The sequence below is a fragment of the Furipterus horrens genome, unplaced genomic scaffold (assembly GCF_987537825.1).
Source record: "Furipterus horrens unplaced genomic scaffold, mFurHor1.1.pri manual_scaffold_11, whole genome shotgun sequence".
NCBI lineage: Eukaryota > Metazoa > Chordata > Mammalia > Chiroptera > Furipteridae > Furipterus > Furipterus horrens.
This window is the reverse complement of record NW_028327181.1, coordinates 82,384,120-82,455,543: the sequence shown is the minus strand read 5'-3', so window position 1 is coordinate 82,455,543 and position 71,424 is coordinate 82,384,120. Positions and strand designations below refer to the sequence as shown.

Genomic DNA, 71,424 nt, shown 5'->3' with positions numbered 1-71,424 from the left:
CCATAGTTGATATTCTTATATAAAGACAGGCTGCATGTTTTTATGCTCTACTTTCTAAGAAGTAACCAGGAATCTTGATTTTGCCTCAACCTCTTTTAAGAATTTTTTTGCTCTTAATTAAGCCCAAGTAAATGGCTATTATATGCAAGCTACTCTAAATAAAAGTGGATACTGTCTGACAGCATAAGACTGTAGGGGAGTTCAAATGTGTTAGTGAAAGGAGGGAGCTAGAATACATAGGTCCTTCCACTAACTAGGTGTGTGACCATCACACTAACCCTCAAAACACTTCCTTGTCTATATAGTAAGACAGCTGAGTGAGATAATCTGCCAACTTCCTTCTAGGACTAAGATTGGATTCTGTAATTCTGTGAAGAATTAGGAAGAAGTGACATCAGGCTACAGGGATTAGGGAATCTCCACCACACAACTTCCACTTGCCTTTGGAACTATACTATATTTGTCATTTAAACTATATTTAAAAGGTGGTATATCTCAACCAAAATAAACTTTCACTATACTTGAAGTGAACTTAAGGGTTGGGGTGCAGACTCTCTGGGCATTGAGCACATCCAGGTGAGCAAAGCTCCCAAGATGCAGCGCAGAGCTTACGGCGCTCATGGTGGATTAACCCCCACAAGGGCTCTCAGGCCTGCCGCACTGAGATGCTCCTCCCTGAAAAAAAGCAGATTGGTCCTGAACCAGAAGAGGAAGATGCATAGAAAATAAAAGAAAAATAAAAAGTCCCATAAGGAACTGAAGAAAGAAAAACTTGAAAGTAAATTTATCATAAAATAAATGCTTAGAAAAGTTAAAAAAAGAAAAAGAAAAAGAAAAGAAAGAACTAGAGGAGAACTTAGAACTCTACCTCAGTCTCATTTTACAGTGAGGAAACCGCTAAGTTTGGAAAGAACACTTGTTAACCCTGGTGCTTTGCCTGGACTTTGCAAAATGAGCTCCGTAGCCAAAGCTGACAGAGTGTGTGACTGGCACAGATGCATCTGCTGCCACTGGTCCTTTAAGGAAACAGGGAACAAAGGGGGAGGTCTTGGTTACACTTGTTCCTGCTGGTGGTGGAAGCTCTGGGGGAGGGATAGGAAAAGCCACGTGGCCTTAGGGTAAAGGCTCTGGTCTCCTTCAAGGCTGACGAAAGGTAGACTATATGAGTCCTTCCTGTAAGGTGGCAGAAAAATTTCCCTTCCCGTCCTCCTGGTTTTCAGGCCCCTACTCTCTCTATTCCCTTTATCCCAACCTCATAGAGTTTTAAGTGGGCAAGGCCTTACGCAGTAGTTTGTCTTTTTTTAATAATAAGGAAACAGAGAGGAGGAAGGGAAATATCTTGCTCCATGGCCACACTGCTAGTGAGTGTCAGAAAGAAGATGGTGCCTTTCCAGCTGGGGCCTCTCCATTGATCACCCCGTGCTTGGGCTGTGAGCTACACTTTATGTCAGAACTCAGTACGCACGCACCGCACAGACATAAGTCGTTTCTAAAACAGACTCATTATGCACTCTGATTTTTTTCTATTCTGTTTTAGTCAAAAAGAATATTTTGTATTCTAGTGCTGGTTGTGACTTGTAAACTGATTTCACAACTCACTCAGCAATGACAGCCTGCAGTACGAAAGTCAGCAAGCTAGCTAACTTAGCTAACTGCTATTTGGACTCAGGCATTTAGTTGTGTGATTTAACTTATAGGATAAAGCAGCTAGAAAGTTGAAAGCACCTTCTTACCCTCAGCCCCACCCCCAGCAAAGGGTGCATGTGGGACTAAGTCTAAATGGGACGGATGTGAAATGCTTCTGGAGAGAGCAAACTGCTTCTGCCCAGTGTGACTGTGCATCCCCACCCCACCCCCCACCCCAATGTACCTCAGGGCGCTTGACCAAGGGCCAGGACAGTGAGTGGGGCTGAAAATCCCACCTGTACTCCATGCCAGACCACACACAGAGGTCACCCCAGAGACATGGCAGGGACATTTTAAAGAGACACAGAGAACCCCTGGAAGCCCAGTGTGCAAAGAATCATTTCCAAGGTCCCAGGTCTACAGTGATTTTGCCTCTGAGTATGGACCCAGGTACCCATTTAGTCCTAATAAGGCCAGGGACAAATCACTAATTGTTGGTATGCGTTTTCCTCCAAGGGGCTTTTTCTCACGACTCCTGAATAAGGACCGATCGGTGGAAAGCCAGATGGAGGTAAATTTCAGGAAGATCAAGCACTGTGGCGGGACAAAGTGGGGGACCGGCAGGATTCATGTTTCCCTCTCTGTTTTCTAGGAGGGCGGTTTCTGGAGCTGGCTGCGGGGTGCATATGGCCCTTTCAAAAAAGAAGAGGCACAGCATTTGCAAAACATGGGTTCCTCTGATGAGGAGGAGCCTTCCGACATGTAAATAACTGGGAGTTATTTAGAATTCCTGTCTAAAAGGGGGAAATAATGAATAGTTTCATTGTTCCTTTCAAGAGTAAAAGCTTTGACCTTCTTTTTCTCTCCCCAGAACAAAGGAGGGATCCTCCTATGAGGACTTGGACTCAGTAGTAGTAGAAAGTGACACCTGATCCTCCTGCTGAGTGAACCAGGTTACTAATAAATTGTTTTTCTCTACTGAAATGTGTACGTTTGTAACCACCTCTAGCCATGAGGGAAAGAATTAAAATGTAAATAGATAAATACATATACACACAAATAGCACGAGCCATAAGCAAGAAAAGCAAGGCTGAAGCAGGACTCCTGGGGTAGCCAGCACTTCCTCAAGCAGCAGTGTGGTCAAACAAGGGTGAAGAGGGACTCCTCTCCCCCGTGTCCCCCAATATAGTCTGTCCCCGAGAACTGGAAGATACATCATCCTCCAGGGGTGTGGGTTATTAAGTCAAATAACAATTTATCCTGGTGCTCTGGCCCCTGGCTCACCAAGTGCCAGTTATGTACAACATACTTGACCCCTGTTGTGGCCCCCCATCATCAGGTCTTAGGGCTGTCAGAATATTTGGATCCCTGAGCCTGCCTTTACGGCGGGGCCTGTCTTCTCCCCTGAGATCTTAAACTTGCACAAATGTGTGCCCTGTCTTGGTGTAACGGGTTCTCCATCCTTACAAGCTAGTAGAGCACAGTTAAGGGAAGAAAGTCATTTCAGATTAAGACTCTAATTAGATAAAAGTCATTAAGAAAATAAGTAATTTAGTAATGTCAGCTAAATTAATAAAAGCTTTATTCATCTTTCAGTCAAAGGTTGAGTATACAGTAGCAAGCTAACATAAAAAATCGAGGAATCCCTAAGGCTCGGCCCCTTACAATGTAACAGGAGCAACAGCTCTACCTAAGACACAGGCAAACACACACAGGAGACTTCCAGCCAAGATGGAGGCCTAGAGTGACACGCTCCATCTCCCTCCACAACTAAGAAGGACTACAACTACCACAAAACCAGAAATAACTAGAAGTTCCAGAAAATAAATGGAAGTCCAACGTAGGAAGTTATAAAGAAGTGGTGCTCGTCCAGAAGCGTAGGAGGTGTGAAGCTGCGGTGGAGAGGTCAAACTGTGCTGGTGGCGGCAGCAACGGCAATGGTGGTGGGACGGTGGTAAGCATAGACACCCGTATTTAAGGGGAGGCGAGAAGCGCCTGGAGAGCACCCCTGGCTGTAGACCAGACCCGTCAGCTTGCGATTCCAACTCCGGGGAAGGCAGACCCCCATTGCCTTGGACTGTGAGGCCCAGAGTGGGTGGGGACAGAGGAGGAGGCTCCCAGTCTCTCAGCGGAGAGTGAACGGCAGGAATCCATCTTGGACCCCTGCCCCCACAAAAATGCCACAACATGGTGAGAAGGGTCAGCCGGTTGTGATGAGTGCATGGGGCTCCGCCCCCTATAGCATAGGAGGTGTGACAGCCCTGCCCAGAAAGCAAAGGTAAACATAAAACTGCAAGGATGGCACAGATCATGATAGAGATCACTAAGTAGGCAACGAGAGTGGGAAAAGAATGATAGGTATGGAGAACATTATGGGGGGAGGTCAGTGGAGAGGAGGAAGCGGCGAAAGGGAGGGAGATGGTACAGGAATTAAGAAGCATAGTAGGAGGGAGTCGAGTAGACAGGAAGATGTTGAGAAGAACTATATACACAACCAAAGGGCATGGACTAAGTGGGGGTGCACTGGGCAGAGGGGAATAAAGGGAAAACAAATTGGGACAACTGTAACAGCATAATCAATAAAGCACATTTTAAAATTGAGTTAATTATTTAGATAATTTAAGTCTAACATTGCTGGTATTTAGGAAGAGAATATTGTTAATAGGATCATGATTCATGTAAACAAACAATCAACATTGACCAATTAACAACCTCCTCATTTCACTTCAAATATACAGCATTATTTTAAAGATTTTTATGGGAATATGTTACAAGAAATCCTCCATGTTAAATGAAAACCACAAAGGATTTTTTTACTTTATTTTTATTGTCGACACTATTACAGATGCCCCCATTCCCCCCAGAAAAGATTTCACAAATCAAGCAAATAGCTCACCGAATATCTTCTCTTTTTGCCTAATAAAATTAGAAAACAAGTAAACAAACAAAATGTAGGACCCGGCAAGAATTATGTTAAATTCTGAATATCTACCTTTTTCCATACCTTTCTTAAAAATGATTTTTGAGAAAGAGAAAAGAAGAGAGAGAGAGAGAGACACAAACAGAGAGATGTTGGATTTGTTGTTCCACTTACCTGTGCATTCATTGGTTGATTCTTGTATGTGCTCTAACCAGAGATCAAACCCGCAACTTTGGCGTATACTCTGACCAACGGAGTTACCCGGCCAGGGTTTTTAGTTTCTTTTCTAATTCACTTTATTTATTGAGCGTTTACTGTAAAGCAGTCACTTTCTAGGCCCTGGGGATACAGAGACAGACATAAAAGGCAAGATCCCTGCTCTTCAGGTGCTCAAATTCTGCCAACGGCTTTTCTCTCTCTTAGCATTGTATGGGTATAAAGTCTTATTTCCTGTTGGAGCTGGAATTCACATTAGAATCACTCCGGCGACCGGCGAGCTTTGAAGAATTCCCAGTAGCACGACTTCACTCCAAAGTTACAAATTCAGTGGGACTTCGGTGGGGCCTGGGCTCAGGAATTGAAAAACTCCTGGGGTGATGTTCATGCACACAGGTGTGAGAACCACAGTCGGGGTGCCGTTGAAGGCTGTTTTGGGCCAGCCTCGGGGGTTCAGCAGCGATACAAGTAACTCCCTTTCAATTTTTCAAGGCTGGTGGTCGTTTTTGGTCAATCCCACTGGACGGCTAATTAGAATCCAAAAATGTGTCAGCCAGTGTCACTTTTTTAAAAAATGTAATCTTTGTGGTATTTTTTTCCCCATGACCATTTCGTCCCCTTATACTCCCCTCCCCCCAGCAATCCGCACGCTGTCGTCCAGTGTCACTTTAGGAACGCCTTTGTGGAAAGCCTCGCGCAGCTCAGCCCCGGGAGCCCTGGTCAATCCTTTTCACCGCCACACCGCTCCGCCATCGCCCTGACTTCCAGCTCCACACTGCCCTCTGCTGATGAAGCAATGCTGCAGCATGGAGGTCACCACGATTAGCTCCCTGCCTCTGACTGCATCCCAGGTCCGCCTTCACAAAGAACATGATTGTTCATTTTGTTCACAAGCTAGAGTTTTAAAAAGAGGAGTCTGAAAAGGGGGAGGATCAGGCTGCTTATGTACCCCACTATTTTCGTCCTTCCTAGTCTCCCATCTTTCCACTTCTGCTTATACTAATATTAGCTTGGAGAGGAGAATTCTCTCCCAGATCACTGATTCTCAATGAGCTGGATTTGCAGGCAGCGAGCCAAAATGGACTCTTATAAGCAAATGACATTTTTTCCTTCTCTGCTCTCCGAGGAGCCAACTTCAAAGTGAGCTAATCTCTTTCTCAATAGGCTTTACTGATTTATGCAAGAAGTAACCGGACTACAACATCCTGACTTTTTCTTCTTGATGCAACCTTGGTAAGAATCTGAAACAGGTCATGGGGGTAAGCAGCTGCTGTGCTAGGTAGAGGTGTCCTCACTGCCTTCAACTCCTGGCCCAGCCAATCCCAGGTTTCGGGGTCTGCTACTTGCAGCACTGCGGTCTGTATCAGTTAGGGATGGTTTGGGTTCTAGTATCAGAAAAGCTGACTCAATCTGGCTTAACCAATAAAGGGAACTCATTCACTCACATAACTAAAACTTGAAGAAGTAACATTAGCTTCAGGCAAAGCTTGATCCAGTGGGCCTTGAGTGCCACCATAAACTATGCCTTCAGTTTGTCCTTCATTCTAGAACATCCAACTGTAAAGAGAGTCACTTTGCTTGCAGACACTTCCACTATTTACAAGTTGCCTTCCTGAGACCCCTTCCAGAGGAGAAGTGATGACCTCTCCTCCACAAAGGTGGAACCCACTAGGCTGGCCACTCTCTTCTGTTTGTTTGTTTCTGTCTGTCTGTCTTTCTGGCATGAACTTGATTTGCTGCACTCCCATCGCACGAGGTGATTTTCCCATTGGTCAAGTGACCCTGTGGAAGGTAGCTGAGCTTGACCCTTCCTCCCGACGACACTGCACATAGGTTGGAGAATCATATACAACCTCCTTACCTGGGGAAAATCCAGCTTATATCAGTTGTGGCAGCATAATTACTAACAGTATCCCCTTTGCCCCTATTGAGCAAACATTAAAATGCACGTACTACTTGACCTAGGTATCATCGGCCCTGAGTCCATCTCTAGGGATCTATTTTGTAGCAGCACTGCCAAAGGACAGGAATATACAGGGTGGGACGAAAGTAGGTTTACAGTTGTTCATATGGAAAATAATATAGTAATTAATAAATAACAATACAAGAATAAACCATGTTTCATGTGTTCACAACTGTAAACCTACTTTTGCCTCACCCGGTATAGGCACAGGGATATTCTTCTCAGCATGGGTTCTAAACAACAAACAAATGGAAACAACCAAATAAGGATTAAAGCAGTAGAAGACTGAGATGCCCACCAATGGAATATTCTGCAGTCAGTAAAAAGGATAAACACGTCTATATCTATGGAAAGTGTCCACAATATTATGTGCAAAAGTTATCTCTGTTTACACCTAGTATATGCACACATGCTCCACAGGTATGCTATAGACCTGTATGTATTATAAAATGCTATTATTTTTAAAGCTACATATACATATGTGTATTTGCAAAGGCAAATTTTTGGAAAGATACATATCAAATAGCTAACTGGTTTCTTAAAGGAAATGGGATTAATACATATTTCTTTTAGGAATGGCAACTTTTCTTTTTTGTTTTCTGCACTTTTTAAATTTGATTTATTTTTCAGTGAGCATGTATCATTTACCTCTCTGGTTTCATCTTACCCTCCCTTACCCTACCCCTTGATGGATCATACTCTATCCATTGGAACCATTTTCTGGTTGGATTCTGAGTGGACACAGAGAAGACAGAGCTCAGCTTGGCCATTCATAACCATCTGTGTGCCACAATGGCTTTTATATAACGAGGGCAATGCAACGAGCAAGTCCTTTTGCCCGCTTCTCTCTCTCCTTGGCTCCCTGGCTACCTTCCCCTTTCTTCTTCTTCTTCCTTCTTCTTCTTCTTCTTCTTCTTCTTCTTCTTCTTCTTCTTCTTCTTCTTCTTCTTCTTCTTCTCCTTCTTCTTCTTTTCTTCTTCTTCTTCTTTCTTCTTCTCCTCCTCCTCCTCCTCCTTCTTCTTCTTCTCTCTCTCTCTCTCTCTCTCTCTCTCTCTCTCTCTCTCTCTCTCATGCATGCACACGCTTGTCCCAGGCAACATTTACAATTCCCATTTATTATGAGGGCCACATTCCCCTAACACCAGTACCCCCCACACCTGTGATATGTGTGAAGGCACTACCGGAGCTTTTGTCTCCAAAGAAGCAGTGATGATGTCCCCGTTTATTCCCCGTTGGAATCCAGCACTGAGGGACAAACAAAACCTGCTCATTTACACTGAACTATTTCTCAAGGTCCAGCAACCCAAAGCCAAAAGAGAAGCTTAACCAGCTCAACATTCCCTAAATACAAGTGTTGAGAACAAAGTAATAGAACAAAGGCCACTGTGAGGAAAGGGGGAGGATGGGGATCACATTGTTAACCTGTGTACAGGGCCTTTCAGAGTCTGAGATATGACTGACTCTTGGTCAGCCCCCTGGTTGACCTCCCGGGGAATGTTCTCTATGGACGCATGCATGTGCTTGGGAAGAGCCCTTTTTTCTGGGGGCTGCCTACCTCCTGTCCACGTGAGTTAGGAGTCTGGGGTTTGCCTTGGGTGCTGAGCTATCGACAGCCGTTTGAGGCGGTCTTGTGGTTTCTTCGGCAACGTAACACTCTTCTAATAGTAGGTTTCTGAACTCTTTGCTTCTGACCAATGCCATGGGCTAGAGAATCAGAAGCAAAGAGCTTGTCCAGTCTTATGTCTTGCATTTCAACGGGTGCTGGGAATGTGTCCTTCCTAGTGCGGGCCTCAATAGTACAGTCACCTGGACCCCACCTCCTGGCCCTCTGGCGAGAGACCTCTGCCTCCATCTTGGCCCCTGTGGAGATGGGGCAACGTGCAGAAGCGATAAACGTGCACAGAGCCATGTCCTCCCTACACATTCACAGGGAGCTGATTGTCCACTTCAAGCAGGGAAGACAAATATTTCATAGGAGAGGATGGGGAGGGGGAGTTAGGGTCATAGTTAGACCCCAGGTTTTTCTCCTGTTAAGTCTCTCACCTCACCTGCTTCTGCTCACCCTACCTTGAGCTTGGAGTAGAAATGTCTGTATTTACAGCCCTTCTAGACTCCAGATTACTGGTGAGAGTCGACAGGAAAGGCCTTTTTTTAGCAAAGCTGATTCTTTTCCTTTCCTGATTACAGATGAGCCCATTTCCAAGTAGGCTGAACTCTTTCTTAAAGGACCTTACCGATGAATGCAAGAAGTGCCTATTATATGACAATATTCAGAACCTTACTTATCAAATTCTATAATGTTGCAGCCTTAGTATTTGGCACAGGGCCTTAGCACCCACCGACGGTATCATAGACCACGGTTCAACCCACAGCAGTGATACCGTGTAAGAGCGGTTCTCAAACGGGGTGCCCAGAGGACAGCATGAGCAACACCTGGGGGCTCACTAGAATGGCCAGTTCTAAGCACCCCTCCCTCCTTTAGAAGGTGGAACACAGCAATCTGTGTTTTAACAAACCTCCAGGTAATTCTCATGCCCAACAAAGTTTAAAACCCAGTTGCATTTAGCAAGGTACTCTGCAAATCCCCTTCTGCTGTTTCGGTTCAGCTAATTCCACTCTTCAGCTGGGGGCTGTCACTTTTAACAGACCCTGTATCTCCGCATAGATACAAGACTGTATTTCTCAGGATACTGGTAGTTTCAAGGAGGAAAACAAACAAGCAAACAAACCTAACTCTGAGAAGCTTGAATAAATGTCCCTTGTGGCTCCAAGAATGAAGGTCCTGGGGTGGCTCTGGGTCCAGGCCAGGCTGGATGCGGCAGCCCTGTGATATCCCACAGCTGCTATTTTCTTCTCTTTCTGATTGCCTTTCCATGTGAGAGTCCAGGTACCCCCCAGTGTTACATGAATCCTTGTTCATTTTCTTCAGGGAAGAGAGAGGCTATGTCCCCATTGCAAAACATCACTGGGTTCTTTTGGATTTGACTAACGTAGTTCAGAATCCTTATTCCTAACCAATTGCTGTGGCTATGGGAATGTGTTTCACCAATTTGCTTAAGTGAATCAAGGCACACTCCTGGATTGTGAGTTGGGTAAACATCACGTAAAGTTAGAGGATTACGGGGAAAAGTGGCTTCTCAAAGGAACTATGGATTTCTGGCACCAGGAATGATATAAAATAGATGTTGGTCAGGAAAAACATGTTTTTATGATAATAATGTGCTTGTCTTTTTCCTGTGGGTTTTTTCCTTGATATATGAAGGACACTAACACTTTGCATGTGCACATTTCTTCTCCTTTGTGCTCTAAATTTGAAACTTTTAGTCTTCAGCCTTCCTCAAATACTTTATTTTTAAGAAGATGCTGACTTGGACTTCTGGCCAGATGGAGGCCTAGACAGACACGCTGCATCTCTCTCCACAACTAAGAAGGAATACAACTACCTCAAAACTAGAGACAACCAGAAGTTCTTGAAAATAGAGCTGCATGGAAGTCCAACAAACAAAGATAGAAAGAAGAAATACTTATCCAAACAGAAAGGAGGAGCAGAGCCGAGGCAGAGAGGACTGTCGTGTGGTGGCAGCAGCGGCGGCGGCGGCGGCAGTGTCAGGCCGGTAAAAGTGCAGTCACACATTTCAAAAACTAGGGAGGGACACCTGGGGAGCACTCCCAGCACCAGACCAGACCATGCAGCTCATGATTCCAGCGCTGGAGAAAATCAAGCCTCATTGCTTCTGACTGTGCAAACCAGTGGGGGTTGGGGCGGAGGAAGAGTCCAGTCTCTCAGCAGAGTCCGCTTATTTAAAGGGCCCCCACAGTCCTAGAACGTCCACGGACCCACCCACTCTGGGAACGACAGCCAGGGCAAAGCTAGAGAGGCACCAGTCCCATCTGGAAGTGGGAGAAGTGCCTGGAAAAGGGGCGGGTGTGGTATTGTTTCCTCTCAGACCTCTCCCCAACATACAGCACCACAAGTTGGTGAAATTGTTCACCCTGTAATGACAAATACCTAAGGCTCCACCTCTTACAATGTAACAAGTGCAACAGCTCTACCTGGGACACAGAGGCAAACAAACACGGGAGCCTGTCAAGATGAGGAGACAAAGAAGTATGGCCCAAAAGAGGGGACAGATCAAGATTCCAGTGGGAGAACTAAGTGACGAGGAGATAGCCAACCTAACAGATGTAGAGTTGAAAACACTGGTGATAAAGATGCTCACAGGCTTGACACATATGCTTAAGTATGGCAAATGCATAAGGGAAGAAGTGGAGGCTATGCTGAATGAAACAAAGGAAAATCCACACCAAACCAATGGTGAAGGGAAGGAAACCAGGGTTCAAATCAATGATTTGGAGCATAAGGAAGAAAAAAACAGTCAACCAGAGGAAACGAGAATTGAAAGAAACAAGGAGAGGCTTAGGAACCTCTGGAACAACTCTAAACGTGCCAACATTCAGACCATAAGGGAGCCAGAAGAAGGGGACGGGCAAGAAATCGAAAGCTTATGTGAGAAAATAATGAAGGAAAACTCTCGAAATTTGTTGAAGGAAATAGTCATACGAGTCCAGGAAGCACAGAAAGTCCGAAACAAGCTAGACCCAAAAAGGACCAACCAAGACACATCATAATCAAAATGCCAAAGGTGAAAGATAAAGAGAGAATCTGAAAAGCAGCGAGAGAAAAGCAGAGAGTTACCTACAAAGGAGTGCCTATAAGACTATCAACTGATTTCTCAAAAGAAGGTTTGCAGGCAAGAAGGGGCTGGCAAGAAGTATTCAAGGTGATGAAAAGCAAGGACTTACAACCAAGATTACACTATCCAGCAAAGCTATCATTTAGAATGGAAGGGCAGATAAAGTGCTTCCCAGACAAGGTGAAGCTAAAGGAGTTCATCACCACCAAGGCATTATTATGTGAAATGTCAAAGGGACTTACTTAAGAAAAAGAAGGTCAAAACTATGAACATTAACATGACAACAAACTCACAACTATCAACAACTGAATCTAAAAAATAAAAACAAAATCCAACTAAGAAAACAAGAATAGGAACAGAATCATAGGTGTGGGGATCATTTGGATGGGTATCAGCTGGGAGGGGGGGAGGGGGAGAAATGGGGAAATGGTGCAGGGATTAAGAAGCATAATTTTAGGTACAAAATTGACAGGGGGAAATTAAGAATAATATAGGAAAGGGTGAAGCCAAAGAACTTATATGCATGACCCATGGACATGAACTAAGGGGGGTGGGATTGCTGGAGGGTAGGTGGGTACTGGGCAGAGGGGAACAAAGGGGAGAAAATTGGGACTACTGTAACAACATAATCAATAAAATATCCTTTAAAAAAAAAAGAGGATGCTGACTTGTGTACTTCCTTGTTGCCCTATAAAGGACTATTGTCCAAATCTTAAGCTCTTTGTGGTACCAAAGTTACCACCAGAAAATGAAGCTACATGTTGGCTCTGGACATGCAGATTAGGGTGGAACTGGCCCTGCCACAAACACCATCTACTCATCTCATGTAAGCAGAAGCCTGGGGACAGGGACGGGGATGGAGAAAGTGAAAGAACTCTCAGAATAATGAGCCATCATTACTGCAATTGCCCACATTGGGGAAGAGGGGACAGTCCTTTAACATTAGGTGGTCAAGGGGGTCGATGACTGGGGGAACCTTCTGTTTGATACTTCTATTCTCCTTCTTTCCTTGGACCAGCATCCACAAAAAAATATTGTATGGAATCGGCGACATTCCCGGACACTGGGTGGGTCCTGATTAAAATAAGCCAATTTGTATCTTTGTTTTTGTTTTTTAACTTATTATAACATAAGTGTTTCCCACATCATTGCATTGTTTGTAAAAGCTCCCAAATAGACAACCAAATGAAGATGCCATAATTTTCTTCGCCATTTCCATATTGTAGATGCTTTAAATTGGGTCCAGTTTTAAATTGCTATCGATGTGCTGGATGCCATAGATTCTTATGAATAAATCTTTTTTCCATATTTGAAGTTACTTACATAGGAAATAGATTCCTAACCATGGATTACCTTGGCCAAAGGCTAAGATCGCCTAAGGTTCCTTATGCACATTAGCACCACATCTAACACATCTTCATGCCCTTTTCCTTGTGTATATTGGGGCCCTTGATGGATCTCTCTCGAATGAACCGGTGTCTGAGAGGCTGCCTGTGCTCATGACTCCTGAAGCCCAGGCTTTGCTAACACAGCTCTGTCCCTGGATGTGGTTTCGGTTGGGTTGTGCTGCCCAGGGCTCATGGCATCATTGCACTTTGTCACATCTCTGCAGTTAGAACAGCTGTAGAATAACAGAGAAGTTTCTGCTCTGCTAAGGGAAACAATGACAAGAGTTCTAGTGAGAAGAAACAGCTCAGTGTTGCCCCCAGGGTGACATCAACATCTCACCTCCTCTCGCTGTGGAAACCACTTCCCCAGAAACAGCCGCAGTCGAGTGAGTACTTGGAACTATTCTTGCAAATACCCTGAGCCCTGTGGTGACCCAAGACCCCTGTTGCATGTACAAGTCAACAGGCACCACTGTACTTAAAACTTCCTTTCTCACTCAGCTTGGACCCCAGAAGGAGGCTGGCATCGGCGAGTCTTGGTCCCTCACTGTCCTCCTCACCATGGCCCTCTGTCCCCAGGCCTCCTCTGACAAGTGTCCTCCTGCTGCCATTTGCCAATGTTCCCCCTACTCTCTGGCTCCGCTCAGACCATGTACCAAAGTTCTATGGACAGAGGCATCCAAATGAGATCAAGAACTTCTTGAAGGGTTTTCAAAATTCCCTGGGCTATCTGTTTAGGGGGCTTTTCTTTCAAAGGACTTTTAGTTTTCTGTTCTATATAGCTGCCAGGAAGGGTGGGGGCTTGTCTTATTTTGGAAATGGTAAAGTGGAGTCGTTTTCAACAAGAGGTAGAATCCAGCTTCACCTGCTTTCCAGTGATCAGCTGAGTAACAAACTCACCTCAGCGCCACTTTATGGGTGGTTTACAAAGACAGTCTCTTGCTGGAAAAATCTCCCTGGACCAGACTAGGTTTTCCAACTAGAACTGGCACAAGAGGCAGACCGTTCAATTGTATGCCTTCCCTGCAGAGAGAGCTCAAGATCGAAGCTGAGATTAGAGCAAAGATAATACTCAGAGGTGTCCAAGGCTGTGAGCTAAAAAGAGCCTGAATTCCCCGCTTCCGCGGACACACCAGATCGACAGCGGCGTATGAAACAATGTCCTCTGGGGGGAAAATCCTGAAAACTCGCTCAGCTGCTGCTTCACATCTGCAAACGAGAAACAAGCCGCATGGAGGTGGTTAGGAGGGGCTGAGACGCGGCTCCCTAATCCACAATCGCGCGGGGACTCACAGGCCCAGGGCTTCTCCATTGGGACTGACGGGAGGGTGCCCCACATCAGTCACCAACGTTTTTAGATTTGCGCTCGAGAGACAAGCTCCCCAAACGTCTGGCTGTGAAAAGCAACGGGGCTGCATCCGGGAGACCCAAAGGCCCAGCGCAGAAGCAGCCTTCTGAAAAGCGCCCAGATTTTCCACGCGAGAGACTCTCCTGCTGATCTTAGAGCCTTGGCCCGAGGGGCCGGGCCTGCTGGGAAACCCTCCAGGACAGGGGCTGGTGGCGGCCGTTCTCACACTCTGCCCCGCCTTACTACCTTTTTTTTAGCTCTCGGTTTTCTTTTTTCTCATCAGGTGCCGTCTTTCCGCTCCAACAGGCGGGCACCATCATCTCTGCGCTCTCCCTCTGCAGCGCTCCACAGCGCCAGCAACACGCGGGCGGTGCCCTGGTTTTTGCAGCTGCCGCTCAGGGGCTGCCCCTGTACATCTGGCTCTAGTTGGCCGTGGGAGGTGGGGACATGAGCTCCTGGATCCCACAGGACTGTGACAATCAGAGAGACTGTAAGACTGAGCTACCACTCCCGGGGCACTGTACAAACAGCGGCCTGAAATGCACCCAGTCTCTCAGTGAAAGGGGGCTACTTCTCCCTGGTTTTGGAAACAAAAAACAAAAAAACATTCTGTGCAGCTAATAAATAATATAACTAAGATGCAAACGTGTGCCATCATTTCTCAGAGCAGCCCAGAACCCCCTGGGTGGTTGTTTAAAATGCTCACAGTAGAATTTCTTGGGTTTAGATCTGGGAATCTAGATTTTTACTAAACCCCCATGTTATTTCACATGCAGACAGAAGACCAAAAACCACTGAATTAATCAATAAGGATTTACCACTCTTTCCTTAATAAGGTGCATATGGTAATATTTTTTGATAAGCCCCACTTCATTTTCTTTTAACTACATTTTAGTATCAAAAAGTGGAATTTTGGTAGTCAGGACTTTTGAAAGGCAATGACACAGTTTCTAGCAAATTTTAAAGTGAACTTACTCTTCAATCTAGCTATCTTATTTTTAAGAATGTATTCCAAGAAACTTTATATGAGACACAAAGGTATAGGCACACGGATGTTCCTTGTAGCCCTGCTTGTAAAAGTAGCGACAGAGAAACAAATTCATCAGAAGAAGAATAGTTGAAAACATCATAAATATGAAACCACTGAACAGGATGAAGTACCTTTAGATATTAATGTGAAACTATATGTATATAGAATATACATTCCACATGTGTACCAATAATCATACCAATATTTATATGATCACATATTTGCTAACCCGAGCACCTTAAGAAAAGGCACCCTCTTGGAGCACCCGGCCCTGTGCCAGGTGCAGGACTTTACAGGTGAGGGGCAGACTGGACTTCGGCATCTTTTGTCCACATAGCCAGGGACCTCTCTGGACATCAGCCCTGAGACCATCCCACCAGCTAGCTGTTAGGGTCCCTCCAAGCAGGGATCTCCTATTGGTCGGATGAGCCCATTTTGAGAGGCAAAGGGGATACTGTTAGTAATTATGCTGCCACAACTGATATAAGCTGGGTTTTCCCCAGGTAAGGAGGTTGTATATGATTCTTCAACCTATGTGCAGTGTCGTCGGGAGGAAGGGTCAAGCTCAGCTGCCTTCCACAGGGTCACTTGACCAATGGGAAAATCACCTCGTGCGATGGGAGTGCAGCAAATCAAGTTCATGCCAGAAAGACAGACAGACAGAAACAAACAAACAGAAGAGAGTGGCCAGCCTAGTGGGTTCCACCTTTGTGGAGGAGAGGTCATCACTTCTCCTCTGGAAGGGGTCTCAGGAAGGCAACTTGTAAATAGTGGAAGTGTCTGCAAGCAAAGTGACTCTCTTTACAGTTGGATGTTCCAGAATGAAGGACAAACTGAAGGCATAGTTTATGGTGGCACTCAAGGCCCACTGGATCAAGCTTTGCCTGAAGCTAATGTTACTTCTTCAAGTTTTAGTTATGTGAGTGAATGAGTTCCCTTTATTGGTTAAGCCAGATTGAGTCAGCTTTTCTGATACTAGAACCCAAACCATCCCTAACTGATACAGACCGCAGTGCTGCAAGTAGCAGACCCCGAAACCTGGGATTGGCTGGGCCAGGAGTTGAAGGCAGTGAGGACACCTCTACCTAGCACAGTAGCTGCTTATCCCCATGACCTGTTTCAGATTCTTACCAAGGTTGCATCAAGAAGAAAAAGTCAGGATGTTGTAGTCCGGTTACTTCTTGCATAAATCAGTAAAGCCTATTGAGAGAGAGATTAGCTCACTTTGAAGTTGGCTCCTCGGAGAGCAGAGAAGGAAAAAATGTCATTTGCTTATAAGAGTCCATTTTGGCTCGCTGCCTGCAAATCCAGCTCATTGAGAATCAGTGATCTGGGAGAGAATTCTCCTCTCCAAGCTAATATTAGTATAAGCAGAAGTGGAAAGATGGGAGACTAGGAAGGACGAAAATAGTGGGGTACATAAGCAGCCTGATCCTCCCCCTTTTCAGACTCCTCTTTTTAAAACTCTAGCTTGTGAACAAAATGAACAATCATGTTCTTTGTGAAGGCGGACCTGGGATGCAGTCAGAGGCAGGGAGCTAATCGTGGTGACCTCCATGCTGCAGCATTGCTTCATCAGCAGAGTGCAGTGTGGAGCTGGAAGTCAGGGCGATGGCGGAGCGGTGTGGCGGTGAAAAGGATTGACCAGGGCTCCCGGGGCTGAGCTGCGCGAGGCTTTCCACAAAGGCGTTCCTAAAGTGACACTGGACGACAGCGTGCGGATTGCTGGGGGGAGGGGAGTATAAGGGGACGAAATGGTCATGGGGAAAAAAATACCACAAAGATTACATTTTTTAAAAAAGTGACACTGGCTGACACATTTTTGGATTCTAGTTAGCCGTCCAGTGGGATTGACCAAAAACGACCACCAGCCTTGAAAAATTGAAAGGGAGTTACTTGTATCGCTGCTGAACCCCCGAGACTGGCCCAAAACAGCCTTCAACGGCACCCCGACTGTGGTTCTCACACCTGTGTGCATGAACATCACCTCAGGAATTTTTCAATTCCTGAGCCCAGGCCCCACCGAAGTCCCACTGAATTTGTAACTTTGGAGTGAAGTCGTGCTACTGGGAATTCTTCAAAGCTCGCCGGTCGCCGGAGTGATTCTAATGTGAATTCCATCTCCAACAGGAAATAAGACTTTATACCCATACAATGCTAAGAGAGAGAAAAGCTGTGGCAGAATTTGAGCACCTGAAGAGCAGGGATCTTGCCTTTTATGTCTGTCTCTGTATCCCCAGGGCCTAGAAAGTGACTGCTTTACAGTAAACGCTCAATAAATAAAGTGAATTAGAAAAGAAACTAAAAACCCTGGCCGGGTAACTCCGTTGGTCAGAGTATACGCCAAAGTTGCGGGTTTGATCTCTGGTTAGAGCACATACAAGAATCAACCAATGAATGCACAGGTAAGTGGAACAACAAATCCAACATCTCTCTGTTTGTGTCTCTCTCTCTCTCTCTTCTTTTCTCTTTCTCAAAAATCATTTTTAAGAAAGGTATGGAAAAAGGTAGATATTCAGAATTTAACATAATTCTTGCCGGGTCCTACATTTTGTTTGTTTACTTGTTTTCTAATTTTATTAGGCAAAAAGAGAAGATATTCGGTGAGCTATTTGCTTGATTTGTGAAATCTTTTCTGGGGGGAATGGGGACATCTGTAATAGTGTCGACAATAAAAATAAAGTAAAAAAATCCTTTGTGGTTTTCATTTAACATGGAGGATTTCTTGTAACATATTCCCATAAAAATCTTTAAAATAATGCTGTATATTTGAAGTGAAATGAGGAGGTTGTTAATTGGTCAATGTTGATTGTTTGTTTACATGAATCATGATCCTATTAACAATATTCTCTTCCTAAATACCAGCAATGTTAGACTTAAATTATCTAAATAATTAACTCAATTTTTAAAATATGCTTTATTGATTATGCTGTTACAGTTGTCCCAATTTGTTTTCCCTTTATTCCCCTCTGCCCAGTGCACCCCCACTTAGTCCATGCCCTTTGGTTGTGTATATAGTTCTTCTCAACATCTTCCTGTCTACTCGACTCCCTCCTACTATGCTTCTTAATTCCTGTACCATCTCCCTCCCTTTCCCCCCTTCATCCTCCCCACTGACCTCCCCCCATAATGTTCTCCATACCTATCATTCTTTTCCCACTCTCGTTGCCTACTTAGTGATCTCTATCATGATCTGTGCCATCCTTGCAGTTTTATGTTTACCTTTGCTTTCTGGGCAGGGCTGTCACACCTCCTATGCTATAGGGGGCGGAGCCCCATGCACTCATCACAACCGGCTGACCCTTCTCACCATGTTGTGGCATTTTTGTGGGGGCAGGGGTCCAAGATGGATTCCTGCCGTTCACTCTCCGCTGAGAGACTGGGAGCCTCCTCCTCTGTCCCCACCCACTCTGGGCCTCACAGTCCAAGGCAATGGGGGTCTGCCTTCCCCGGAGTTGGAATCGCAAGCTGACGGGTCTGGTCTACAGCCAGGGGTGCTCTCCAGGCGCTTCTCGCCTCCCCTTAAATACGGGTGTCTATGCTTACCACCGTCCCACCACCATTGCCGTTGCTGCCGCCACCAGCACAGTTTGACCTCTCCACCGCAGCTTCACACCTCCTACGCTTCTGGACGAGCACCACTTCTTTATAACTTCCTACGTTGGACTTCCATTTATTTTCTGGAACTTCTAGTTATTTCTGGTTTTGTGGTAGTTGTAGTCCTTCTTAGTTGTGGAGGGAGATGGAGCGTGTCACTCTAGGCCTCCATCTTGGCTGGAAGTCTCCTGTGTGTGTTTGCCTGTGTCTTAGGTAGAGCTGTTGCTCCTGTTACATTGTAAGGGGCCGAGCCTTAGGTATTCCTCGATTTTTTATGTTAGCTTGCTATTGTATACTCAACCTTTGACTGAAAGATGAATAAAGCTTTTATTAATTTAGCTGACATTACTAAATTACTGATTTTCTTAATGACTTTTATCTAATTAGAGTCTTAATCTGAAATGACTTTCTTCCCTTAACTGTGCTCTACTAGCTTGTAAGGATAGAGAACCCGTTACACCAAGACAGGGCACACATTTGTGCAAGTTTAAGATCTCAGGGGAGAAGACAGGCCCCGCCGTAAAGGCAGGCTCAGGGATCCAAATATTCTGACAGCCCTAAGACCTGATGATGGGGGGCCACAACAGGGGTCAAGTATGTTGTACATAACTGGCACTTGGTGAGCCAGGGGCCAGAGCACCAGGATAAATTGTTATTTGACTTAATAACCCACACCCCTGGAGGATGATGTATCTTCCAGTTCTCGGGGACAGACTATATTGGGGGACACGGGGGAGAGGAGTCCCTCTTCACCCTTGTTTGACCACACTGCTGCTTGAGGAAGTGCTGGCTACCCCAGGAGTCCTGCTTCAGCCTTGCTTTTCTTGCTTATGGCTCGTGCTATTTGTGTGTATATGTATTTATCTATTTACATTTTAATTCTTTCCCTCATGGCTAGAGGTGGTTACAAACGTACACATTTCAGTAGAGAAAAACAATTTATTAGTAACCTGGTTCACTCAGCAGGAGGATCAGGTGTCACTTTCTACTACTACTGAGTCCAAGTCCTCATAGGAGGATCCCTCCTTTGTTCTGGGGAGAGAAAAAGAAGGTCAAAGCTTTTACTCTTGAAAGGAACAATGAAACTATTCATTATTTCCCCCTTTTAGACAGGAATTCTAAATAACTCCCAGTTATTTACATGTCGGAAGGCTCCTCCTCATCAGAGGAACCCATGTTTTGCACATGCTGTGCCTCTTCTTTTTTGAAAGGGCCATATGCACCCCGCAGCCAGCTCCAGAAACCGCCCTTCTAGAAAACAGAGAGGGAAACTTGATTCCTGCCTGTCCCCCACTTTGTCCCGCCACAGTGCTTGATCCTCCTGAAATTTACCTCCATCTGGCTTTCCACCGATCGGTCCTTATTCAGGAGTCGTGAGAAAAAGCCCCTTGGAGGAAAACGCATACCAACAATTAGTGATTTGTCCCTGGCCTTATTAGGACTAAATGGGTACCTGGGTCCATACTCAGAGGCAAAATCACTGTAGACCTGGGACCTTGGAAATGATTCTTTGCACACTGGGCTTCCAGGGGTTCTCTGTGTCTCTTTAAAATGTCCCTGCCATGTCTCTGGGGTGACCTCTGTGTGTGGTCTGGCATGGAGTACAGGCGGGATTTTCAGCCCTACTCACTGTCCTGGCCCTTGGTCAAGCGCCCTGAGGTGCATTGGGGTGGGGGGTGGGGTGGGGATGCACAGTCACACTGGGCAGAAGCAGTTTGCTCTCTCCAGAAGCATTTCACATCCGTCCCATTTAGACTTAGTCCCACATGCACCCTTTGCTGGGGGTGGGGCTGAGGGTAAGAAGGTGCTTTCAACTTTCTAGCTGCTTTATCCTATAAGTTAAATCACACAACTAAATGCCTGAGTCCAAATAGCAGTTAGCTAAGTTAGCTAGCGTGCTGACTTTCATACTGCAGGCTGTCACTGCCGAGTGAGTTGTGAAGTCAGTTTACAAGTCACAACCAGCACTAGAATACAAAATATTCTTTTTGACGAAACAGAATAGAAAAAAATCAGAGTGCATAATGAGTCTGTTTTAGAAACGACTTATGTCTGTGCGGTGCGTGCGTACTGAGTTCTGACATAAAGTGTAGCTCACAGCCCAAGCACGGGGTGATCAATGGAGAGGCCCCAGCTGGAAAGGCACCATCTTCTTTCTGACACTCACTAGCAGTGTGGCCATGGAGCAAGATATTTCCCTTCCTCCTCTCTGTTTCCTTATTATTAAAAAAAGACAAACTACTGCGTAAGGTCTTGCCCAGTTAAAACTCTATGAAGTTGGGATAAAGGGAATAGAGAGAGTAGGGGCCTGAAAACCAGGAGGACGGGAAGGGAAATTTTTCTGCCACCTTACAGGAAGGACTCACATAGTCTACCTTTCGTCAGCCTTGAAGGAGACCAGAGCCTTTACCCTAAGGCCACGTGGCTTTTCCTATCCCTCCCCCAGAGCTTCCACCACCGGCAGGAACAAGTATAACCAAGACCTCCCCCTTTGTTCCCTGTTTCCTTAAAGGACCAGTGGCAGCAGATGCATCTGTGCCAGTCACACACTCTGTCAGCTTTGGTTACGGAGCTCATTTTGCAAAGTCCAGGCAAAGCACCAGAGTGAACAAGTGTTGTTTCCAAACTTAGCGGTTTCCTCACTGTAAAATGAGACTGAGGTAGAGTTCTAAGTTCTCCTCTAGTTCTTTCTTTTCTTTTTCTTTTTTTTTTTTAAACTTTTCTAAGCATTTATTTTATGATAAATTTACTTTCAAGTCTTTCTTTCTTCAGTTCCTTATGGGACTTTTTATTTTTCTTTTATTTTCTATGCATCTTCCTCTTCTGGTTCAGGACCAAGCTGCTCTTTTTCAGGGAGGAGCATCTCAGTGCGGCAGGCCTGAGAGCCCTTGTGGGGGTTAATCCACCATGAGCGCCGTAAGCTCTGCGCTGCATCTTGGGAGCTTTGCTCACCTGGATGTGCTCAATGCCCAGAGAGTCTGCACCCCAACCCTTAAGTTCAGCACTGCTCTCTGCAGTTTTAAGCATGTGCAGCAAAAACGCAGCACTCTTTTGGGGGCACCAACCTGCACCCAGCCCCAGTCTTTGGCCTGGGCACTCCTACCAACTCCACCATTGTAAGGACAGAATGGCACATATTGCTTCTGCAAAGTGACATCCTTTAGCTGCTTGGTGGCTTTTCAGATATGCATACCCTTTTGGCCTGGCAGTTTCCCAAGTGTTCTCAAAGTGAACATGAATATTTAAAACTCTTGATTTGCATGATTTTGTGGGGTTTTCTGTGTCAAATGAGTAGCGCACCATTTTCAGAGGTCACCTCAGGCCACCTCCAGGAAGAAGCTCCTCTAGTTGTAAACTCCTACTTTGGAAACTGTCAGACTAATATTTACCTTGGCTTTCCTCCATCATTGTCCGCGGGTGTTCTTTTGGCACAGGACTGTTTTAGGAAGAAAGCGACATCACAATTATTCATCACAATGACCACTCTCTCTAAATCTTTATTTGTTCCCTTCTAAGTAAGGTGATAACTTTCTTGAGGACAGGAATTTGTTGAATATCCTTTGACTCTTCTTCCATAGTCCCTAAGTTAGGATCTTGCAGGGAGCTGGCAATGCGTTTCATTGGCTGCTTTGGATAACATTCAGCAGTTAGTCCCTAATAAAAGCTCTTAGAAGTAGAAAAAGAAACTAAAAGTATCTACCGGAAACAACGCAGCAGCTTTGTTTTAAGTTCAAGAACAAGAGTAGGATGCCTGTTATTACTGTTACTATTCATCATTGTTGAGGAGGTCCTAATCAATTTAATAAGAAAAGTGAAGTATTGGAAAGAGACAAAACGCATGTGCATAGGAGATGATGCCAAACCTAAAAGTGCAAGAGCATCGACTAGAATTTTAATGTCAAGTAAAATGGCAATTCAGTAAGTAAATCCAAAATCAAATGATTAATACGCAAACCTCAAGAGTTTTCCCACGTACCACAAAAGACTAATTAAAAAATGAAAGAAAGATCCCACTTGCAACATCAATAAAAATGCATCAAGTACCTAGAAACAGACTTAACAAAAAATGCGTAAGACCTACGTGATCAAAACATTAAAATTCTTCTGAAGGACATTAGGAAGAATACACGACGTGAAGATACCGTGTTCCTAGTTGTTGTGAAGATGTCAGTTCCCTTCAAATGAACCTACCGATGTAATGCAATCTATTCAAATTCCAAGAGAGTTTTTAAACAAAACCTGGCCAGCTGGTATTTGGCAGAGAAAATATGCAGGAATAGCTACAAAATGTATGAAAAAGAAGATAAAAAAGCAGCAGCTTACCCTACCAGACATCAAAATATGTTATAAAGAAATTGGAATTACATAGTGATACTGTCACTGGTACAAAAAAAGATAACTAGATCAACAGACTAGAGTCCAAAGAGAGCTTTTTAGACCAGGAAAGAAAGAATGAGTCATTCAATAAAAGATTTTAAAACAATTAAATCTTCACGTAGGGGGAAAACAGTCAACCACACTAAAAACAAAACCAATACTAGACAGATTTCTTTTTTAAATTATGAATAAAAGAAATATTATAAAAAGGACTAAAAGACAATATCAGAGACCACTTTCATGCCATGAGGTAACAAAGGCCTCGCTAACAAAACCCATACCCCATAAGCCGTGAGATGATCGGCAGATAGGGTGACAGAAAATCAACACACATCCTGCTCCGCACAGCCCTTGCCCTCTTCTCCCCTTGTTTGTTTGTTTTCTCCCTGTTGATTTATGGAAGTCCTTTGATATTAAATATCTTCATAGTTTCAGTGGTTTTCGTTGAATTTCAAAATTTCAAATATTTCTCAGTGTTGTGGTCTTTAAGGAGACAGAACAGTCAGGCAAACCATCCTCAAAAAGCTTATCATCTAACTGGGGAGAGGAAATAATGAAACCACATAAATAAACACAAATGCGAGATTAAACTCCATAGAAATTAAATGCATTATAGGAGTTTATAGAAAATCCAAAAAAGCAAAGGCCATATGCTCACTAGAGAGGGAGAGGGTATTGTCTGGGCACTGGCCAATGACTTCTTCCCAGAGACCTTGGCAAGCCGCCCCCATGCTAGTCCCCAGCCCCTAGGCTCAGAAGTCAGACTCTTCACCAAGAGAGGGCTCACTTCTTCCGATCGGGGTAGTCTCACCTCGTCAATACTGCAGTGCTAATAAAAAATCAGAAGGCCAAGATTACGGCCTGACAGTGAGAATTACATCTGTTCCACAGACAACACCTGTGTCTACACGATCAGGGAAATACACTCAGAAGCACAGTCAGAAGGCTACTTGGTGAGAACAGAATTAGAACAATAGGAATCAGCTGAATCCCGTGTTTAAAGGAAAAGACTGCATTAGCTGGATCCATGCATCTCCCCAACAGGCACAGCCTGGCTAGTGGGCCGGACTCTCCACGTCTGCTGCCTGAGGTGCCATCTCTACTCTTAGGCACTGCTAGGATGGGCAATGCCCATGTCAGACTCTCCCTCACCTGTTCTGAGCTTTTATTGCTGACCAACCCTCCTGCAAATAGACATGTTTTCTTTAGCAGTTACACATCCAGCCAGGTATTTCTCAAGTCTGGTAGACCAGGAGGCCATTTGGTCCGTACACATCTCTGCTCTGCTCCATGATGTGTTGACCTTGGTATTTCTCTCTTGGGGAGCTGCCTTTTAAAAACTTACTTACCATATTTTTAAGTTCTCATGGCAGGGGAATGCCTCACTACTGCCCACGCCCTGAAAGGGTGATAAATCTCACAGAAGAAGGAGGACTAGCAGGGCTGAAATAGGAATTTGAGCTGGCTTTTGAGAGATTCACAGGACTTGCAGCAGAGGCAGAGCAAAATAAGGGAATTTTAGATGGGCAAAGGCACGAACAAAAGTAGAAATGGGCATGGTGTGGCTAGGTTTTGGTGGGGGGCTGCCATGACCATTGAAAATGTAAACAAGGTATTAGGTTGGATTAGTAGGGTAGTCAAGATTGTCAGCTAATTATATCACTTTTAATATTAGCTCCTACCTGTTGGGAAAACAAGCCATTGTGTAATTGAAGAAAAGGCACACAGGCAAGCTCCAGGAAGAGGTGAGTATAAATACGACATGCTTTAGAGAGGCCTGATACAGGATTTAGTTTGCTATGTTTTAACTGAACCTATTTACACCATGCTTTTTACACACTGGAGAAGAAAACCGCTAAGTAAATCTAATCAATTGACAAGATCACACTTTTATCTTTTAGCCATGTCCTTTTGACCAGGGTGACATAACTTTATGAGGGTGGAGAGTCTAAATCTCTCCTCAGTTCAGCCAACAAGAAATCAATGGTAGAAAGAGAGTAATTGGTAATACATCAAATCAACATCATCCATTCTGAGTTGAAGAAATTTTGCTGTCATGTCTACTCTGGCCTAGTATAAGTTCTCAAAATAGTACAGTGGCTTGTTATCTTGATTTCAGTTCCACACAATCTCTGGGAGTGGGCTTCCTTTAAAAATCTCTGGAATATAATGTGTAATAAAATAATAAAGCATATCTCAGCATTCATGACTAAAGAAAAATATCAAGGAGGAGTAGGTGGGAAAGTGGCTTTGATTTTCAGTTTGTGGGTTCTGACTCTATGCTAAAGACAGAATGTATTCTGGGAAGCTGAACGAACAGTTCGTTGTCTTACCATAATGAGACAGAAGATTGCAGTTAAGCCTGTCGCCACTACGATAACAGGAGAGGCTAATAGGAGTATCTCCTTATAGCCATATCTTGGCACATTTCTGATGACCTTAAAAGAGAAAAACAAGCAATAATTTTAAAAAACAAACCAAAGAGATGGAAAAGATAAAAATTAACTATTCTTAAGCCTGTGCTAAAGAATAGCTAACTATTCTTAACTACTACTCTAAAATCCCACTCTTTCAGGTGAATGGCTTACGAGGAGAGACCCCAAAACCCCCAGAATTTATTTAAAAAATATTGTGTGTTTATCCTTACATGCTTAAACTTCAGTCCCCTTTACAGTACTCTCTATTTGATGCAATACACCTATTGAGACATTTTTTTCCACTGCTCAAAACGGTTTTTGAACTTGTCAATTTTGATGCCATTTAGTGCTTCTGCTGTTTTTTTGTTTCACTGATTCCACATTGGCAAAACAAATCCCCTTGAGGAATTTTTCATCCAGGGAAACACAAAAAGTCACTCAGGGCAAGACTGGGTGAATAGGGAGGGTGGGGTGTGGGGGTCATGCCGTTTGTGTCCAGAACGGCTGAACACTCAGCAAGGTGTGCGCAGGCGCACTTGTAAATCACCCATCAAATATGTTGAAAGAGTCTTCCAAAAAAAATTCACTGATGCCTAACACACCCTCTCACAACAAAACCAGCTGGTACACTCTTACAGATGGGTTCCTAGAATACTCCCCTAGTGGAGGAAACCTGTACTACAAGGGGCCCGCCCTCCAGAAGACAATTCTGGGTTTTGGGGGGTTCCCTCTCATGTAGGTTCTTAAAGAGCATATCGTATCTAATGTGTTATGCAATCATAGTATTAGCATTTTCTTGTGCAATTTATTTATCTTGTGTGTTAGGTCCTCTTGGTGTCTACCCTAGGAACAGTGGCACCACTGTCTAAATGAGCAAAGTAGAAGATCACTGTCATGGGTCTTGGCCAAAGTCACATGGCTAAGACAAGAGACAGTGTGGGTGCCTCTGGTCTTCCTACCTCAGTGCTTTCATGGCACGTCCTCACTAACTCACTGTCCAGGCCTCGTGCCTCAGGAGCTGTCCTTACCTTACGTGGCTCCTCCTCTTCCTCTTCACCCTGGGCTCCTGTCTTTCCATTTGCCCATTTGTTCATGTCCTCTGGCTTGGAGACCTCTTCTTTTTCTGGTTCCCTGAGCAAATCTTTTACTAAATCTGTTCCAAAAAAATAGTTTCCTCCATTTATTTTTGTAACTTGAATTGTAAAATTTAGGTTTAAGAAGGGTCCCTCTGTTGTTTTTCAAATGACTCAAGGGCATACCTCCATCTTGTACATTTGAAAAAGGGAGTTTAATGAATGGTAATAACATTGATTCTATACCTGCTTTTTAATCTCCGAGAAATAAGGCAGTCTGTACTGTAGTGCACTAATGACATCACTGTTATCATTAAAGTCTAGCTGCTTACCCAGAATGGCTAACAATTTCTTTTCCTTTTGGCCCAAGGAGACCTCCTCTGGCTGAATTGTCAGCTCACTGCCCGCATTCTTATTGCCTTGTAACCCTCTCATGAAGGAGCCTTTTGGATTTTTTAAATGTGGTTCATCTGTCAAAAAAGAAGAGACCATTTTTGATCATGAAGGACTCATGGGACAGCTTTTTGTCAGTCCAAAGCCCTACATGCCAGTCAAATAAGTTGGGAATCAGCAAATATCGGAATGTTGTTCAGAGAGGAGAAAAATAAACCCCAACTTAAACCCGATTGGCAACACAACAAAAGGAGAAAAGGTATGTTTTTAAAGGGCGTTCCACAGCATGAAATAGAGTAACCATATTTAGGATGATTCCCTTGATCCCCAAGGGCCAGTTGTCAGGTACTGAAGAAAAACCAAGGCTGGAAGACCCCACTCAGTTACACTCGCTGCAGATCTACCGCGATTCCTCACGTTCATGGTCCCCACCCTGTCCTGCTCAGATGCAGAGGGAGCATGAGGCTTCCCCGCTCCGCCTCTTCGTGTGCTCGTGTTCTTGCCTCCATCACAGGTGAGCGTGATTAAAACCCACGGCTAACAGGTCTTCATCTGGACATGCCCTTCTCCACTTACCCATCAAAGCATTACTTTGGTCATTGCTTCTACACATCCCTGCCCCCAGAACAAAAGGCTCTATACAGAAAAATAACTCTATGTCCACTCCTGCTCTGTGCTTAAATTTAGGCACGCATCTGGAATGTGGGTTAAGAGACTTGGCAGGTTGTGTGCCACTGTGGAATGTTCAATACATCTATGGAATAATACTTTGGGGTCCTAATATACAGAAGGGAAAAGGCAACTGTTGTCAGATGCCTACTTTGCTTTCCTTTCATGTCTTTTCTTACATTTTCAGCTTTACTTGGGGAACCATCCAAAGCTTCTGACTGCATGAAGGTCAAGTGTATCATTGTACAACTGGGTTTCCATTCCAGAAGAATGAAAGTATTGCTGTGGAAGCTGAGGGTCAGAGAAGGAGTTGAGGGTCCCAAAGTGGGGAGCTTGTGGAGCCCCAAAAGGAAAGCCAGAGATCTGAGTACTAGGTGACAGCACTTAACACTCTCTAACCTTGTTTTTACTCTCCTGTTAAAGGAGATTAAAATGCCTGCTCTGCCCACCTTTGGGGTAGAAGAGAGTAATATAATAGGCCAAAAACTTGTTTTTGAAAAATGAGCCACACTCTCTTAATATAAGTAGCACAGTGTTATTATTTATGATGTGCCCCAGATCACTGCCAGAGACCCACATTCACACTATCTGGGCATGAAAGCACATTTTGGAAGTTATCAGATGGTGTGAATAAGCCTAATTTGTAGAAAAATACTTAAAAGCACCCAAGTGTTTGGTGGATAGAAAACCGTGCGCTTCAGAGCAAGTTCAGAGTTGGACAGTCTAAGAATACAAGAGCCCTCCCACCCATTAGAAGGATTTGGTAGTCGCTTCTGATAATAAAACCAGAAATTCAGATCCCAAATAGAATTTTCATAAAATACAATCACTCGTACTCTTTTTATAAAATTGCAAAACAAACAAAATAAAAACATAGCTCTACCCGTCCAACGAGGCAAAGGACAGACGAGGCCTAACGCATCCAGAGCCAGTTTACAGGCTGTGCCACTGACCAACAGGTTCTCATTTGGACGGAAAGCGCCAGCTGAGCACCGCACGCACTGTGTGCTCATTGCTGTTAATCCCCTGCCCCCTTCCTTTCTCTTTTTCCTGCGTCTCACTTTTAGCAAGGAAGCGATTCTCAGAAATATAGGGAGTTAAACTCTGGATGAATGAATAAAAATAACACGGTGACCTTATTTGTTTAAAAACTTACCATCACTGGGACAACTGTAATAGAACAACAATTTTAAAAAAGAAAGAAAAAAACAAAAACAGCAACAACAACGAACCTTCGAAAGGTATTTTCAAAGGAAAACAACTTATCATCATCAATCAAAAATTAAAACAAATAAAATGAAAATGAAAGAATTTACCACTGGGCAATTCAGACTCACCACAAGTTGTGTGTGTCAGACAGTCAGCGGGGCAGTGTAATTTCACTCTCTGGCTGACCCTCTCAATGTTCTCTCTGAATTTGCAGAGGCAGCAGGCCAAATTATGAGGGAGGATCCTATAAAGGGAAAGGCAGAAAATTAAATTATTGGCAGAAAAGCTATTTGAGCAGGTAGAAGAGGTGGGCAGCGGCTACCAGAGGGCTGTGCAAAGAAGCGTTGTGGGGGCTTCCCACCTGAACAGTTTGGGGGGCATCAGCTGGCCATCGGTTATTCTTTTGGTAATCCTCACTGGGGAACGTGCTTATTGATTTTAGAGAGAAGGGAAGGGAGGGAGAGAGAGAGAGAGAGAGAAACATCTATGTGAGAGAGAAACTAACCGGGACCCTCAGCGAAACCCTAGGCTGGCTGGAAATGGAACCCGCGACCCTTTGGTTTACAGGAAGACTCTCCAACTCACTGAGCCACACCAGCCAGGGCAGCCATTTGCTCTCTTGAATATTGTCAATAAATAGAGGGGAGGACAGAAGAGTAAGAATGGCAGCGGGTATGGTATGCCTAGACTAAAGGTGATAGGCACTAGAATCGGTGACACTGATCTGTAGTTATAATTCAGATGTATCTCCTTCTCCCAGCCCAGAAGTCTCACTTTGGGTGGAGAGTACACTAGGAGGGGGAAATCTTCTAAGAAGGCTCTGGATAAGTCCCTAACTTATAAATCCCTAATTGTGAGTGGTAAATGTATTAGAAGTTACTCTGGGCATAAAGAAAAACATTACGTGGTTAAATAGTAGCAGATTGCATTGGGCAAATCTAGGCAATATGAACATTCAAAAGAATAATGATAATAAGGTATAACATAATTAATTTAAAGAAGAGCCCATGAGTTCACAATAATACTCAAAAAGAAAATAGGTAAACTATTATTTATAGAATAATTCCAGCTAATAAATGTAGTAGGAATAATAAAATTAGAAAAATAGTGTCACTTTGTAACCACCAATGTAGTAATCGATCAGACACAAATTATTACTGAGGCACAATTGGGTAAAAAGTTGAGAGGAGAATGTTCGCTGATCTTAAAGCAACATTCAACAGATTATTTATTAATTACCAAGGAAAAAATAACTTTACAATGGAGGGATCTGGAAAATACCATGTTCACCAAAAGATCAAATTTAGCATTATAAGCCACTTAAAATGATGAGGTAGAAAGGATATATCACTTATGTAGTATTCCTTCCAAAATATTTTACTTTGAATCTAATCATGAGCAAACAGACAAATCCAGACTATGGGACAATTCATTCATAAGACAACAATCTTAGACACATCCAAAATGCCAGTGTCATAAGAGACAGAAAATAAAAAGGGTAGATAAATATTTTAGATTAAAGGAAACGAAGACAAGACATGCGATGCCTGATCTTTGATTAGATTCTGGATCAAAACAAAACAGACTTAAAAAATATTATTGAGGCAGGGGGGAGAATATAACTGGCTTTAGACCAAGATGGGATCAATTTGACCTCCTGCCTAAAACAATTTAAAAACCAGACAAAATATATGTAACAACAGTTCTCAAGAAATTGAAATTCAGGTAATGAAGGACAGTGACTCCCAAGAGATAGGAAACAAATTAAGTAAGCCCTCTGATGCATTGTTCTAGCTTACTGCTCTGAGCTTCCAGGTCATGATGTAAGGAAGAAAAAAACCCACAGAGACTAGTTAACTCCCTAAGGAATGGATATGAGAGTTGGGGAAACCAAGGTGACTGGAATGCACAAAGCAGAATACTAGGAAAGAAAAGAAGTACACAGACAAGCACTCTGGGGATATGCAGAGAGATCTCTTGAGTATTCAACAAGGTACTGGATGGTGCCTGTGTGTGAAGAGTTGCTTGAGCCCAGGAAAAGAACCACATGAAAGGATCAGAGAGAAGAATAACTGGATATCACCCACTGTTAGGAATAGTGCCTGCTCCAAGAAGCTGGAGATTAAAAACTACAGTGTCTAAATGAAAAAGACACTGGAGGGGGGATAAATGGTAATGGGGGAAAGATGCAATAAATGCCTACATAAATATAAAACCCGAAAAGAACAAGAAAAAGACACTGGGTAGGGTTACTGGCGTATTAGACACTGCAGAGGAAGAAAAGACCGGTGACTTTACAATGTAGCAATACAAACTATACAAAATGAAACGCCAAGAGAAACAACCAACAACAAAGATGAACAGAGCCACAGGGAGCTGGGCAACAACTTCAGGTGGCCTAATGTATGTGTGCTTAGAGTCCATGAAAGGGGGGAGACATAAAAGTCTGCATAAATAGCCCCAAATCGTTCCCATTGGTGAACACCGAACACTCACATGTCCAAGAAGGCCAGTGAACTCCATGCACAAGAATTATGCCCAAAACTATACTGAAGCACATCATAATCAAATTGCTCAAAACCAGCAATAAAGAGAAAATATTAAAATCAATCCAAGGGGGAAAATAAAACCACTATATAAGAGGAACAAAGATAAAAATTACAGTAGATTTTTTTTGTTGGCAATAATGTAAGCCAAAACTCCCAGTGCCAAAAAATATATATATATATTTGAGGTAGTGAAGTGGGGAAGGGGACCCAACAACTATCAAGCTAGACATGTCTACCCATGACCTTTCAAAAACAAAAGCAAGATACTCTCAGACATCCAAAAGCTGAAAGAATTCTCCACTAGTAGATCTGCACTGTAAGAAATGTTAAAGGAGGTCGTTTTCAGCAAAAGAAAACTGTTACCAGATGGAAATACAGATTATTACGAATTCTGAAGGACACTTGAATTGGTAATGACTTAGGTTAATATGTAAGATTTTTCTTATTATTTAAGTATCTTTACAGATAATTGATTATTTAAACACAAAATATAATGTGGTGTTTATAATGTAAGTAAAAGTAAAGTGTATTGAAAGCAACAGCACAGAGGCCAGGAGGGACAAATGGAAGTACACTATTGCAAGGTTCTTATACCATTGATGAAACCATAAAATATCATTGGAAGAGAGATTGTGAGAAGGTAAAGATGCATACTATAAACCATAAAGCAATCACTGAAATAACAAAATCTGAGCTATAGCTTTTTAGCCCACAAAGAAAACAAAATACTCAAATGTATTCAATCCAAAAGCACAAATGAAAAGAAAACAACAACAGGCAAACAGATGGGACAAATAAAAAACAAATAGCAAGACAGTAGATTTCAATGTAATTGCATCAATCATTACATTAATTGGAAATGGTCTAACACAGTTATCACACTAGATAAAAAAAGGAAAAGCCATCTTTATGTGTCTACAAGAACCAACTTCAATAGAAAGATACACATAGGTTAAAAGGATAGAAAATATACTATGCTAACACTAACCAAAAGAAAGCTGGAGTGGAGATATTTCCATAAGACAAAGTCAATGTCAAAGCATATTACCAGGGATGAAGGAGACTATATTTCATCAAAATAAATATGTCAAATAATGAAGACATTACCTAGAAACTTATACACCTGATAACAGAGCTTAAACATAGATGAAGGAAAGTGAGAATGACCAGGAGAAACGAACAAATCCACACTTATAATTGGATACTTTAACATTTTTCTTTCAGTGATTGATAGAGCAAGTAGATAGAAAATCAACAAGGATATAGAAGACTAGAAGAACACTATCCACCTACATGATGTGTGTAAGACGCTCCTCCCCAAATCAGCAGGATGTACACTTTTTTCAAGTGGATGCATAAGATTTGCCAAAATAGACCATATTCTGGCCTATTACCAGAATTTACTGGCTATAAAGTCAGTTTCAATAATTTAAAAAGGATTTTAGTTATTCAATATATGTTCTCTAACAACAGTGAAAGTAAATCAGAAATTAACAGATCTATAAAAAAAAAGTCCACAGTTTTGACAACTAAAAAACATGCTTCTGAATAACCCTATGGGTCAAAGAAAAAATTCATAAGGGAGATTAGAAACTATTTTGAACTGACTGAAACAGAAAACATGAGATGTCAACACGTGGGATGTTGCTAAAGCAATACTCAGCTTCTGCGGCTTCCATCTTAAGAAACCAGAGAAAGGACTTCAGTCAAGTTGCAGGTATAGGCAGACATGCTTCAGCAGCCCCTTGCACGAGCATAAGAAATATCACAACTATCCTCAAAACAAAAAACACCCAGAACGGTCAGAAAATCGAACTGCATGGAAGTCCGACAACCAATGATTTAAAGGAGCCATATTCGTCCAGACGGGTATGAGGGATGGAGCCGGGGCGGAAAGGACACTGTGTGGTGCTGGTGAGGAGGCACCAATGGCTGGCAGAACAGGCAGTCCTACATTCATGTGTGGTGCATAAAGATCGAGTGATCCCAATCCAAGGCCAGACCACACAGCCCAGGGCGCCAACACCAGAAAAATAAAGCATAATACCTTCTGGCTATAAAAACCAGTGTGGGTTGGGGTGGCGGAAGAAACCACTTGTCACTCAAGCGAGTCTGCTTAGAGGGCCCCCACAGTTCTAGAATGCACTCAAACCCACCCACTCTGGGAACCACCACCAGTGTAACAGCTAGAGGGGTGCCAGTGGGTGAAGTGACTGGAAGCAGGGTGAGTGCCGAGCAAGCCTCCAGAAGCCAGGCAGTGGCATTGTCCTCTCTCTGACCCCTCCTCCACAAACAGAGCCACAGAGTGGTGAAACGGGTTGCCCCGCCCTGGCAAATACCCAAAGCTCCACCCCATACAACTTAACAGATGTGCTAAGACAGGGAGTCAAAGCAGCTCTACCTCGTACACAGAAACAAACACAGGGAGGCTGCCTGGTTGAGGAAACAAAGGAATATGGCGCAAATGAAAGAACAGAACAAAACTCCAGGAAAAGAACTAAACAAAATGGAGATAGCCAACCTATCTGATGCAGATTTCAAAAACACTGCTGATAAGGATGCTCAGAGAACTCACTGAGTACTGCAAAAGCATAAGGGAAGAAAGGAAGGCTACACTAAGTGGAATAAAGAAAAATCCACAGGGAATCAACAGTGAAGGGAAGGAAGCCAGGGTGCAAATCAATGATTTGGAACATAAGGAAGAAATCAACAGTCATCCAGAAGAGAATGAAGAAATATGGAAGTTAAAAAAATGAGGAGAGAATAAGAAAACTCTGGGACACCTCCAAAAGTACCAACATCCGAATCATAGGGATGCCAGAAGCAGAAGAGGAAGAGCAAGGAAGTCTATTTGAAAAAATAATGAAAGTAAACTTCCCTAATCTGGCAAAGGAAATAGACATACAAGTCCGGGAAGCACAGAGAGTCCCAAATAAGTCGGACCCAAAGAGGACCACACCAAGATACGCCATCATTAAAATGCTAAATGGTAAAGGTAGAGAGAGAATCTTAAAAGCTGCAAGAAAAAAGCAGAGAGTTACCTACAGAGGAGTTCCTTTAAGCCTATCAGCTGATTTCTCAGAAGATACTTTGCAGGCAAGAAGGGACTGGCAAGAAGTATTCAAAGTGATGAGAAACAAGGACCGAAACCAAGATTACTCTATCCAGCAAAGCTATCATTTAGAACGGAAGGGCCAAAAAAAAGTAGAAACAACGCAAACATCCATTAACTGATGACCGCTTAAACAGACTGGTATCTTCACACAACTGGAAAATTACACGGCAATAAAAAGCAATGAACTACTCATAGATGCAATAACATGAATGAATTCCAAAAGGATTATGCTAACTGAAAGAAGCCAACCCAAAAGGCTACACTTTACATGATTTCATTTATAAGAGACTCTGGAAAAGGCAAGACTATCGTGACAAAAATCAAATTGGTACTTGCCAGGGACTAATGGTGGGAGGAGGAACTGAGTGCAAAAAATCATGAGGAGCCTTTTAGGTATGATGAAAGTATTCTGTATCTCAAATATCATGGTGGCACATAAATACACATTTCTCAAAACTCACTGAACTGTATACTTTAAAATAGTGAATTTTATTAAATAAGAATCTGACTTAAGAAAATAATAAGGCAAACCTCCTAAAAGAACAACTAAGTGAAAATAAATATAAGAAAAATCAACTTACAGTTTTTCCAAATTAGTGTTTAGCGCGAGGATGCGCTCAACTGTTGTGAGTGACACATCTGTTTTCCCCAGGTCCCTGAAGGAGAAAGTCCAAACATGCATCAAATGAACCCAAAGACAAAGTTCTGTACTTGAAAGGGCACTTAATATCTGCTTACTTCAGTTTTGGCTTCTCTGTCAAGCCAGCTCGAAAGTTTACTTGCTGTGGATAATAATTTCAGAGAGCTCTTCTTGAAGAAATTTAAATTTATTTGCATCATCAAATTAATGATGTCGGTGAACAGTACAAGCTACTTTTTTTTAGCCATTATTCTACTTCTAATTCTCAGTAGCATCCACCACTTCATTACTCTTTAAAAAATACATAATGTACAAGTTATTCCTTTTTCCTTTCTGAGATCAATGGTATTTCTACATGCTTCTCAAGTTACATATCAGTGTGTGTTCTTTAACAGCGCTCCCTTTCTCTGCTGGCTGCCTTGTCCACCTGCTTTCTCTCTTAATCATTTTTCTGCGCCAATAACTTTGTTTTTTTCAATAGGGAAAGATATTTTATTTATTTTTTATTTTTAAAAATATTTTTAAATTTATTTTTAGAGAGAGGGGAAGAAAGGGAGAGAAACATCAATGTGTGGCTGCCTCTCATGCTTCCCCAACAGGGGACCTGGCCCTCAACCCAGGCACGTGCCCTGACTGGGAATAGAGCTGGCTGCACTTTGGTTCGCAGGCCAGCGCTCAATCCACTGAGCCACACCAGCCAGGGCTACTGTGCAAATAACTTTTATGCAATAAACCAGTTATAATTTAAATTATGACTTTTTAGTCAAAATGCAAAATGCTAACTCTTTGACGAAAGTAGAAAGGAGCAGAAATCATCTCACGAACCAAGAGATTGTCGCAATACTTACAGATATTTTAATGCTGGCAAATTAAAAAGATAGGGATCATCAAGACTTCTCAAAGGGTTATGGCTGAGGATTCTGAAAAAAATGCAATAGAATAAAAATTATCTGCATTTTCAATAATTGCCCCGAAAGTTTATATTCATTTTTTTCATACAAAACTAGAAGGTTAAAAAAATATTATTTTCTGTCTTTACTAATACATCACCCAGAGAATCTGTAAGACATTCTTTGTTGGGGAGCTACCCAGGTCTCTAAATGATAAAGTGGGGAAGAAAAAGTGGAAGAAGAAGAAGAAGAAGAAGAAGGAGAAGGAGAAGGAGAAGGAGAAGGAGAAGGAGAAGGAGAAGGAGGAGAAGAAGGAGAAGGAGAAGGAGAAGGAGAAGAAGAAGAAGAAGAAGAAGAAGAAGAAGAAGAAGAAGAAGAAGAAGAAGAAGAAATAAGCGGATAGCAAAGAAAAAAGTATGCCAAAGAACTTTCAGATGGAAAACCCTAGAGGTGACTATGCTGACAGGAAACTGTTGCTCTACAGAAAATACTTATTGTGGCATCCTCCATAATTCAAGTTGCTTTTCTTCATCTACAGAAAGTTTTTTAAATTCCAGTTTAAACCACCCAGTTAAAAATAAAAATAGGACCAACTCCTTGGTTTTAGAGCCAAAGAAGGGATAAATCTTAAGAGGAACTGGTGAAAACCACACTCTCATCACATACTCCCATGTGTATTCTTATATCACAAGCTTCCTTACATTTCATGTAATCACCTGTTTACTTGTCAATTTCTTGGACTGTTAGTGCCTAAAATTTTCTAGGTATTTAATAAATGCTTGTTTAATAAATAAATAACATTTTAACTACATCTCAATAAAATGAACAAATGTGTTTTTTGACAAAATTTTGTATTTCAAATGCTGAAATAAATTTTATTCTTGACTCTTTAAAACAAGCAAAACAGACAAAAATAAGAAAGAAAAGAAAGTCTGTTTTTAAGTTAACTCTTCTCAAGAATCGTTAGTGTAACCCTCACAATAATCTTACTGATAAATATTATTATTACCCCATTTTACAAATGAGAAAACTGAGGCACAGAGAGGTTGTATTGCTTGTCCTAGGTCATCAAGCTAGTAAGAAGCAGAGGTGGCATTGAACCCAGTTCTGACTCCAAAGCCTGTTTAACTTCTATGAAGAAAAGGGGTTTAAAATAACTTGTAATTTAACCTTACTTGTGAGACCACTAAATAAAGAAATAGATTTTCAAATTTCATGTACCCATCTGGGAGACCCTCAATGATAAATTACATTTTCTGTTTTTATTTCTGTTTCCTAATCATCCCCCACGATTAAATATTTAACTAACATATAGTCAAGTTTAAAACCATGTTGTAGGCAAATTAGTAAAAATTATGAAGTAAGAACACCTGAAAATTCATTTCTACAAAAGCAACAAAAAATACAACTGGAAAAAAAAAGACTCAATTGTTTTTAAACTGAAAATTTAACCAGCACACTTGCAGGAATCCAGGGAACACTTATTCAAGAAAAGTGATTGGTTTCTGTAAGATCAATGATCTGTGTTGTTTTAATTCTTCTTAGAGCTTTGCTCTCCATCCCATGGGTAACATTGAAAAACAGCCCACATGCCCAGTACCACAGGGAACAGAATGGAATACAATCTCATTCCCAAAGAACTGTCTGGTAGTTCCCTGAAGACTCACTTAAAAGGTTTGTCTTTGACCTGACTGAGAGCTGGGTAGCACCAAAAGCCTCTCTCCTCAGGGGCAATTTTGTGAAAACAATTGCAGGTAAATGTTTTAAGAGGGCAGCCGCTGAGGCAACAGATAACAGTTGGTGCAAATTTAAAAAAAAAAAAAAAAGAGAGAGAGCCTAACAAAAAAGCTTAAAAATCAAAGCTGAGAAATGAGATATCCATAAAAACTCTGAAGGGCTTCAAAATATGCTCAGGAAATTGGAAGACCATGGGACACATTCCTGAGAATCTAGGAAAGAACTATTAGAGCTAATAAATGAATTCAACAAGGTTGCAGGATACAAGACCAATATGCAAAAATTAGCTGTATTTCTATAAACTAGGAATGAATAATCCAGAAATGAAATAAAGAAAAAAACTCCAGCTATAACAGCATCAAAAAGAATGAAATACCCAAAGAAGTGTATGACTCACATACTAAAAACTACAAAACATTGTGTAGAGAAACTTTTAAAAGATGTAAACAAATGGAAAGACATGATGTGTTTGGCATTGGAAGATGATACTGTTAAAATGACCCTCCTCCCCAAATCAATTTATGGTTTCAATGCAATCTCTATTAAAATTTCAACTGACTTCTTTCCAGAAATTGACAAGCGATTTTTAAAATCATATGACAACTCAAGGGACCAAGAATAGCTAAAACGATCTTGATAAAGAGGAACAATGTGGAAGGACACACACAGCCTGGTTTCAAAACCTAATTCAGAGCCACAGCAATCACAGTGTGGGACTGGCATAAGGCTAGACATAGCAATCAATGGAACAGGATTGACAGTCCGGAAATGAACCCTCACATGTGTTGTCTATTGAGTTCCCACAAGGGTGCCAAAGCTATTCAATGTGGAAAGAACCGTCTTTTCAAATGGTGCTGGGACAACTGTGTATCCCCATGCAAAATAATGAAGTTGAAATCTGCCTACACTTCACACCATATGTACAAATTAACTCAAAATAAATCAAATACCTTAATGTAAGAGCTAAAGTTGTAACATCCTTAGGAGAAAACAAGGGATAAATGTCTATGACCTTGATTAGACCAACAGTTTCTTAGATATGATACTAAAAGCACAACCAAAGGAAAAATAGATAAATTAGACTTTATAAAAATGAAAAAAATTTTGTGCCTCAAAGGACACTATCAAGAAAATGAAAACACAGACTTCCCGCCAAGATGGAGGCCTAGACTGATATGCTCCGTCTCCCTCCACAACTAAGAAGGACTATAACTACCACAAAACCAGAAATAACCAGAAGTTCCAGAAAATAAAGCTACATGGAAGTCCAAGGTATAAAGTTATAAACAAATGGTGCTCGACTGAAGAGGTAGGAGAGGCGAAGCCTGGGCGGAGAGGTCAAGCCGTGCTGGTGGCAGCAGCTACAGCGATGGGCGGAGGGACTGCAGTAAGCACAGACACCCGTATTTAAGGGGAGGCAAGAAGCACCTGGGAGCACCCCTGGCTGCAGACCAAACCCGTCAGCTCATGATTCCAACGCCAGGGAAGGCAGACCCCATTGCCTCGGACTGTGAGGCCCAGAGGGCGTGGGGACGGAGGAGAAGGCACCCGGTCTCTCAGTGGAGAGAGAACGGCAGGAATCCATCTTGCACCCCTGCCCCCATGCAAAGCACCACAGTGTGGTGAGAAAGGTTGCCTGGTAGTGACAAATGCACGGGGCTCCACCCCCTATAGCATAGAAGGTGTGACAGCCCCGCCCAGGGAGCAAAAACCTGCCAAGATGGCAGGGTTAATGATAGAGATCTCAATCATGCAGCTGACTAGAAAGCAAATACATGAATTAACGGACGAACTGATAGATAACATTTCTGAGGCTCAGTTCAGAGCTATAGTTATAAGACAGCTTACAGAAATAACAGCGGGACTTAATCAAGATGGGGAAGGAATGAAGGCTAGTCCTGCTGAAATGAATGAAGACACACATGAAACAAGTGGCGAGGGAAGGAAAACCAGGGATCAAATCAACAAATCAGAACAAACAGTCAACAAATGCAGAAAGAGGAAACAAAAAGTGAGGAAAATGAGGAGGAGCTCAGAAACCTCTGGGACAGCTATAAGAGAGCAAACATCTGAATTATAGGATTGCCAGAAGGTGAAGAAGAACTAGAAATTGAAAAATTATGTGAAAAAATAATGAAGCAGAACTTCCCTAACTTGGGGAAGGAAACAGACTTACAGGTCCAGGAAGCACAGAGAGTTCCAAAAAAACTGGACTCTGGAAGAACCACACCAAGACACATTATAATCAAAATGTCAAAAATTAAAGATAAAGAGAGAGTCTTAAAAGCCGCAAGAGAGAAGAAGAGAATTACGTACAAAGAGGTCCCAATTAGACTATCAGCTGATTTCTCAAAAGGAACTCTGAGGGCGAGAAGAGACTGGCAAGAAATATTCAAAGAAATGAAAAGCAAAATCCTACAACCAAGATTACTCTATCCAGTGAAGCTCTCATTCAGAATGAAAGGGCAGAGAAAGTGCTTCCAGGACAAAGTAAAACTGAAGGAGTTCATGAGATCCAAACCACTGTTATATGAGATGCTAAAGGGACTTGTTTAGGAGAAGGAGGATCAAAACTATGAACATTAAAACGAAAACTATATCACAACAACCAACAACAGAAGCTAGGGAATCAAAACAAAGGCAAACTAAGTAGGCAATGAGAGCGGGAAAAGAATGATAGGTATGGGGAACATTATGGGGGGAGGTCAGCGGAAAGGGGGAAGGGGGGAAGGGGGAAAGGGAGGGAGATGATGCAGGAATTAAGACGCATAGTAGGAGGGAGTGGAGTAGACAGGAAGATGTTGAGAAGAACTATATTCCCAACTAATGGGCATGGACTAAGTGGGGGGTACAACTGGAGGGAGGGGGGTCACAGGGTGGAGGGAAGCAGAGGAAAAGTAATTGGGACAACTGTAACAGTAAAATCAATAAAACATATTAAAAAAACTGAAAACACCACTCAAAGAATGGGAGAAAATATTTGCAACTCGTATCTTTGATAAAGGCTCATATTTAGAATATCCAGAATATGTAAAGATCTCTTACAACTCATTAAAAAGGTAATAACCAAATTTTAAGATGGACAAAAGATTTAAAGAGACATTTCTCCAAAAACGATATACAAATGGCCAATAAGCACATGAAAAGATGCTTAATGTCTGAAGTCAGCAGGCGAATACAAATCAAAAATACCATGAGATACTACCTTACATTCACTCAGATGGCTATAACCAGACAGACAGACAGTAACAAACGCTGGCAAGGATGTGGAGAAGTTGAAATCCTCACACACTGTTGGTGGGAATACAAAATGGTGAAGACACTGTGTACAACAGTTTGGCACTTCCTCAAAAAAGGTAAACGTATAATTGCTATATGACTCAGCAATTCACTCCCAGGTATGCACCCAAGAGAATTAAAAACATGTCCACAGAAACACATTCCTAGGTATGGGACTGTCATAGTAGCATTATTCATAATGGCCAAAAGGAATAGCAAATTCCTTGCAAAGCTCATAAGTGGCTCTACCACTTATTAACAGTGTAAGCCTAGGTAAGTTGTTTAACATCTCTGAGTTCCAATGGGAATAATGATACCTGCATCACAAGAGTTGTTGGGAAAATGAGATACAGCCTGAGGTAACACGTGATGAGCATTTACTGTGTGGAAAGCACCATTCTAAGAACTTTAGTCACGATATCTTACTTGTATCATAATTAAAAGTACCAAGTATACTGCCTGAAACATAATAAGCACCTAATAAATGTAAGTGTTAAAGAAACATGGGGCAGAGGATGAATTACTATGCTTTTGAGAGAAAGAAAATATCTTCTTATAAATGAGAAGACTAAGATGCAGTTGGAAAAAGAGAAGTATCATCGTAAGCTGCTGGGTTTGACAATCTCAAAACCTTTGTACTATTACAAATAAAACGACCCCCCCTGGATGATCCTAAAGGACAGATTCCTCACTGCTATTTTTAGTGTCTTGTTTATGCCTTTCAGAACCCAAGAATAAGCTGCCAAGATTCCAGTCCATACCAAAAAGGGCATCCTTTAGTTGCCCACAGCTATCTAAAGGAACCCAATCAAGGTTAGTAGAGAAGGGGAGCATTAGGGTGTCTCTGTGATCAATGCTCAATTTGCCTTCAGCGTGTGGCCTGACTTACCTCACTGATATTCTCAAGAGTGGGGTCAATAATTCAACAGGGATAAGGCTTGGATTTTCCTCTCAGATCCTCTCAGTGCCTATGATCTTGGCACAATATGGATGTACCACGGACAAGCCAGAATGTGAATGCGCTCTACCTGGATGAGGTACAGCCTTTCTGCATTGTAGAGTCCTTTGTTTCCTAAAATCATGGAGCTTGTATCGTTAGAATCACTGAAGTGAGATAAAAGCATTTTTAAAAGTATTTTATTTTACTTTTAAAGAGAGGGGAAGGGAGGGAGAATGAGGGGGAGAGAAACATCACTGTGTGGTTGCCTCTTGTGTGCCCCTTACTGGGGACTTGGCCTGCAACCCAAGTTTGTGCCCTGACAGGGATTCGAACCGGCAACACTTTGGTTCACAAGCCGGCGCTCAGTGCACTGAGCCACACCAGCCAGGGCTAAAAGAATTTTTTAAAACAAGCCATCAGCCATGGCTGGTGTGGCTCAGTGCATTGAGTGTTTAACAGTAATATTATGACTTCATTCAACGACTTCCGGCCAAGATGGAGTCCTAGACAGACACCCTGCATCTCTCTCCACAACTAAGAAGGACGACAACTACCTCAAAACTAGAGACAACCAGAAGTTGCAGAAAATCAAGCTGCATGGAAGTCCAACAAACAAAGATATAAAGAAGAAATACTCATCCAGACAGGTAGGAGGGGTGGAGCTGGGGCGGAGAGGACGCAGTGTGGTGGTGGCAGCAGCAGCAGCAACAGCAGTGGCAGCAGCAGGCCGGCAGAAAGCGCAGTCACACATTTCAAAAAGCAGGGAGGGACACCTGGGGAGCGCTCCCGGCCAGACTGCACAGCTCAGGGTCCCGGCACCAGGGAAAATCAAGCCTCATTGCTTCTGACTGTGCAAACCGGTGGGGGTTGGAGTGGAGGAAGAAACTGCTGGTCTCTCAGCAGAGCCTGCTTGTTTAAAGGGCCCCCACTGTCCTAGAACGACTGCAGACCCACTCACTGAGGGCACAATGGGCAGGGCAACAGCTAGAGAGGCGCCAGTCCCATACAGAAGTGGGAGAAGTGCCTGGAAAAGGGGCAGGTGCTGAGCAAGCGGCATTGTTCCCTCTCTGTCCCCTCCCCCACATACAGCATCACAACGTGGTGAAACGGGTCTCCCTGTACTGATGAATACCTCAGGCTCCACCCCTTGCAACAAACAGGAGCAACAGCTCTATCTAAGACACAGAGGCAAACAAACACAGGAGCCTGTCAAGATGAGGAGACAGAGAAGTATGGCTCAAAAGGGGGAACGGATCAAGGCTCCAGTGGAAGAAATAAGCGATGAGGAGATAGCCAGCCTAAGAGATGAGGAGATAGCCAACCTAGCAGATGCAGAGTTCAAAACGCTGGTGATAAAGATGCTCACAGGCTTGACAGACATTCTTGTGTACGGCAAACGCATAAGGGAAGAAGTGAAGGCTATGCTAAGTGAAATGAAGGAAAATCCACACAAAACCAATGCTGAAGGGAAGGAAATCAGGGTTCAAATCAATGATTTGGAACACAGGGAAGAAACATCAGTCAACCAGTACAGAATGAGGAAACAAGAATTGAAAAAAATGAGGAGAGGCTGAGGAACCTCTGGGACAACTTTAAACGTGCCAACATCTGAACCATAGGGGTGCCAGGAGAGCAAGAGCAAGAAATTGAAAGCTTATGTGAAAATATAATGAAGGAAAACTTCCCAAGTTTGGCAAAGGAAATAGACATACAAGTCCAGGAAGCACAAACAGTCCCAAACAAGCTAGACCCAAAGAGAACCACACCGAGACACATCATAATCAAAATGCCAAAGGTGAAAGATAAAGAGAGAAACTAAAGAGCAGCAAGAGAAAAGTAGTTATCTACAAAGGGGTGCCTATAAGACTATCTGTTGATTTCTCAAAAGAAACTTGGCAGGCAGGAAGGGACTGGCAAGAAGTATTCAATGTGATGAAAGGCAAGGACCTACAACCTAGATTCCTCTACCCAGCGAAGCTATCACTTAGAATGGAAGGGCAGATAAAGTGCTCCCCAGAAAAGATAAAGCTAAAGGAGTTCATCATCACCAAGCCATTATGATATGAAATGTTAAAGGGACTTATTTAAGAAAAAGAAGATCAAAACTATGAACATTAAAATGACAACAAACTCACAACTATCAACAACTGAATCTAAACAATAAAAACAAAATTCAACTAAGCAAACCAGAATAGGAACAGAATCATAGGTACGGGGATAATTTGGAGGGTTATCAGCTGGGATGGGGAAGAAGTAGAAATGGGGAAATGGTGCAGGGATTAAGAAGTATAATTGGTTGGTACAAAATAGACAGGGCGAAGTTTAGAATAATATAGGAAATGGTGAAACCAAAGATCTTATATGCAAGATCCATGGACATGAACTAAGGGGGTGGGATTACTGGGGCAAGCGAGGTACCGGGCAGAGGGGAGCAAAAGGGAAAAAAATTGGGACTACGGTAACAACATAATCAATAAAATATACTTAAAAATAAAAAAGACTTCATTCAAGAAACTTACTGAATTATAATTACCTGAACCCCAGGGGTGAATCAAGATTTTGTGGAGCTTGAGCATCATTTGTTCTGGGAAATCCAAATACAAACATGCCAAACTAGAAATATGAAAATTGTTAGTGCGCCTCCTAAAACTTTGAAAGGCACCCATGCAAGTGAAGAGCTCTGAAGCTTAAGTTTCATTCAGTTCATAAGTCTACCTCAAACTTGTCACAAACTTGTTTAATGCAGAGAAAAGTATCGTTTCAACGTATAAAAACACCAGTAATACATTGTATAGACGATCAAATGACTCAACTTGAGGGGTGGCATCTTCCCTGGGCAAGTTGCCTTTGGAAAAAGATGCAATTTAGTTTACACCTTATTGTGGCAGATGTTTCCTGAAGCAAATTAGCCTTGTCCCTAACAGAGATTTGGCCCCAAACAAAGGAGCCCAGCCTCCAGAACACACTAATGGCATTGCGACAAGCTTTTGAAAATAACTGTGAATTAGTTCTAGCAGTACAGCTCTATGCAAATCACAGGAGTATTTTTATTTCTAACACCTTTTCTTGTCGTTTAAGATGAACCCAGAAACTGAAGAACTGCAGGCTGGTGCCTCCTGGATGACGAATCTCTTCTAACCCACCCCCCACTTCCCACTTAGTCTCCCTCCTCTCCCGTTACCCTGCTGCAGAGATGCTGGCGTGGGTCTCCTATGTTCTTCCCAACAACATCCGTCTTCCTCCTTCCAGTATCAAAGTTTCTTGGGGATAAAGTCCCTGCCCAATTCTTCCTTGTACCCCCAGCACTTAGGACAGTGCTGATACACAGTGGGCATGGCGCCCAGGAAACCTTTTTTCTTCCTGTGCTGCCTTCCTAACTATAGTGAAACTCAGGTTCTTATAAGAAACTCTCCGTGTTACACAATGCTTGGCAAAGCTGGTGACTTTATGACATTGTACTCATACTACCGAGACCTCTGGGTGGGAGGACCCCAGAAGCCTGCTGCTCTGATGCGCGCGCCAAAGGAAAACTGACCCTCAGTCTTCTTTCCCCAAGTTAGGGATCAGCAAACTAAACAGGGAAAAGGAAGGCTGCTACAGATGGGACACCTGCAGGAACTGTCAGTCCAGCGCCAGACACACCCTGAACACCTGCATCTAACCCGAAACGGTGGGAAATTGGATTTCTGAACCATAAGACGGTAAGACAGTCTTTTCAAAGGCAGGTGGAGGGGACAATCTTCACCATAAGTTCAAAATCCTGTTCAGGCCCCTGAACATATGCATTCTGCTTTGCTCATATCACTGAGAAATCACAGAATTTTTGAGCTGCGAGGGGATAAAACCCACACTTCCCACTGACGAGTGGTCAGGAAAGAAATTGGAATGAGGCTACAGCGATGTATTTTCTTTATGACTATTTTTTCACAGCACACCTTAACATAAATAGCATATTTTCCCATACCTCAAAGGTTCCCATTGCCACAGACAATTCGCTTCAGAGTTACATACTTTCTCAAAAAGATAACATTCTGGGTTATTGAGGAGAGATGTGCCCTGTGGCAGGTTTTTAGGAAGACTTCCTGCTTTATCGTTTAAGAGACCCATGGTTGAGGAGAACTCTGAGCTAAGCTGAAACTCTTTCAGTCCTATGTTCCATACATTTACGCAGTCAGAAACTTTGCACATGAGCAGGAATCTAAGTTCAATTCAGAAGTGGAATTTCAAGGACCATTCACAAGTCAGAGCAGCAGCACCGCTGGGATAGCCAGGACGATGCTACTTTGAATGATACTTGCTTGCTGCCTTTTATCGCCCCCGCCGAAGGTCAGTGCTGGGGAAAGCAGAGCCTGCGTATGAGTCCGACAAGTCCTTGGCCTCTTTGTACCTTAGTTTCCTCATTTGAGAAGAATGAATGGCTCTTAAGCCATACTTCCCAGAGTTCAAACTGGGCTTACACCCAGCTCACCAATCACTGGATCATGTGTTTACCCATAGCTTTTTACATGTATTTATCTTCTATTTCACTTACAAGGTGTGTAAAAACCTCATTCCATGCCAGGTTTGAAATGTCCCGGGGCTCAGTTCTCTGATTGAATTGCCACCAAGATTTCTTCAAAAGAAGACACAAGCAAAAAACAAAAAAATAAAAAAAATTCAGATCTTTTGGCAGTGATTCTAATTTATATATGATAAAACAACCTCAATACTCCCTCTATGCATTAAATAAATCTCACTGTGGGAGATATCTCATATGAGCTAGGCTTTCATGCGTACACATGCAGTGCATTAGATACAAAACAGTAAGTACTTGAAAAAAACTTGCATTAAGTGGTCTTTATTTCTCTAGCACAGGGTTACATAACTTAACATTTTGGGCTAGATAATTCTTTGTTACAGGGGCTGTCCTGTGCGCTGTAGGATGTTGAACAACTCCGGCCTCTGCCCACTACATGCCAGTAGCATATCTACAATCGTGGCAACTAAGAATGTCTTTGGATATTGCCAAGTGTCACCTGGGTGCAAAACCACCTTGGCTGAGAATCACTGCTGTAGAATGCGTCATTCCGATCTGTGAGATAATTCTCACACTAGTCTGGGCTAGAGACAAAAACGACTTGCTACATAACTTTAGTAGCTTTCTACTAATACAATTTTAATCTTACTTCAAAAGAAATAACAAAGAGATTTACAATTAAGTTTTATAAAAATTCTAGACATAATGAAGTTATAGTTATAACTTACAGAGTTTCCAGGAAAGGCATGTCTTGAAAAGATTTCTTACCAATAGATTTTATATTATTGCCAGATAAATCTCTAGAAAAAAGGAAAGGAGAAATATTCCCTGAATTAGCTATTAGATACCTAAATAGTAGAAATAATTGGTAGAGGTTGGAATGATAATATTGAATACGTAGCTTTAGTCTAAACTCTAAACCTTAGGAATTGGGATTTGAACCTTCCAGAGCTCGTAAACCTGCCCTCACCTCCCTGAACAATCTCACCCTCATGATCTTTATAAAGAAAATATACAACTATAGATCTTGATAAATTTTGAAGATAATCTTTTCTGAGAGAAGAATTGATTAGATGACATTTCGTGGCCTCATCAAATTTAAATTATGAGCTGAAAGCTTTTATCTTTATATTTAATTACAAATTTCTAGTATGAAAAAGAAATAGCCTCACACTTACACACCTTCCTGGCTTAGTTCTGTTTTTCTCGGCCAATTCAATACCAGAAGAAATAAAAGATCTCTTTTCACATAACTGAAAAGAAAGTTGCTACTTTTTAAAATTCAGAACTTTGAACTAATTCAGAACGATACTTCCTATTGTTTTAGCAGAAATTCATTTTTTATTTTACGTTGCTTTAATAACCCATGAATTTAATTGCTTCAGTTGTACGGTGGTGGGAAAACAAAAAACCAAAATGGTACTGGATTTTTATTTGAAAACACCCATTCTTGTCTATAGTTACTCTTATTTCCATTGATTCCAGCTTAGTCCCTCAGTGTTCACCTAGATGAGTATAACTGTCTTCTCACTGGTGTTTCCATTTCTAGTCTCTCCCTTTCTAATCCATCCTGCACACAGTCACCAGATTAACACTCTGGAAGTGGTTCTCCAGTACCGGCCAGCATCACTTGGGAACTTATTGAAGATGCAAAATCCAAGCCCTACTCTGAACCGACTGAATCAGTAACTGTGGGGGTGGAGCTTGAGCTTTAACGGGCTCTTCAAGTGATTCTGTTGCAGGCGAAAGTTTGCCCTACAGCACAGGTGTGATAACATGGTAGCCTGGCATGTTATCCTTGGCTTGGCCTTCAAAGCCCTAGAAGATCTGGCTCTAATATTCTGTTCTTCCTAGCTGTACTCCACAGGCACTCAAGGTATTTTTACTTGTACTCTACAGGTACTCAAGGTATTTTTCCTGTATTTTGCCTTTCCCCATGCTCCTTTTGCAAGATTATTCCATCCGAGATGTCTGTGTGATGATCCCTAAGGGCCCTTCAAGGTCGTCTTCAAACAGCATTGCTCTAGTAACATCTTTGCTGATCCAACTTGAAGTGTCTTTTCCCTCTGCTGTGTTCCAAAACCAATTCATATTTCTCATTGCCCATCACCATTTCTTCTTTTTGATACAGTTATTTTTGCATCCTATTTCCTCTGAGCATAAACTCCTTGAAAGGATGGATGAGGTCTTGCTCACCTGCACTGTCTACCATGTTTAAAAGTGGCACATGAACATATGTAAACTCAAATATTTATAAAATAAACAAATAGCTGGGGAGTAGAGGGAGAAAAATAAGTGTTGTAAAGGAAATGTGGTTTTATTATTTTATGGCTCCCTCTATGCGCCTCTGCAGCACTGTCTTCTGTTTAGTACTAGTGCATTGTGGTAGGAGCTTGCACGTTCATTTTCCCTGTGAGATCATGAGTTACCAGAGGGCAGAAGCCATGTCTTACCCATATTTGCGCCTACAATACTAGCGACAGTGCTTGGCATGCTCTTTCTTAGCTTGTTTGTTGGTTGGCCTTTTTTAATGAATGGGAATACTTAGGCCGGCATGGAATAATTAGCTTACAAAGTATTTCACAGCAGAGGGGATGAATGACCTAATCTATTGAGCGGTTAGTTACCTCATTTGTCTTCCTCCTGTTTGTAAGGTTTGGAACCCAGATGGCGAGATACCCCAGAAGACCAATTCAAAAGTGCTTATGCCCTGAGGCTTGAAAAGTTTCATAATTCAAAGGACTGTTTTTAGTGCCTCATGAGGCTCTTTCTACCCACTTCCCTTAAGCCTTCTATATTTGCAAAAGTCATCTATTTGCTAAAAAGCATCATTAATTACCTTCAAAAAATTAATGACATACACATCTCTGAATGCCATGGACAAAAAATAAGAATTGAGTTCTTATAGCAAAGGACATCTCCTTATCTCTAAGTAAACGGAATCACTAGGCAAGCGTTTCTCCCTTGGCAAGGAGGCTGGAGAGATCTTTATTTTAATGAAGTTAGGGGCATTTCTGATATGCTTATTTGGTGTAGACATTTCTAAGTATACCACTTAACCATCATTTTAAACATTGAAATCCTGAACACCAAATCTGCTCTCCTGGTAACTTAACATGTTCATAACAATACTGTTTACATAGTTCATCTACTTAGTTAAACATTTGATATGTAAATGTTAATCTAATTTAGATTAAATTATTGAAAATTTCTGGGTTAATAGCATTCAAATTAATGTAAGTGTTCTATATTTTCTTGTCCTTTAGGAGACAATTTGACGTTAACCTGAATGCTTCTCATTTTACTAAATTAACATTTTAAAACCTTTTCTGTAAAGGCAGACAGTAAATATTTTAGGCCTTGCAGGCCACAGACAGTCTGTCTCGCATATTCTTCTTCGCTTCTTTCTTTTCTTTCCTTTTTTTTTGTTTTTTTGTTTACAGCCCTTTAAAAGTGTAAAAAGTATTCTTAACTTATGGGCTGTATGGAAACATACCTTAGGCTCTATTTGATCCATGGGCCCTAAATTAAATGTAAATACAGGCAGATGATATATGAACACTTATATAACAAGGTTCATATGGGTATGTATAAGTACTAAGACATTATTACCACTTTTCCTCTATAGCTGGAGACAATTCCCTACCTATATCTTGTCTATATGATTAAAAAATTGAAAATGCATTGAAGATAATAAATGCTCAAGATAGGCTGGGAGCCCTATCCACACTTACAGAATTGTAGCATTTTATTGCTGGAAGAAATTGTAAAGATTATCTAATTTGAACCCCTATGTATCTTATAGATAATATAACTAAAAAATTATAAATAAAAACAATTAACTTACAAAGACTTGAGGAATAAAAGACGTCGAAATGAGTCCTTATCAATTTCTTTTAAGTTGTTGTTACTCAGGATTCTGAAAAATAAAAAGGTTATTTCTGGATCAAAAGGCAAAATAACTACAATTATTTACTATACAGAAATATATATGGAGAAACCTGGACGGAAAACGAAAACAAACATAAGAGTTTACAGCCAATGAAACGGAGTTAACGGAGGAAGCACAAGAGGATTTCAGGATAGCACAATTAATATCCTCAGAGAGCTGTAAGCAGCCAGCACATCCACTGAAAAGAATGAACTCAGCCTTATACAAATGGAGTGTTGTCATTCATAAAAACAATGCTCAGTATATGCGCAGCAGAAATGACAGTTGAATAAATTAGAAAACTGAGCGATCTGGCCAGAATTCTCCATAATGAAAGAGGAAGGGAACGGGAACGATCCACAGACAAGCCTGACACCTGGTCTGCCCAAGGAATGTGAAGGCCTTTGCTTTATCTAGTCTCTCAGTAACGACGAGGGACATGCTTGGGGTTAGGGGTGGGAGTGAGGGGAGTTTCACTCATTTCCTACATGTGAGGAGCAGAAAGGCACAGGGCCAGTGCCTCCAAGAACGGAGCGAGGGAGTGGTAGAGAGCCAGTTCGGAAGCAGCTCTGCCGAACGTCAACGTGGGTGTCTCTTGCAGGAGACTCCGCGCTCCTTGCACATGACATTAGGTGGTGCCCTCTTCAGGAGCCTTGGAGACTGGAGAACATGCTGTGTCGCCTTGTGAAGCTATTTCCATCAAGTTCAGCATTTGAAACATTCTGCTTTCCCTCAGTGTCTGTTGGCTACATATTTTTATAACCGCATCTTGTAGCATCATTCTACCCCAAAGCTTAATTCTTTACTCATAGCATATGGCAAAATATTATGGCCCAGAAACTGAACAACTAAGATCAGGGACTGTTCTCAGTTATAAGGTAGTTCAGATGACACAGATATAGTTACATTTTTAAAAAAAACATGAAAATAAAAACACAAAGACTTTAATTCCAACAAACAAGTCTTGGAGTCCTAAAAAGGCATCAAAGACCTTGGCCTCAACTTGAGATTCACCACATTATAAGGAACAGCAGTGATGGTCAGAATGTGTATGCAGGGGGAATGGTCAGGGGTGATGCTCTGATTCACTGTTTTCTCACCTCCCTTAGGTAACGCTTTCATATTTCCATAGAAATGGTCCAAAAAGAAAAAGCAAAAAAGCTGCCATGTCCAACAATGTTTATAGTAAACCTTTTCATAAATATAAAACATTGGAAAAAATGGTACCTCCCTAAATCACTTAAAACTGTATGCGTATTTTCAAATCACACATTTGTTGCAGATGTCATTCACATCACTACTTAGAAACTATAACCAGTTATTAGATCTACCACTATAGCTCGTTTCTTAGTATGTTAAGAGAAGCAGATCTATGACTATATCGATAGCTTTAAAAAATATTTGAAAACTTTTTTCAGTAATAGTTTTCCTTTATTTTCTTATATATTTTTTAAATTTATTTTTTATTGTTTTTCTATTTCATTTAAAAACATAGAGACTAAAGTAAAAAAGAAGAAGGCGAAGAAATCCTGCTCTGGGGGGGTCTATTGACCCTAAGTTAGAGACCTCTCCCTCATAAGGTAGAGATCTCAAGCTGACTTAGAAATCTTCAACACTTCCCAGATTCATGCTATTGTCTATCAGATCCCAAACACATGTTATTTAAAAAAACGAATGTTTAATTTTTAACTTAAAAAATGTGCAATGTATATTTCTCATGGCTCAAAATTCCATAGGTATATAGTTACACAATCCAAAGTTTTTTCTCCTACACCATCTTTCAGACTACTCCGTTCTCTCTACTCCTTAAAGAAAACTAATCTTATTTATTTCTTGTGCTAAATGACTTTCATTTTTCTTACAAGTTTGGGAAATAAAATTTCCAATTCAGACTCTATCATGGAAAATATAAACTATATATAATTTCAAAGAAATTCATAAGTTAAAAAAAAGAAAAACACCTGCTTGGTTCTAGCATTTTTCGTTACCAATAAGATATCTTAGAGGGTGATCGTAAACCCTGTTTTTAGATTACTATGGCTATTTGGTCTCTTATTATTAACTCAGAGGTTGTTTATGACATCTGTTCGAGTTGACCTAATAATATGACACACAAACTTGTCATAAAAAATGCCAGTTAATTACTTTGAATGTAAATATTTTTTCCCAAACTACCTGTGTACCCAAACTGACTTTTCTACAAATTGATTTAAAAAAGATAAAAGAGAAATAGGCAAAAAAGGACAGGGCAAAGTCAGAGAAGAAATATAAATGTTCAATATTTAAAGATTTCTTAAAATTGTTGTTCTCTTACAATTGTCCCCATTTTTCCCCTCATTGCTCTCCCCTGCCCTGCCCACCCCCAGCCCTCTCCCACAGCCAACCCCCTCCCTGTTGTCCATGTCCATGGGTCATTTACACTAGTTTCGTCACTAGACCCTTCCCCTTCTTTCCCCCCTTTTCCCCTCTCCCCTCTCCTCTGGTCACTGTCAGCCTGTTCCTTGTTTCCATGTCTCTGGTTCTACTTTGCTCATTGGTTTGTTTTCTCATTAGATTCCTGTATGAAGTGAGATAATATGGTATTCTTCTTTCACCACCTGGTTTATTTCACAAAGCATGATACTCTCCAGTTAAATTTACAAGTAACCAGAAAAATTCAAATTCAGATGGGACCCCTTTTATTCACTCATTACATCAGCCAAAAAATGGAGACTATCAGTGCTGGAGATGAATGTTGTCGTGGCCTACTACTGCCTGGAGCATAAGTTGGCACAACTTCTTTGAGGGCAGTCAAAATGTTATATCAGTATACTCTTCGCCCCAACAACTCCATTCCTAAATGTCTATTCTGCAGAAAGCCTGTCCATGTTCACAAAGATGCATGTACAAGAATGTTCGTTGCAGCAATACATGCAACAGGAAAACTAGACATAATCTAAACATCCACCAATAGGGGGATTTTTAACTGTAACACACCCATCCTGTAGAATATTATGCAGGAGTTTAAATGAATTGGTTAACCAGGAAGGAAACAAATCTAAGACATAGCAAGAGGTGGAAGGACCGAGTTGTTACCATTTATGTAAAAAAAAAAAAAGAAAGAAAGAAAATCACACAACATGCCTATTGTGCTATCAGTATGTAGGCAAAGGCCCGGGGAAAGGTCTGCAAGGGCACACAGTAAACAGCTCAGAACAGCCTCACCTTAAGGGTGGGGGACGAGGGCAGAAGCGAAGGTTTCACTATGCCTGTATTTCATTTTTATATACTGAGAATATAAACATGTATTACTTGTTACAGTGAAGAATAAGGTTAAATTGACTCATTTTAAAGAGAGCCTGCCAATTTAATTTTTTAAATAAACACAGACTTGGAATCAATAGAGGTTGATTTATGATATGGAGGTGAATACCTTTTCTCAGAGCTAATGACCTCAAAATTGGGGACCAAGAAGGACCTTACAATGCAGTCAGGTTTGCTTGTTTGTTTGTTTGTTTGTATACATTTTTGGAGAGAATATACTCACAGTTTCTCAGTTACATGGAAGAACCTCCATGAGTCCTTATCAAGGTGAGAAATAGAGTTGCCTTTTAAATCGCTGCAAAGAAACACAGTTAGTATCTTTAAATAGGCAGGAAAAGAACAAACAGAGTAATTAAAACAGTCATGGCAACCTTGTGGGGATTAATCAAATGAAGAAAATACCAGCTTTCTAATTTCCACAGCTATCAGCTTTCCCAGTCTGCACAAATTAATAAAGACATAATGTGGGGCCCCTGGCACAAACCATGAGGCATCTCCTCAGAACCTCAATTTCTTATTTGGCTAGGTGTTGCCAGTTGATTACTTTGAATGCATTTTCTCCAAAACCACCTGTGTCTAAAATGACTCCTTGTACAAACGAATACAAAAATAATAATTCCACAGAAAAATACCAAAAATGTATCATTATCAGCAAATTAACACAAAGAAACCTTGCGTCAGCCAGGCCACAGCAAAACTTTGGGTCAGTGCCCTCTGTGGGAATCTTTCCAGGTGTTAGAAAGATAAGGGCAATTAGAAATGAGAAGGACTGATATGGAAAGATCTGACAGACATATGTGACAAGGGAAAGCACAAATCACTGAGCAAGGAGTAAAGTATTACCTCTTTAGGGGGGAAACTGCAAAAGAAAAGGAAAAGAAGAAAAAGAGAGAGAGATTGCAAGAACAGACACATGCCAAAGTGGTAACAGGAGTGGCGGGAAGTGCTGTGTGGGATTTTCACATTTATCCTGTGTGTTTCTGTGACTTTAACACCAACACCAACAACACAGGGAGGCTGTACCCATGAATTACAAGCGTTTAAAAGAATCTGTGAAATTCCCGAGGTTCAGTCTCAATCACTAACTCCGTGGGTAACTTTGAATCTTCACCTTTAGCTTTGTCCTCGTCCCTCAGCGACAACTTACCTGTCCAGTTTATATGCGCGTTTCCCAGGAAGGTGAGAAAAGTCAAACAGGTCCCTGTCTGTCCCTCTGCACAGTGGACACTTCCACCCAACCAGAAACCTTTGGTTGCTTTCGGCTCCCCAATAAAAGCTGCCCAGTCTGAACTCATCGCCTTCAATCTGGCTCTCCTCTCCAAATGCTCTTTGTCCACCTCGTACACCACTGTGGTTCTCCTCATCACCCAGGACAGAAACTTTACAGGGTCGTATTTGATTTTTATCTTTCCTGTACACCCCATTCCCCAACTCCAGCCAGTTACTACAGCCTGTCAGTTTTTCTTTACACTGTTCCCAGGATGTTCTTTCTCCTCCTATCACAACCACTCTTCTTGCTTTACTGCTAGATTTTGCTCAAGTATTCTACCGGTCTCCCTGAATCAAGCTTTCCTCTTGAGATCACTCTACATATGGAATTTAAAATAACCCTCTTATTTTAATCACCTGTCTCTCTCACTTGAAAACATTCAGGGGCTCTCCCAGTCTCAGTGCAACTTCCAAACTCCTAGAGCCAAAGTTTTTCATAATCATATTTTTCACCGCTTCCTAAACCAATTCTTGACAGCAAGACTAGCCTAATAAGTCCTGGTCGTTCCTGCAGCCATGCTGTTGCCAAGACTGTACGCATTATTTTTCCTCTATGTAACAAACCACAGGCACCTTTTAGTCCCAGTTAAAGTTATAGCTTAACCATGCAGTCTTCCGACTTCCATAGGCCAGTGACTACCGATTCTGCTGAATTATACCACCTCTGGTCTGTATCTTTTTTAGTACTTAACTATATATCATCTCCCTTTTTAGTCATATTCCCTTTCTTCCCACCTGTCATTGTCATGTTTCATAGACAATGTCATACTTCTGTGGCTCCCATAGTACTTAGCCCTGGCTGGACACAGAATGGGTGATATATTTAGAAAGCCAGGTGGCAAATGTGAGTTCTGGGTATAACTGGATATATGATAGGCACTGACATAGGTGAACTCATCTAAATCTCACAACAATCCTAAGAGATGGTAACTATCATAATCTTGACTTTACAGATGATGAAATTGAACCCAAACACTAATATATGGCATAACTACATTCAAACTCGGGCACTCTGGCTCTAGAGTCTCTTCTCTTAACCAATTTGTTGTATCACCACCAATGAGATTCGGAGAGGGCCACGAAGCTGTAAAGAGGATGGCATAGAAGTGGGAGGAGAGTAGAGGGTTAAGGAATGAAGCGATGGGGCTAAAGAAAAACCAGTAAGGACACATGCAGAGGAGGAAACAATGGTGAGAAGGGGAATGAAGATAAGGAACAGATGACAAACAAAATATAAAAGCAGGAAGTAGTCAGTGTGGGTTTGAGAAGCTGAGGAAGGCCCAGGGAGACCAGGAGGAGAAGGCTGGCAGGTCAGGCAGGTTGCGGAGAACAAAGGAAGAAAGGCAGTTCTTACAAGGTGGTGAAGATGTTCTTGTACGTGTCGGAGTCTGGCACAGGCACTCTGTGGAGCGCCTGCGTTGGGCCGAGACCAGAACAAGACAGCGTCTCATTTCGGCAGGAACAGATCTCACATATATGGATGACGGCCTTCTGTTCAGGCATTGGAGGACCGACCTCAGATGACACTGCTTGATGGGCCCTGAGAAACTGCTCAGACCAGGGTGGCTGCTGGGGCTGAACAGTCTCTGGACCTGGAAGCAACGCCTCAGGGTGTTTCGGAGGAGCGGTGGCCTGCTGCAGCGGTGTCGGACGGTCAGCCTCCACAGTAGCCTCTAGGTGAAGAGTTAGCTCCAGGTCCAAAGGCCGACCTGTCACTCTAAAATATCTATTTGGCTTGGGAGGGTGACCTGGAGACTTCTGCAGGCCTGTGGAAGGTTCTGCATTGTCTCCTGGATAAAGAGGCCATTGGAGCAGAGCTGAGCTCTCTTGCTCCACCTCAGGAGGGTCTCTCGTCTCAGGGGCTTCTGGCTCCTGAGCTCGGATCTCCGTTGGCGATGGTTCGGCCAGCAGCCACAATAGCTGCCAAAAAATCAATGGGGCCCAGAGGTGCAGCCCGGACATGCTAACAGAGGTCCGGGAGACACAATGAGCAACCCAGGAAAGCTGGGGCACAAGGAGTGACCCGGAGGGGCTGGGGCACAGTGAGTGACCTGGGGACCCAGGGCACAGTGAGCGATCTGGAGTGGGGGTCAGGGGGTCTGGGGCAGCGCAATGAGACCCAGACAAATGAGGTGCAGGCACAGGCACTGAGCAGGAGCCTACAATTTGCAGCCGTGTCACAATTGGCAGCGGTGTCACAGTTGGCAGCTGTGTCACAGTTGGCAGCCATATCATGCACGTGCCCCTTAGCACAAAGCACCCCTCCCCCACCTCAGGTTCCAACCTTTACTTAGGCAGTTATATTAGTCTGGGGTGAGAGTACTACAGGAGAGCGAGCCTTTTTCTCCAGAATCAGGGTCCTTTTCCCTGCAGAGGGGACAGCTCCCTCCTGACGGGCCTCCCCTTGCCCCTCACAGTGAGGCGGGATTGGGCTGCACACCTGGTGGCCACGGACGCCAGCAGCCAGGGGTGGTGGGACGCGGGCGGTAAAGAGGGTGGGAAGTTGCGGGGCAGGCGTGCGTGCTGCATGCAGAGCTTCCCAAGGAAGCCACAGGGCCTGGCACCCCAGGAAATGCCCAGGTGCTGGTCAGGCTCCTGCAACCTGAACTCCCCCTTAAAGCTGAAATCTGAGTGACATTCGTCCTCCCTTTGGCTACACTGCTCTCAGAAAAGTAGCTGGCCTACAGAATAAACACCAGTGTGGGTGGCTGGGAAGGGGACACACTTTATAGCTCTAAAATGTTGTCACTTCCTGGAAATTCTCAGAATCCACGTCTGGTTCTTCACTTGCCACTCTGTTAGGTGGGGGCTACCACTGAGTCAGGGACGACTCCAAAATTTCTGCAGATGGGGTTTGACAGTGAACAATGCACTCTGGGAAACAGGGTCTGAAACCCAGTAAACAATGCTTTACAATGGTTGGGGAAAGGTGCCCCTCCCACTTGGCTCAACACAGCCATTGATCTAGCAAAGTAAGGACGGCCCTTTCAGAGGTCTGCCCTGTGCGCACACGTGGAGAAGACACTCCGGTGTGAAAGCCGGCACATTAAGTCATTTTCTTCAGACACTGTAACTAGCACCCAGTTTGCTTCCCTCACAGCCCTTTCATATTCTATTTTACTTCACTCCTTGTTTACTGCCTGGCACAACCTCTGGCACATAAATCCGAGAGAGAAGGAGCAGCATCTTATTCCCAGTGTCTAGCACATAGTACTGGTTTCAAAGTGGAACTGATTCCAGGATTGCCCTCATATAGCAATGGCTCTCATGCTAGAATCAGGTTTCTGAAAATTTAGCATCAGTATGGAATCCCTTCCTCACATAATTCAAAGGAAGACAGGCTTCTTCAAGCCCAGGACAACACCAGAGCTTTTGTTTCTGTAGCCATCAGAGGTTCCAAATTCAAAATTCCACATAAGTATTCCCATCAGGCTCACACAAGGTAAATGCAAGAACTATTCTATTTCAACTACAAGTTAATTTTTCTTTAATTAGCAAATGCTTGATTTCACGGTGCTGACAGTACTTTACTAAATACCTATTCTAAATAGGATTTCTAGACCAGCCTTCTCAAGATACTGGCAAAGTATATCATAAAACCTATAGGCTGAAATAACTTTGAATTTTAACAAGAAAAATAAATAAAAGCCTTATTCAGCCAAGTACCTCTAGCTTAAGCAAGGCTAGATGATTTTGATTTTGTATTAACAAGTTGGCAGCCCTGCAAAATCAGTGAACTTTTGTGCAGTCATTTTAATACTAAAGATAGAAAATACACAACATTTTGAGCACATATGCTTTATTACTGCAAAATAGGTAAAAAAATGCAACTGAAATATTTTTTAAATTGTGTAGTGTGTGGAGAAGGGGCTGTGACTGATCGAACATGTCAAAAGTGGTTTGCAAAGTTTCTTGGTACTGTTGACATTTGAGCCAAAGAATTCTTGGCTGTGGGGTTATCTTATGCATTGAAAGAAGTTTAGCAGCACCCCTGGCCTCTACCCTATAGAAGTCAATAGCAGGAGGTAGTTCACATACTCAAATATCCAAGTCAACAAAATTACTGGTGAAAGTTAAAAATGTGTCTTTTATTTTATGGAAAAATCTAAACAGACTTTTTGACCAACCCAATAGTACAATGACATCGTTGAATCTTAAAAAATAAATGTTGATTGAAAGAAGACAGAAGAATATATAATGTATGGTTTTATTAATGTAGAGTTCAGAAGCAAACAAAACAAACCATAGCATTTAGGGATGCATTCTTAGAGGGCAAAAGCAAGAACTATGTATTGTAACAAGTATATCAATAATTAGTTTAGAGGAAAGGTTATAATAGGGGAGGGAGACAGGGCTTCTAAAGACATTTATAATGCCTCTTTCTTGATGGTTAAATGGGTGTTTGCTTTATGCTTCATTAATTTATATATTTGTATTATATACCTTTCTGGATGTGCTATAGTTCTAGTGAAAACATTAAAAAAGAAAAAAAATCAAAGGTTTTTTACTATTGCTCTTTATCTAAAAACATAACCAGATACACCTTGGTAGTTTATGTTCTCTGGTTGTCATTTAGTCTCAGGATAAACAATGGGAGCATATGATCAGCAACAGTTTAATGAAGCCATAGCATTTACAGGATTCTCAAATAGGTACAATATAAAATATGTCATAAAAATTATTAAGTGATCCAAGGTAGAATACATTTTAATACTGGCACAATGGCAATAGCAGCTTTACAAATATTTATCTACAGTATTTCTATAACATTTTTAATGAACCTTTATTCCACAAGAATGATCAAATCATTTAAATTAAATTGATATAATACACAGTGGTTTACTAACATTAGAAACACTATGAATGCCTCATAAAATAGTTTGTACAAATATTCAACTGCTTTATTCTCGGTAATCATTCTTTTTACTCACATGTAATATAAATGCAGCTAGCAGGTTTTAAAAAACTTACTGGAAGCACGTGTTTCTTAACTTTATTATCTGTTGAATTTTTATCTATAAGTGTGTTGTAGACATAAATGTGGGTGTCATAAAAACAAAAGTGTCCCCAGGTCTGCTTCCCAGTCTGGTAACTTTTATAACACTATTTGGCACCTCAAAGCAACATTCATCTGGGAAATTGCTAAAATAACTTTTTAGCCTCAGCTAACCAGAGATATTTCATGGATATCATGTATGTAGCTGCTTCCTCGCAGGCTAAAAAGTGCAGTGAATATGTGAAATCCCTTGGTGACTATCCATGAAAAACTGTTGGCCTTATTCCCGGAACTGCAGTGGGGGTTACAGCATTAAAGCTGGTCCGGCCCATCCAGGCACATTCACGCTAACGAGCGCTCCCCTCCCTCCAAGGCACTGAGAGCATCGGTGCTGGGCCCGGTTGAAGCTACAATGACGCCCACTGCTAAGCAGGTGAGTCTGACACGCTGAGGGCTCCCAGAAATACTTGGCAACTTTGCAGGGGACTGACCGACAGGGTCGCCAAATAAAATGTAGAATTTCCAGTCAAATTTGAATTTCAGGAAACAATACATTTTGTTACATGTCCCATGTAATATTTGGGACACAATTATACAAAAAAAAAAACGGTTTGTTCATTGTTTAATGGAACATATTATATTCAAAATTCATTGTTATTTATCTAAATTTCAAATTTGATTGGGTGTTACATTTTTGTGTTTACTAAATCTGGCAACCCTGGACTGGCAGGAAAGAAAACAAATACAGTTAGGTATGCATTACTACTGTTATTGAAACAACAGGGTATTGAGGACAGGGTATCAGGCCTTACAGTGAACCTTCTATAGGACTTGAAGAATCCTTCACGGGGTACTGTGGAAAATACAAGGTTCGTGTTGAGTCTTCATGAAATTTATATTTAGCTGTATGAATGTGGACAGCAGACATCAAAATAACAAATATCTCAGAATTCAGTGAGTCAGATATCACTACCTATCTAATATACTAAAAGTTACACATTCTAATTTTTAAGGTCACATTAGATCTTTTGCTTCCAAATCTCCTGGAAAATAGTTGGGTTTCGATGGAGGATGGTCTCACCTCTTAACTGTTTATAATGAACAGAAATCAAATCCAGCAGGTCTTTTTAATTGATCAAGTTCATAGTACTTAATGAATGCATGAGCTTTACAGGCTTTACAGGGTAAAAATACCCAAGATGAATGAGAACTAGCTTATTATCTGAAGGTTATAACTGCACCTACAGAATACAAATTAGAATTATAGTTAAATTTGAACAACCTCTCTATCCTCAATTGAGTAGTTCCAGGATAAACACTGCTTTGGAGATTGTATTTTCCATTCTGTTCTCTTCCTGATCATGCAAACTAGAAAATATCCAAACACCCACTTTATACCACAGTATACATGGGCTCCATACATACTGTAATTCTTTAAATGGAATTATATATTAGAATAATTACACGTACTACATTTCTTAAAAAGGAGTGAGGTGATTTTTATCAGCATATTTTACGGATGATCACAGGGAGTCGGACAGCGTTGGCATCAGTTTTGTTCATCAAAGCTGCTTGTAGAAAGGGGCAGAATTTGAGTTGGGCTTCTAGGGTGAGCCAGCTATGAACAAAAAAGAGGGGTCTCAGTTATAATGTGGACTATGTTCCTGTAGCCTGCACAGCTCTCCTTCTTCCTCACTAACAGAACCCAGGCTTTGTGCGAGGAGCGATGCATCCAGATTCCAAAAACCAATTTTCCCAGTTTCCCTCACAGCCTTTTTATATTTTATTTTATAAATTACTGTCTGGCACAACGTCTGGCCCATAAACTCCAAGAGAGAAGAGCTGCATCTTATTCCCAGTGTCTAGCACATAGTACTGGTTTCTAAAGGAAACTGATTCCAGGATTGGCCTCATGCAGCGATGACTCTCTTGCTAGAATTAGGTTTCTGAAAATTTAGCATCAGTATGGAATCCCTTCCTCACATAATTCAAAGGAAGACAGGCTTCTTCAAGCCCAGGACAGGACGACAACAGAGCTTTTGTTTCTGTAGCCATCAGAGGTTCCAAATTCAAAAGTCCACATAAGTATTCTCAGCAGGCTCACACAAGTGAAATGCAAGAACTATTCTATTTCAACTATGAGTTAATTTTTCTTTAATTAGCAAATGCTTGATTTCAGACTAAATAGCTATTCTAAATAGGTTTTCTAGACCAGCCTTCTCAAGGTACTGGAAAAATAGGTCATAAAACCTATAGGCTGAAATAACTTTGAATTTTAACAAGAAAAATAAATAAAAGCCTTATTCAGTCAAGTACCTCTAGCTTATGCAAAGCAAGATGACTCTGATTTTGTATTAACAAGGTGGCAGCCACACAGTAATGTCATCGGAGTACTTTACATACCCATTTAAAGTTTTCTCCAAAAAAGGAAAACACTTAATCTCCAGTGAATAAGCCTTTTTAAATATATAATTTTAGAAAATTAAGCTAGTGACATCAGCCAATGTCTTTGCACCATCAACAGCTATATTAGCTACAAAGTACTCAATAGATGACTAGAGGAATGAGTTATTTCTTATACTAGGAATTTAGTATGTTAGTACTTAAACCATCATTCTAGTCTATAGAATGAATATAAAGTACCAATAAAGGATATTAGTCTTTTAGCCTTGACACCATAGCAGGATTCCAATCCACCAACCACATTTGTTTATTTGCTTTTGGAGTATCTTAAACCAGCCCTAGAATGTTTTTACTTACAAAGCATACACACATATGCACATTTGCCTGACAGCCTTCTTCCCAGCCTTTATTGTCTGGAAATACACGTCACAAAAAAACAAAAACAAAAAACTAATGAAACTGCTGTTTAGCCTAGACAACTCACTGTCATGCACTGTTACTCAATTTGGCAAGTGGACATATTCTAAAAGTTGAGAACACGAAGTGTATTATCCCTTTATTTTAATCTTGAGGAATACTATGTCTCACAAAGGTAGACATCCAACAAGTTAACACCACATCCAATGAACAAAAATGCCTGGCAAGCAACATGAAATAGCAACTCAAAGTATATTAAGTCTGCTACTCAAAACATTCACTGGTCGAATTGCCTATAAAATCTAATTAGATAAAGTTTTAGTTTCCCAAATCCAAAATATTTAGAATTATGGCACTCACAGAAGAATGATCAAAACTTCATCTATTACAAGTTATCACCTACTAACAATCATTTATCCAACCAGTCTTTGATGAGCACCTGCTACTGCTACATGCAAAACATTTTGCTAAAAATGTAGGGGACATAAATTAACATAAGGATGTAGAACCCTTAATTTCATGTAAAGATAGGACAAGGTATATACAAGGTAGACTGAATGTCGTTAAGAAAAATAAAATGTCATGTGTGCTTTTTAAAGTAAACCCAACCACAAATTGTAATCTCAGTATATGCACAGCTAACAGTCCTAAATATTATTTGCTAGACCTTCAAAGGGAAGTAAATGTTAGCTTCACACTCATGATCTCGTCTAACCCTAATTACTTGCCAAAAGAAATAATACTATTGCATTGGGTGGTCAGGTTTCAACATATGAATTTGAGGGAGAGGGACACAAACACTGGACTGCAACATTTCAATTTTGGACTTCTATACGCCAAAACTGTGAGAGGATAAATTTCTGTTGTTTAAGCCAAGTTTATGGTACTTTGTTACAGCAGTTTGAGGAAATTAATAGACTCCAACTACCCCTCAGGAATGGTTTTGAACTCCAGTGATGAGTGCACATGAGAAATCTTCTCTCATCTCTCGATTGATAAAAAGTTAGCTCACATGTCTGGCCAAAATGGAGGCATAGGTAGACACGCTTCACCTCCTTGCACAACCATAAGAAGGATCACAACTAACCTCAAAACAAAGAACAACCAGAACTGCCAGAAAATCAGACTGTATGGAAGTCTAACAACTAAGAATTTAAAGAGTAAATATTCATCCAGCTCGGTAGGAGCGGCAGAAATGGGAAGGTGGGGTGAAGAGGACACGGTGTGGCAGTGGCAAGGGAGCAGCAAGGCAGTGGTGGCGGCTGGTGGAACGGGTGGTCCCACACTCACACGTGGTGGATAGAAGCTAGGAGGGACACCTGGGGAGTGATCCCAGCCCCAGGCCAGACCCTGAAGTGCAGGTTCCCAGTGCTGGGAAAATAAAGCCTCATAGCTTCTGGCTGTGGAAACCAGTGAGTTTGGGGGTGTGAGGGAGAAGAAATCACCCATGTCTGTCTGTTCAGAGGGCCACCACAGTCCTAGAAAGCACTCAAACCCACCTGCTCAGGGAACCATCAATAGGGCAACAGCTAGAGGGGCACCAGTCATATATGGAAAGTGAGTGAAGTGACTGGAAACAGGGCGAGTGCTGAGCAAGTAGCATTGTTCCATCTCAGACCCCTGCCCAACATACAACGCCACAAAGCAGTGGAACAGGTTGCCCCGCCCTGGTCAATACCTAACACTCTGCCCCTTACAATGTAACAGGTGCTCCAAGACAGGGAATTAAAGCAGCTCTACCTAATACACAGAAAAAAACACAGGGAGGCTGCCAAGTTGAGTAAACAAAGAAATATGGCCCAAATGAAAAAACAGAACAAAACTCCACGAAAAGAACAAAGTGAAACAAAGATAGCCAACCTATCAGATGCAGAATTCAAAACACTGGTGATAAGGATGCTCAGAGAATTCATTGAGCATGGCAAATAAATAAGGAAATAAATGAAGGCTACACTAAGTGAAATAAAGAAAAACCTACAGGGGACCAACAGTGAAGGGAAGGAAGCCAGGGTTCAAATCAATGATTTGGAACATAAGGAAGAAATAAACAGCCAATAGAGTCCCAAACAAGTTGGACCCAGAGAGGACAACACCAAGACACATCATAATTAAAATGCCAAAGGTGAAAGATAAAGAATCTTAAAAGCAGCAAAAGAGAAGATGAGAGTTCCCTACAAAGTAGTTCCCATAAGACTATCAGCTGCCCTCTCAAAAGAAACTTTGCAGGCAAGAAGAGACTGGTAAGAAGTATTCAAAGTGATGAAAAGCAAGGGCCTACAACCAAGATTCCTCTATCCAGCAAAGCTATCATTTAGAATGGAAAGGCAGATGAAGTGCTCCCCAGAGAAGGTAAAGTCAAAGGAGTTCATCATCACCAAGCCCTTATTATATAAAATGTTAAAGGGACTTATTTAAGAAAAAGATCAAAACTATGAACAGTAAAATGACAACAAACTCACAACTATCAACAACTGAATCTAAAAAGAGAAAAACAAAAACAAACTAAGCAAGCAACTAGAACATGAATAGAATCATAGATATGTGGTTCATATGGAGGGTTATCAGCAGGGAAGGGGAAGAGGGAGAATGGGGGAAAAGGCGCAGGGATTAAGAAGCATAATTGGTAGATACAAAATAGACAGTGGGATGTTAAGAATATTAAAGAAATGGAGAGGCTGAAGAACATAAGTGCATGACCTATGGACATGCACTAAGCGGGGTGATTGCTTGAGGGAAGGGGTGTACCAGGTGGAGGGGGGCAAAGGGAAAAAATTGGGACAACTCTAATAGCATAATTAAAATTGCTTTGAAATAATAATAAACGACTGAGCAACTTAAAAGAAAGTTAACTGAAAATGGTATATACTTTGGAACTTTTCTTAATCTTTAGCAGATGAAAGGATTACTTACTACCTTTACAAATAAAAATTTCTCAGCCAGAGCCCACAATTAACTCACAGTTTGGAGCTGGCAGAACAGAATCTGCATATTTTGAACCATGCCCCCAGGGAGTTGTGCTATCGGTAGATGATCCACAAACCACCAGAGAGGAGGAATTTGAAGAGCCCCGGATGAGGTCAGTTAATTTTAAAACATAAATAAAATTTATTACATATCATATACCACAAATGCAAAAATGATGCAATTAATCAAATCAATTATTTTCTAGGGATCTGTTTGGCAGGATAGCCAATCAAGGCAGGGAGTGGGAGGGAGACATGTCTCACCCATTAACTCAGCAGTTCTGAGTCTGGTGCAGTAAGACTGCCAGGTGTTCCAGAAATCACAAGGAAAAAAACATGAGAGCGCAGGAGGGGAGCCCTTGAAATTCTTTCTGTATCATTTCCACTATCTGGAAAAGGCTTTTAAACTGTATATTAATCCCAAGGTCTGAAGATGGGAGGAGGGGAAACCTAGAAACTGGCTACGAGCAGAAAACCCCTAAAACCCCAATAGGCAGTACACTCAGACTAGCTGGGTGCCCACTTGCAGCTTTGTGCTCAAGTGTATTTCATAAATAAACTTGCTATTTCCACTACACACGTTGTCTCTCGCCTGAATTCTTGAGAGTGAGACAAGAACAGAGGAGGGGGACCCCCCAAAAAAACTATATTCCCTATACTGTACTTTATAACATCATGACTATTTTTATAACTGCCAATTTGCACTTTTTAAACGATTATTTATTTATTAATTGATTGATTGATTTTTAGGGAGAGAGGAAGAGAGGAAGAAAGAGAGAGAAACATCAAAGTGTGGTTGCCTCTCGTACACCCACAACTGTGCACCTGGCCTGCAACCCAGGCATATGCCCTGACTGCAAATCGAACTGACAACCCTTTGGTTCACAGGCTGGCACTCAATCCACTGAGCCACACCAGCCAGGGCTAATTTGCACTTATTAATCAAAACTTACATAACTGCCTTAAACTATTAGTAAGACATTATGCGAATGTTATATTTCATATATTTTAAGACTAAAATCTCTAATTTTATTTGCCCAGCATTTCAGAATCAATGTGTTTAGGAAAATATAAACAATTACACTAAAACTTTGGTATGTTAACTCATTTTGCACATTTATCTAACTGGTGATATACCAGTGTTACCAGGTTGATGCTCGTGAGTCATCATAGATTAATAAGATCTGTATCACTTAAAAATTGTTTCACGGTATTGAAATTTTTAAAGAATAAAGTGTGTAATATTTTGGATTGAAAAGATTTAACTCAGATAGCACTCATTTAAAATAAGGTATTTCAGCAGTCCAAGAATAAAATGGTAAAAAGAATAAAGAATCTAACTCAGGTAACAAAATTGTAAACCAAACAACAGGGCTTGTTTCAAGATAATTTCAACATCAGCAAGATGAAAAGGAAACCAACCATATGGGAAAACATATTTGCCAATGACATCACAGACAGGGGACTGATTTCCAAAATATATAAAGAGCTGATACGACTCAACATCAAGAAAACAAACAACCCAATTAAAAAATGGGCAAGGGACCTGAACAAACACTTCTCCGAAGAGGACATACAGAAGGTCCATAGACACATGAAAAAATGCTCAACATCATTAGCCATCAGGGAGATGCAAATAAAAACCACAATGAGATACCATTTTACACCAGTCAGAATGGCCATCGTCAACAAATCAACAAGCAACAAGTGCTGGCGAGGATGTGGAGAAACGGGAACCCTACTGCACTGTTGGTGGGAATGCAGACTGGTGCAGCCACTATGGAGAACAGTATGAAATTACCTCAAAAGGTTAAAAATGGAACTGCCTTTTGAACCAGCGACTCCACTGCTAGGATTATACCCGAAGAATCTTGAAACACCAATTCAAAAGAACTTATGCACTCCTATGTTCATTGCAGCACTGTTTACAATAGCTAAGTGCTGGAAACAACCTAAGTGCCCATCTGTAGATGAGTGGATCAAAAAACTGTGGTACATTTACACAATGGAGTCCTATGCAGCAGAAAGAAAGAAGGAACTCCTGCCATTTGCAACAACATGGATGGAACTAGAGAGAATTATGCTTAGTGAAATAAGCCAGGCAAAGAAAGAAAAATACCATATGATATCACCTAATACAGGAAACTGAAGAACAACACAAACAAAGGAACTAAATAGAACAAAGAGCAGAATAGCAGTCAATAGGGGGGAGGGGAGAGGGAGAGAAGGGGAAGAAGTAAGGGAAGGGATTAGTCAAAGAACCCGTATAAAAGACTCATGGACATGGACAACGGGGAGGGATATGTTTGCGGGAGAGGGGGTGGGTTGGGTGGGGGAGAGAAATTAGGGGGAAAGGGGACAACTGTAATTGAAAAACCAAAATAAAAAATAAATAAATAAATAAATAAAAAAGATAATTTCAGGAACAGCATCTTAAGGAAAATCCCAGATAAAACATAATTTTAGCAGTAACAAAGTTTTGGCTCAACATGATTATGCAACATTTAGTTTTGATAGAAACATGTTTTATTATGGACAGTGGCACAGACACAAGAGAAAACAGAGGTATCAACCATATATTTTAAGTCCTTTTCTAGAATGACCGATGTTTATTAGAGAGTTGTAGCCCCACTGACAATAAATATCAATGTTATCACGGAACAGTAGAACAATTATTGTCCGAATACTGAGCTTCTGTAAACAAAACCCGCTGTGGGTTCAAGAAAACACTGTATACACATACCAAATCAATAACTCCGTATACACCAGAAACAAAAACCAGCTCAAGTCTAGAAATGAACTGGCTGGAACGCACTTACTGTGTTACTGCTTTAAGAATCCCACGGAGCACCTTGTAACTCATTAACTGCACGCTTTCCTTCGGGGGCAAACATGGCTCTCTCTCTGTCACATATGTTTAAGGAAATCTCAAAACCCAGAGGCCATCTGGTGGGAAAGTGATTTCTTGTTTTCCTGGGTAGAATACTGGACATGGTGGTGGGCCTGGTTATACCCGAAAAACAGATAATAGAATTATTTTTTTCATTTTTCAATAAGAAACACCTGAAAGGTAAACGCCTAAACAAACAATAGATTTGTAGGTAATGGGTACACTCCTAATTTTAATCATATCTAATACGTCATTATTTAGGCTCAAATATTACCCTGCTTTTCTACAAATTTTAACTTCAAGTTCTGCCTCAGCCAATTGATGTGAATTGATGGCATGAACTGATTAACACATAATTTATTTTTCAAGAAAAAGAATATTAGGTATAAAAAGTATTTAAAATTAAGGCCTGCTCAATTAAATAATTACTTTGCCATTATCCTGTACTTTTTAAAAACAATCAAAACAAGCATCAGGCCCTGGCCAGGTGGCTCAGTTAGTGTTGTCCCAATACGCCAAGGTTGCAGGTTTGATCTCCGGTCAGGACACACAAGAGGCAAATAATCAATTAATACACAAATAAGTGGAACAACAAATCAACATTCCTCCTCCTCTAAAATCAATAAATAAAATTAAGGAAAAAAAGTAACCCAAACACTGGCAACAGCATTTTTGTTTCTGAATACGGAAAGGGCCAATTTCTCACCTGAGGCATTAGTAATATCTGCAAAGGAGCATCAGGAACCACAACAAAAAGCCCCGTAAGTTGAGCATAATGTGGTTTTAGCCCTCCGCCCTGAGACAATGACAGCATATATAAGGGCATATCACTATTCAGGGCTTTTACAGCTGATTCCTTTGGTCCACTTCCTAGTACTTTCACTACTTTGTCAGGCCCTGAGCACATAAACCTCTGACCTCAAGAGTCTTCATATTCAAAGCCAACAGATGCTTGAGCTGTGTCATCTCCCCGTCCTCCTCTTCCCATTATAACTGCACTTCTCTTTCCAGGAATAGCTTTATTTGGTGCATAAGGCAGAGTTGCCTCCAACGCCCTAGGCTTGGATGGAAACTATTCTGTCCAGCAGAGGTCTCACAACCACGGCGGAACAAATCTATCCAGGACACTGTATTTTGTCTGGGGGATAAGGGAGGCGGCTGTTCCCTCTGGTGGAGGATAGCACAAGACCTCTGTCCTTCATGTTTTTCATTGAGAAGGGTATGCATGGGAGATACAAGGTCAAAATTTATGAATCATCAATAGCTTTTAGGCACTCGGATTACAGTTGACAATAACAGATTACAAGTACCAGTACACAGGGCACAGTGACCAGTCTGTTTCAGGGTCTATTAAACATCTTGATGCCACACTAGCATTAGTGCAAATATTGGGAAATTGATACAATCCAATTTTCCATAACCTTTTTCTTCCAGAAGCTATAAAGGAAGAAGTGAGCGGGGCGGGGTTGGGTGGGGGCTATAGAGTTTTTCATTTAATATAACACAAAAAAAGTCTTCATTCAGAAAAGATCAACAATTAATGAGTAAGCAAATAAGTACATGTCAATAACTTTCCCTTGTTTACATACCACACAGCAGTCACATTTATTTTTCTAGATATTTTACTTCTGAAAATATGATTTTACTCAATTGGTAGTTAACAGGAAAAAAAGGAAAAAAAAAAGAAACAAGAAAAAAATCCAGTCCACCTGATAAAAGTTAGCTGCCTTGATATCAGAGGGATCATCTCGAGGTGCTTGTTTCCTTCCACAGTTACAGGCACCAGTGGGTCGAGCGTGGCTGTTGTGATATAGCACAGGAGGATTTCTTTCAGCCTCTGGTTTTCTCCTGGAAAATGTAAGTCACTAATAATTTCACACACACAATGGAGAGTCAAATTTATTTTGCATTCTTAAGCTTCTAACCCCCAAATTTCTCTAAATAATATTTTGGAAATAAGAAGGAAAAACAAAACAAACAAACAAAAACCCAAACACCGAACCTTGACTAAATACACATAAGAGAAACAAGTGACAATACATTAGGCTTCCTAAATAAATTTTATCGTTATGGTGACCTTACACTTCATTATATTCATTTTAGTTCAACAAAAACTACATTATAAAAATCTTAATATGAAATTTCTGGAACTGTATTTTTTAACAGTTCTCATTTACTAATCCCTTAGGGTTCACTCTTTATTTTATTTTATTTTCTCTTTTCTCTCCTTTTTTTTTTTCTCTCCTCTTTTTTTTATTTTATTTTTTAAATGTTTTTTATTGATTATATTGTTACAACAGTTCCAATTTTCTCCCCTTTGGGTTCACTCTTTAAATGCTCTTGTAATGCTCTCATGAAAGAGCCTTCTGCATTTGTTAAATATACTACATCTGTCAAAAAAGAAGAGACCATTTTTGATTATGAAGGACTCATGGGACAGCTTTTTGTCAGTCCAAAGCCCTACATGCCAGTCAAATAAGTTGGGAACCAGCAAATATCGGAATGTTGTTCAGAGAGGAGAAAAATAAACCCCAACTTAAACCTGATTGGCAACACAACAAAAGGAGAAAAGGTATGTTTTTAAAGGGCGTTATTGACTCAGGACATTCCACAGCGTGAAATAGAGTAACTATGTTTAGGATGATTCCCTTGATCCCCAAGGGCCA

General features: G+C 41.6%; 2 long non-coding RNA genes across 2 annotated transcripts; both read right to left on the bottom strand.

The window, feature by feature from the left end:
• Nucleotides 1-19,707: 19,707 nt before the first annotated feature.
• Nucleotides 19,708-20,306, bottom strand: LOC149998618 (uncharacterized). Its single transcript, XR_016507211.1, has 2 exons — nucleotides 20,115-20,306; nucleotides 19,708-20,033 (listed from the first exon to the last, which is right to left on the bottom strand). It is a non-coding gene; the product is annotated as an uncharacterized LOC149998618 (long non-coding RNA).
• Nucleotides 20,307-29,050: 8,744 nt separating this feature from the next.
• Nucleotides 29,051-46,720, bottom strand: LOC149998617 (uncharacterized). The gene is made up of 4 exons (XR_016514337.1): nucleotides 46,602-46,720; nucleotides 36,073-36,144; nucleotides 35,166-35,240; nucleotides 29,051-29,164 (listed from the first exon to the last, which is right to left on the bottom strand). It is a non-coding gene; the product is annotated as an uncharacterized LOC149998617 (long non-coding RNA).
• Between the last annotated feature and the right edge of the window lie 24,704 nt (nucleotides 46,721-71,424).